Source organism: Castanea sativa, chromosome 11 (assembly GCF_040712315.1).
Source record: "Castanea sativa cultivar Marrone di Chiusa Pesio chromosome 11, ASM4071231v1".
Lineage (NCBI taxonomy): Eukaryota > Viridiplantae > Streptophyta > Magnoliopsida > Fagales > Fagaceae > Castanea > Castanea sativa.
In genome coordinates this window covers 37,850,100-37,916,058 of record NC_134023.1, presented here as the reverse complement: position 1 = coordinate 37,916,058, position 65,959 = coordinate 37,850,100, and the positions used below count along the sequence as shown (strand labels likewise).

The following is a 65,959-nucleotide window of genomic DNA, read 5'->3' as shown; positions in this document are numbered from 1 at the left end:
ACTGGGCCTTTTATAGGAACCTGTTCCGGCCCTTGTTGGGCCTTTTTACACATTTATAAAGCATAGCCTACTTTTGCTCAACAAAAAAAAAAAAAATCTCGTATAACCTGCTTCAGAGCTCTTATTATTCTCATTAAAATACTTACATAACCTGCTTTTGATCCCAAACCAAAAAAAAAAAGAAAAATCACAACCTATTTATTACAGATTCAGAAATCCAAAAATACACATCACCAATTCATAAACCACAACATGTCATAGATTCATATAACTTGCTGTAGAGCTTCTATTATTCTCATAAAAATACACATATCACATATTTATAAACCCAAAAATAACCTATCAATAACATATAACCTATAAACAAGGTGTGAGTTTTAACAGAAAAATCTTCTCAAAAAAAAAAAAACCCCAAAAGTCATTTCCAACGCTAGTACTACAACTTCAGGTATGGACTTTCAGGCCCATGATACACATTCCATAATGTTGGGGTTTACATAAATTTGAACTTTTTTTCGCTTTTGTTGGAATAGGAAGGGGGCCCAACTATGCACCCAGTAACTTGGAATCAGTGGGCCCAACTGTCAGCCCTTCTTCGAATGGTATAAGGCCCAAATGGCTTTCTAACTACCCGTTAACAAAATTGGAAAGCCCGTGAAGAGAAAGTAAAACACTAAAACTTATGCTCAGGTTTAGTCAAGCCCCCAACCCAAATGCAATCCAAACACTAAAACTTATGTATTATCATTATGCATATGTTTCTCAATTAAATTAAATTTAGTCATTTGATTCCATTCACCAATGAGATTTAATTTAAGTGAAACTGTATTATCAAATATTTTAAAAAATTAATTATATCCAATGATTCACTATAAAAATATATTAAATTATTAACATATTTTACTTTAAGTGAAAATGTATTATCAAATATTTAGAAAATTAAAATACTACTCCAACTAACTAAATTACCAAAAATTTTGAAAGTTTTAAAAAATAACTTTATTATTTATTTTAACTTATTGTATAATAAAATAATTTTTTTTTATTAATTTGGTTTATACTATATGCATTCATCATGAAAATTGAATAATTTGTTATTTTAAGTTTACTATATATTTTACCATTCAATTTTGATTATACTATTAAAATATTTTTTTAATTTCAATATAATTATTGAGTTGTTTATAATTATATTATTAAAATTTTTAATTTATATAAAGTTATTTATTCAATTTTGATTATATTTTTGAAATATATTTTTCAGTTTATATATAATTATTGATTAGTTATCTTTTCAAAAGTCATTTAAAAAAATCTAGTTAAAAATAACAAATTTATTATATATATAGACACACACATACGAGAGCCTTGTAGTGGGCTAGTGGCATTACTTTGTCTCATCTGAGAAGATCCTCTCGTGTTAGGATATTTAGTATTGGCTAATTCCATGTCAATTTTTCTTTAAAATTTGCAAAGTTTTCCTTATGTTCAATTTCATTTAAAATTTATTTGTAATGAAACAAGAGGATTAGGAACTAAAATTAGAATTAAGAAGGTTGGAATTTTGTTTTAGAGAAAACTCATGTCAGGCGAATTTCAAGCAAACGTGATAGATTCAAAAATCAGTTAAGTGTAGGTCTTTTGTAGTGGTACTTTGAGTTAATTAATGTGTGTATGTATGTGTGTTTACCAGTTAGTTTGTATTTAAAAAAAAAAAATCAATTAAGTCATAAAGTGTAACTTGTATCTCGCATAACACTAACTCAAGCAGAGTTGGTACTTCAGAGAAATTAGAGTCATTATCAATTAGATGTTATTATGCTGCAATAAATTAGCAATCACAAGAATTAAATCATTAGTATCATTATTGTTGAAAATAGAACAACACTTTGAATTGTTGAACTTCACTATTGTTGAATGGTTTTAGTTGTACTTCTATTGCAGTTTATATTACAACTTTGGACGAACATGTTCACCTATGGATGTTATTAAAATTAGGTACCGCAAGATTCACAACAAAATGGAAGATAATAATTTAATAGACTTTTTGATTTTTTTTATTAAAAGGAAATTGTTATGAAATTTAGTACAAAATTAATCGTTAAAATAACTTCACGTTCCATTTTGATATATAAGAAATTATTGAGTTTGAATTTATTAAGAACAGTTATTTATGACTTTTATTTTGTCTATATTTTTAAAAAACCAAATAAATGCTGGTTTTATTTCTCATTACTAGCTAGTATGCTTGTATAATGCACAAATTAATTAAAATTTTATACAAAAGTTTTTTTTTTTTTTTTACAAATATGGTATATGATGTTTGTACATGACATCCTTTTTTTCTTTTTCTTTTTAGAGAGTTTACACCTATGACGTCTACCTCTGACAATAGTTCTTTACATGACATTCTATGTTTATATTTATTTGGGGGAAAAATCGACTTAACAATATTTTAAGGAGGGTGTAATTAGAAGATTTTATTCAGACTCTTCATAGAAATTAATCTGAATAAGATATTTGCCAAAGGACACCTAGCTTAGTGGGTCTTTCTCCAATTGGGTCAAGTAGTACTAGTAGTTATATATTTTAGTTGTAATTAAAATTATTTTATTTTATTATTTCATTTTATTTAATTATTTCATTTTATTTGTTGATTGATTAATGAAATTGACAACCGCATGATCTCTAAGGAGAGAACATTATCCAATAAATGTTCACAAATAATATTTGATGGCCAGCCTTGAAATCTCTCTAAATTCGTTACTATTTCCAGTAGATGAGTCTATGTACATATATTACATTTTTTTTTCATGTAAAAAACAGAAATATATCTAGACTTCCAAAGATGATTGTTAAAAGGGAAAATGCTTAGGAATAAAGAATTTCTTAACTAATTTAACAATCTTCTTTTCCTTCGCTTATCCCAGAAAATGCCTTTACAAAAGGGATTAAGGATAAGGAGCCCTACAACTAATAGATCAAGAAAGAGTTACTCCAGGGAAAGCAAACTATGCAACTCTAAAAGAGAATAGCATTTGAAATGTATACATGGATTGCAAAAAGTTCTGAGCTGCAATATCTCATAAGAACATGTAAGGCTCTATAATGAATTTATTTCCATGGGAAACTTAGAGAGTAAAACGAAAAAATGCAAAGAGAAGAGCAAAACCGAGATAGAGAAAGACATAATACTTATCTTATATCACTGTCACAAAATATATAAAAAAAAAAACAAATTATATTATTGTTTTTAGCGGGGAAAGGAAAAATAGGATTGAAGAGACATCAAACACCACAAAGGATGTCATTATTATTGGATTACCGCTTGAATAACATGATCTAATATTTAAATAAACATGGACTTAACAGTCCATGATATACCAAGAACAACCTCCCATCTTCAGTTATTGATGCAGAAATCCTTATAGAAATACACCTTCCAGAATCGAGGACCACCCAACATTGCAATCACCAATTCCAAAAAAGTTTTGTTGTACACCATATTTTTTTCTATACTTTTCAGTATGCAAAAATTGATTTGCAATGGTTGGGTTTATATAGGCTTCAAAGAGAGAAAACCTATAAATCACCTTAATTTTATGATACAACAAACAATTTTTATCATTAAAACAAAGACATGCATGATTGGAATATTATGTAATTCTCATTCTATATAAAGCAAACGTAAGGAATACACAACAATACTTTCCATATGTTTTTTGTTTTGATATATTTCAAAGTGCAACATCATCATCCAGATTATTTCCTAAAAAGCAAGGAAATGCAAATATCATATTTTTTGTGAAATTAACAAGTTTTCCGTCGGAAGTACGTAATTTTAACAAACAATAAATTAACTTTAGTACCCCAATTAGTTTTCCTTTTTCCATATTTGAAATTATATTACCAAAGATGCTTTATAAGTTTTTCTTTGTACTCTTAGAGGGTGTTTGGATAGCCAAAACACGCATCCACGTCCAAATTTTTTTTTTTTTTTTTTAAGAGTGTTTGTTACTGTTCATTGGCCATGAACAGTGATTTTTGGCCAATGAACAGTAACTTTTGGCATGAACTGTGTTTTTTAACTATTTAAAAATTATTTTGCTACAGTATTTTTAGTTTTCAGTTTTCAACAATAAATTCTATCCAAACGGACCCTTAATGTTATTTAATTTTCTGTTTTAGATAAAAAAAAAATATATCATTATTGAATTTTCATGTGATAGATATTACGCTAGCTATGCAAAAGCCTGTAATCAAAACGTTGATGATTATCTGTTCCATTGTGGTCCTAGTCCTACCTAATTTCTTTATTTTTGTACGGATTCTTTGCATTTCCAATTCTTATCATAATTCTTATCCAAAAAAAAAAAACAAAAAAAATCTTACCATAATTCTTCTTAAGTTACTATATTTAGAGGGACATTCGTGGTACTCAAAATTCTTGGCTGTCCCAATGGGTTGGCACTTTCTGTAGACTGTAACACACAGGACCTTCCATTTAATGAATAATGCATGAGAAAGTTATCAAAAAGTAATTATAAGTAAAAGAATGTGTAATGTAATTAAATTAGAGTTTATTTAGAAAATACCAAAAGTAATTTAATTAAAACTTCATTAGTGCAGGATTGCTTTATTCTAAGTTTCTAACAAGTAAATAATGAGTTCTAACTGATCATTTTAATTAATATGTAATAAAAGTCAAATAATATATATTATTTTTAAAAAAATTATATATATTATTATTCAACTTTCATTAATTTTTTTTTAAAATTCTGGAAAATATTTTTTAATCATTGATTGGATTTTTTTTAATTTAAAAAATTTTAAGAAAAAAATATAAAAAAATTGAGAAATCAACCACAACATTTAATAGAAGTTAATGGAGAGGCCTTAATTTAATAAACTTTTTTTTTTTATACAAAATAGAATTCTACTCTAGCCTAATCTAAGTGTATATGTGTGTGAAACTCCCTCCTGGAGACTTGAACTCCGATCCTTGCCCCCACACCCCACAAGCACTTATACTTGTGGAGTGACCATCGCACCAAGGGTGTGCAGTGATAAACTTAGAAAACTAAAATAAACGATAGTAAAGTTAGAGAACTAAAATGAATTTTATGATTTTCATAGTAATCCCAATAAAATCTATTCATTTCATGGTTCAGATTATAAATTAAAAATTTAAAGGTATATTCAATATCATAAGTTGCAACATTTAAAATTTTAAATGAAAATTACTTTGCCATATGCTAAACATAAAATTTTAATTGTAATATGGATTCTCTCAATTTCAAGTGAAATAAAGAGGATCATGTTCCATAGTTTGATGCAGTGATCTCAAACCATAATTAATAACAATGAAAAGCTCATTAATACACGTTGTGAGCCATCTATAGGTAATTAAGCTTCATCTATGCTATCACAAGAGAAAAATGTTTTCTGTATAGCATTTTCTTGTTTCACATCTTACTTGACTAAGATGAAATAAATAAATAAATAGAGGGGAAAGTCGTAGGAAAGCTATGTTCTGTGGTGGGCTCCATCATAGCTAAAGGTGATAATAACCACAAGAGTTCTATTGCTCATTACCGTTTTATCCTCTATTTCCGGGCTACTTCATGAAAAACACATGCTTATTGCAATTTGCAATCTGTAATTAGCATATCACTGGGCTCAGTCCAAGTCCAAGAAGATATAAACAGAATGCGGACAATTGCTTTGAGCATATTCCACTTTTTAAGCCTAAAAAGAATGCGGCCCCATGTTTCTCGTCTCTTGTCTTGTGATTTTTAAGCCTAAGGTGGCTGGGCGTCTCAGAATTCCCAACCATCGTGTGGTGGCCATGTGGAAATTGGGACTACTGGCTTAAACCACTACAAATGATAGCTGTACTTCTTTGTAATTCATTCTCAGTACCAGTTCAGTGCAGCGTGTAGGAGTTAGCTCTAGGCATTGGTGCATAATCCATTTGCATGTGCTTGGAGCTGAACTCCATTAAGTCAATGAAAGTATCTGTGTTTGCTTTTGTTAATTGATTGGTATGTGGCTTTCTGTATTATAACTGTTTTTTAATGTGTTTCCCTTCCTATTTCACGTAGTAAATTTGTAACGTTTTCTTAATGCTCAAGTCCAATTGGCTACTAACAAAGCGTAGTCAAGAATAGATGACTTCAGCTTTTCAGCCCGTGAATTTGTTTTTAACAGCTTGTACATCACTTGCCATATATATATATAAGTCACTTACTCTTGCGGTTACTGTTTGTTACCCATATGGGACTTACCACACGACTCACGCATGAATACTCCAAACATCAATGGTTTATATCAAATTGCTGTAATTTTCTTGTTTCATTCTTTACCAGAACAAAATATCAGCAATGGCAACTGTGGCTGCTTCAAACTTTGTATCAACAAGTTCTCGTGTCAACTATGGATCAGTAACTTTTGGATCAGAGGCTAAAGCAGCACTGATGAAATTTGGATTAATGAATCACACCATGACTCACAATGGGTTAAGATCATTGAACAAAGTGGATGAACTAGTGCATGTCAGAACCATGGCAAAATTATCTGCCAGGCAAAGTAGGAGTAAAACGTTCAAAAGTGGGAATGCGAGGACTTCACGAACCATTGTTTGCAGAAGTGGGATGAATTTGAACTTTGTGGGGACAGAAGTAGCTCCCTGGAGCAAAACCGAAGGACTTGGAGATGTTCTTGGAGATTTTTTTTTTTATTATTATTTTAATTTTACAAACATTATCTAACAATTGGGGCTGTAAACTAAAATTTACAAATTTAGAGGAAAAATCAAAATTACCCTACACTTTAAGGATGCAATTTGCAATTTAGTCTACCATTATTTACCCATAGGGTTTCAGAAATAGTATTGCCTCAACTGTTTGAATATTGGTATATTCAATTGTTGGTCGAAGTATGTGTAAGTAATCTTACTTTGAAAAGTAAAAGGATGAAGAGAATTTTTAAATAAAAATTGAATTTCGTAGTGGCTCGCCTAAGCGAAGCTTGTGTATGTGCAATTCAATCAACAATCTTTAGTTGTTGTTTGGAGACAAAGTGTATTTTCGACACTATTTATTTAGCTCAAGCAAGGATTGAGCGGAGACAAGCCCACTCTAGCAAAGTTGAGTGGACCCTAATAGGCGTCCACTAGAAACAAGCATAATAAACACCCCATTTTGCAACCCTTCATTCCTTTTGTTTCATCATGTTTGAACCAATGGCAAAATAGTAACTTTACACGTGAAAAATTCCAAAAAATGACCTTAACCATAAATTCCTTACTTTAAATAGTCATAATGCAATTTTGAGAAAGTTTATTAGTTATAGTGTGATTATCAGTGTTCTGAAAGCACAATAAATGTGTGAACCTCTCTTTTACTTGAATAGTGGAATCCCCCATGAAAGTAGTGAGACCCACTATTTACTAAGAGGAGGGGAGTACAAATTTACGATGCTTCTGGAGTATTGAATAATGAGTCTTATTTATGTTATCAAAATAGCATTTGTAGGGACACGATTTTCAGACCAAGCCCAATATGTAAGGGATCTTGGCCCAGTGAACCTAGAATAATAAATTTGTAGAGAGTGGGTCAAAGAGCTAGACTTTAGTGCATGGATAACAGTTAATATGGTTGTGGATGATGAGCCAACAAGAATTGAATCCGGTTTTTGCGAGAAAGTTTGTCATCGGCACAGTCCGAGGAGCTCTGTTTTAGTATATATTGGATGATAATGGTTACAGAAGTTGTTGAGATTTCTATAGTGCTTTCTCTTCTCCTTTTTTCATCCCCCCGTTTCTCTGCAATCTCTACCCTTATTTATATTACATCTCTCCCTTCATCCTTGCCTTACACATGGACTACATGTGGACAGTTGATGATTTATGTTGATACTTGTCCCATCAGCCCCCTCTAAAAGTCTTCTGGGGTGGCTGTAAGGCTGCCATAATACTGTTCAGAGGTCACTTCCTCATTAATGCGGTAGTAGCAGCTTTCCCTTAGATATTTTTGAGTCCTTATCCCTCTTGTACGTTCATGATACTTGTTGCTATCATTAAAACTTCCTGAAAGGTCATCCTTGATCATTAGGATCTATACCAAATTTGCGTTTAGTTTATCCAAGGAGATAGTACTCCTCGGACTCGGACCACCTATGCTTCTCAGCCAAAACCACATGCTCTCAGACAAATCCCAAAATCCATGACCACACAATAGCCCCTCAAAACTCCGGTTTTCTCCTCGCATCCGAGGAGAAAAGTGGGGTTTTGAATTCTTAAGAGTTAATTTTGCTTTGATCCTTTAATTTACACCTGTGGGAGTGTCGTTTCACGCGCCCCATATTTATACTGTGAATTGCTCCTTTCAAAGCTACCAAATAAAGGATTTGGTTATAATCTTGGGCCTGTCTTGACACTTAGTAAGAAACAAATAGATGTTGTGGAATGCTAATTCCCCAAAGTATGTGGTCTGAGGACCGAGGCATGATCAAGTTTATAGTTTAAATACCTTGAAGAGAGATGTCATGAAGTGTTAATTTTCTCACATCATCTGGTCCGAGGACCGAGGCATGATTGAGTTATAGTTTAAACACTTTGAAGAGAGATGTCATTATGTGTTAATTTCCTCAAATCAGGAGGTCTGAGGACCCGGCATAGTTAAGGCTCTTTTTAACACTTAGCAGGAGGTTTGTGAGGCCTGGCGTAGCTAAGGCTCTTCTTAGCAAGAGGTCCGAGGACGCGGCATAGCTAAGACTCTTTTTAACACTTAGCAGGAGGTCTGTGAGACCCGACGTAGCTAAGGCTCTTCTTAGCAGGAGGTCCGAGGACTCAGCATAGCTAAGGTTCTGTTTAACACTTCAATAGATGTAAATGTGTGTTAATTTCCCCAAAGCAGGAGGACTGAGGACCCGGCATAGCTAAGGCTCTTTTTAACACTTCAATAGATGTCAGTGTGTGTTAATTTCCCCAAAGTAGGAGGTTTGAGGACCGGCATAGCTAAGGTTCTGTTTAACCACTTCAATAGATGTCAGTGTGTGTTAATTTCCCCAAAGCAGGAGGTCCGAGGACTCGACATAGCTAAGGTTCTATTTAACCACTTCAAAAGATGCTAGTGTGTGTTAATTTCCCCAAAGAAGGAGGTCCGAGGACCCAGCATAGCTAAGGTTCTGTTTAACCACTTCAATAGATGTCAATGTTTGTTAATTTCCCCAAAGCAGGAGGTCCGAGGACCCGGCCTAACTAAGGTTCTGTTTAACCACTTCAATAGATGTCAGTGTGTGTTAATTTCCCCAAAGCAGAAGGTCCGAGGACCCGGCATAGCTAAGGTTCTGTTTAACCACTTCAATAGATGTTAGTGTGTGTTAATTTCCCCAAAGCAGGAGTCCGAGGACCCGGCATAGTTAAGGTTCTGTTTAACCACTTCTAAAGATGCCAGTGTGTGTTAATTTTCCCAAAGCAGGAGGTCCAAGGACCCGGCATAGTTAAGGTTCTATTTAACCACTTCTAAAGATGCCAGTGTGTGTTAATTTCCCCAAAGTAGGAGATCCGAGGACCCGGCATAGCTAAGGTTCTGTTTAACCACTTCTAAAGATGCCAGCGTGCGTTAATTTCCCCAAAGCAAGAGGTCCGAGGACCCGGCATAGCTAAGGTTCTGTTTAACCACTTCAATAGATGTCAGTATGTGTTAATTTCCTCAAAGCAGGAGGTCCGAGGACCCGACATAGCTAAGGTTCTGTTTAATCACTTCAATAGATGTCAGTATGTGTTAATTTCCCCAAAGCAGGAGGTCCGAGGACCCGGCATAGCTAAGGTTTTGTTTAACCACTTCAATAGATGTCAGTGTGTATTAATTTTCCCAAAGTAGGAGCTCCGAGGACCCGGCATAGCTAAGGTTCTGTTTAACCACTTCAATAGATGTCAGTGTGTGTTAATTTTCCCAAAGCAAGAGGTCCGAGGACCCGGCATAGCTAAGGTTCTGTTTAACCACTTCAATAGATGTTAGTGTGTGTTAATTTCCCCAAAGCAGGAGGTCCGAGGACCCGACATAGCTAAGGTTTTGTTTAACCACTTCTAAAGATGCCAGTGTGTGTTAATTTCCCCAAAGCAGGAGGTCTGAGGACCCGGCATAGCTAAGGTTCTGTTTAACTACTTCTAAATATGATAGTGTGTGTTAATTTCCCCAAAGCAGGAGGTCCGAGGACCCGACATAGCTAAGGTTCTGTTTAACCACTTCAATAGATGTCAGTGTGTGTTAATTTCCCCAAAGCAGGAGGTCCGAGGACCCGGCATAGCTAAGGTTCTGTTTAACCACTTCAATAGATGTCAGTCTGTGTTAATTTTCCCAAAGCAGGAGGTTCGAGGACCTAGCATAGCTAAGGTTCTGTTCAACCACTTCTAAAGATGCCAGTGTGTGTTAATTTCCCCAAAGCAGGAGGTTCGAGGACCCGGCATAGCTAAGGTTCTGTTTAACCACTTCAATAGATGTCAGTGTGTGTTAATTTCCCCAAAGCAGGAGGTCCAAGGACCTGGCATAGCTAAGGTTCTGTTTAACCACTTCTAGAGATGCCAGTGTGTGTTAATTTTCCCAAAGCAAGAGGTCTGAGGACCCGGCATAGCTAAGGTTCTGTTTAACCACTTCAATAGATGTAAGTGTGTGTTAATTTCCCCAAAGCAGGAGGTCCGAGGACCCAGCATAGCTAAGGTTTTGTTTAACCACTTCAATAGATGTCAATGTGTGTTAATTTCTCCAAAGCAGGAGGTCCGAGGACCTGGCATAGCTAAGGTTCTGTTTAACCACTTCAATAGATGTAAGTGTGTGTTAATTTCCCCAAAGCAGGAGGTCCGAGGACCCGGCATAGCTAAGGTTCTGTTTAACCACTTCAATAGATGTCAATGTGTGTTAATTTCTCCAAAGCAGGAGGTCCGAGGACTCGGCATAGCTAAGGTTCTGTTTAACCACTTCAATAGATGTTAGTGTGTGTTAATTTCCCCAAAGCAGGAGGTCCGAGGACCCAGCATAGTTAATGTTCTGTTTAACCACTTCAATAGATTAGAAGATATCAATATATACCTTCAAGAACTAGCCCCGCCGCAAAGCCCCTTTGAATTGCTCATATGTTGTGCCACTTCCTCTAATGGAGGCTCAGCGAACTTAGGCACCAAATTCGCGAGGACTTGGCCCTTGACAGAGGTACGAGGCATGTACTTGATGTCAGAAGCCCCCAGAACTGTGCCCCATTCAGCAATCCTCCCCGTATAATTTGCACTTTGTAGTATAGACCTGAGTGGAAGCTAAGTTAGGACAACAACTGTGTGCCTCATGTAGTGACTTGCTCACATAGTAAACTGGCTACCATAATGGCTTTCCCTAGGGACTCTTACTAATGGGGGTCTAATCCTATTATATCTAACCGTTGCACTCACTATCCCACAAGCTCTTCCCACAGACGACGCCAATTGTAGAGACACGATTTTCAGACCAAGCCCAAAATGTAAGGGATCTTGGCCTAGTGAACCTAGAACAATAAATTTGTAGAGAGTGGGTCAAAGAGCTAGGCTTTAGTGCATGAATAACAGTTAATATGGTTGTGGATGATGAGCCAACAAGAATTGAACCCGATTTTTGCGAGAAAGTTTGTCCTTGGCACAGTCTGAGGAGCTCTGTTTTAGTATATATTGGATGACAATGGTTACAGGAGTTGTTGAGATTGCTATAGTGCTTTCTCTTCTCCTTTTTTCATCCCCCCTTTCTCTGGAATCTCTACCCTTATTTATATTACATCTCTCCCTTCATCCTTACCCTACACGTGGACTACATGTGGACAGTTGATGATTTATGTTGATACTTATCCCATCAGCCCCCTCTAAAAGTCTTCTGGGGTGGCTGTAAGGTTTCCATAATACTGTTCAGAGGTCACTTCCTCATTAATGCAGTGGTAGCAGCTTTGCCTTAGATATTTTTGAGTCTTTATCCCTCTTGTACGTTCATGATGCTCGTTGCTATCATTAGAACTTCCTGAAAGGTCATCCTTGATCATTAGGATCTATACCAAATTTGCGTTTAGTTTTATCCGAGGAGATAGTACTCCTCGGACTCGGACTACCTATGCTTCTTAGCCAAAACCACATGCTCTCGGCCAAATCCCAAAATCCATGACCCCACAAAAACCCTAACCGAGTATGGTCAAGAAGTTGACTTTTTATCCGACTGTTAGATCGTGTTGGATTTTGGACCGTCTCGTAGGGCATATTTTTCCTTGGAAACTATAGTTTACTGGCCAAAATCAGAGTTGAAACAGATGACATATCACAAAAATACCGAAACCCTAATAAAACCTTCACTGTATTTTTCAAGAAAAACTGACAGCTTTTTACCTGGCTTTGTGCACTAAACTATACCTACTGGGCAAGAACTGGAATGAATGGGCTATACCATCTTGAAGAACAAGGTTTTAGCCAATTTTCACCAAAAGGTCTCGACTACAACTGCTCCAGATTAAAAGATATGAATTTATCAAGGGAAGAAGTTCATAATTTTTTAGCTTTGCATCACCTCCCTTCCGAGCACAATATCTCAATGACCATAGCTCCAAATCAAACAAGGCCAAAACCATTGGAAACTAGACATTTAGAGCTTTTCGTGCATATAAAATTCAAAGAAAAAGGAGCTCGAAAAGGCCTCCAAACAGCCATGCAAAGATTGGGTAAAAAATCAAGAAAAAGACAAAAAATGTTAACGAAGTGATGACGTAGCAGATAAGGATGGAGCTAACATTGATTTACCAGGGTACACCAATGCTAGCCTCCTGTTTCCTCCATTTTTCCTATAAATAACCCCCTCCCATTTTGGGAAAAATCACGTAGAAATTGATATAGAAAATTTAGGTAGAAAATTTATGTAGAATTCATGCAAGAAATAGAGAAAAAGCGAGGAAAAAAATAGAGCAAAGTCAGAAAAAAAAATCTAAAAAATCCTAGAAATTCAAATAAAAATCTCTCTTTCTCTCTAGGAAACCCTACACAAAAAAAGCCCCATCCTTTTCTTTTTGTAATCTTTGTGGGTAAGCTTCTTTTTGGGATGGGTTAGTTCATCAATAACTAAACCCATCACATTCCTCTTGTATATTGTAATCATCTCTCCCTCAACACATGCATTGTCCATCCACATCAAGTTAGGTTGGGTGTCGGTTTGAATATCTTTTTCTTCTTCTTTTTTTTAAAAAAAAATTTTAATTTCAGTATATTGTGTGTATTTTTTTTTTCTAGAATAGTATGACTATTCACTTTGGACTTATTCTGAACAAGTGCTCGTATGTGTATAAATATGAGTTCACTCATTCAATCTAGTCAACTTTTCCTTTCTCATTTTCCTGTACAAGAGTCATCTAGAGAAAGGAAACACCTTCTTGTACATAGACCGCTATGATTCTTCCATATGTAGTAGATTATTTTATCTTAGAAGATAGATTTTCAGGAGTCTCAAAACGCCATTGTAAGAGACGAAATATGTCTTAAAGACATAGTATTAAACACTAGTCTTAATTAGATTTGAGTTTCTCATTATGTCTTCCTCTGGTCTACAAGTTTTATTTATCTGTATACTTATTCACATATAAACATATTTTATTGTTCTTGGAAAATAATAAATATTTCATGCATTATACCCAACATATTCAACCCTCTAGTTGATAACACAATAATCTAAACTAGTTGACTCTTAAGCACATCCCAAAAAAAAAACCTTTTTTTGTAAATGAATTTTTTATATTGACTCACCATATTTAGACTATGATCTATTGGACTGAATTCAAAATATTCTCTCTATATCTTTTTTTTTTTTCTTATGTGTGTGCTAGTTTAAAAATATTAGTTACAAAATATACTACACCCCTGGTAGCTTGAGGATGTGGGTTGTTTTTTATTTATTTATAATGATAATTCATTAATTATAATACAAAGGAAAGATTTAAACTCCAAGTATTATAGACACATTTGGAGGTGCTAATTGTTGAGTTACAAGGCTCTTGGGCAGTGGATTGGCTTCTTGATTGTTGTGATTGATGGTGTTAATGGTAGATCCAGTCATAACTTGTCACCCAAAAATATGGCAGAAAATTAGTGGAAAAAATTTATCCAACTTTTTTATTTTTTATTTTTAACTATAGCTTCTAGATATATACTTTTTTTAAGGATAAAATTTAACTACAAAATTAATTGTAGCTTAAAGTTACAATTTTATTCAATATCTTTTTATTGGAGGTGAATTTTGAAATCTACTATTGGATTACATTTTATTCTTATATCCTCTATACTTGCAAAATTTCTAAAAAATTAAAGATTAATAGTTATGTCATCAATATGCTGCTTAAATTGCAAATTTTTATAATTTAAAATTATACATAAAATATAATCTTATATATCATAGAGTAAATAATATTTGATTAACACAAAATTTGACGTGTGTATTAAGAGCATAAAGAACATACAATCTAAGGGTTAGATTTTTGAAATGTTGTGGACATATCATTTCTCTTTTGAAATATGTACCAATGTTAATAATATTGAGTAAAATTATAAACTTAAATCACAACTAATATTGTAACTAAACTTTATCATTTTTTTAATACCAAAAAAACCGACTAATATCATGTAAATATAAATATACTTGTATATAGTCGGAAAAAAAAATTATTTTTAGAATGTTAACGGGTGCCTTAGATGTATTTGTCAATAAACCACTTTAAGAAAATTATAATAATTCTTTCATAGGAAATATATAAAAAAAAACTATGGAAAAAATTATTACTTTTTTTTTTCAAATAATTTTTTTAAATGTTTCTATAATAAAAATTTCTTTTAAAGTTAACTTTTCCTCGTCTTTTTTTTGGGGGGGGGGGTAAAAAAAGGAACTGCACAGTGTTGGACAGGACAGCAATGGGATGAGTTAGAAAGCGAGGGGGCGCACGGCTCCTGAAATGAAATGGCATTTTTATTATGCTGCCGATTCTCTATCTGTACTTCCCCTAAATTAAAGTCCCTGCCACTGCCACTCTCCCTTCATAACCATTACCAAAACCCTTCAATAACTAAATCTAATACACTCTCCTATTCCTATTCCTCTTCCTATACATCATCATCATCATCATCATCCATGGATTCTCCTCCCCAAGGTTACAGGAGAAACGTTGGTATCTGTCTCATCAATCCTTCCAAAAAGGTTTACTATCTCTCTGTGTTCTGTACATGGGTTTTTATATGTATGTGTTGAATTGACTTGCAAGTTTTTCTTTTTCTTTGTTTTTTTTTGGGGTTGTGGCAGATTTTTTCAGCTTCAAGGTTGGATATACCCAGTGCTTGGCAAATGCCCCAGGTAAATTTTTTTTTTCCTTTTTTGGTTTTATATTGAGGTGTTGTAATTTGATTGTTTTTTAAACTAAATTACTTTGTTTGCTTGCTGTGATTATTTATGATAATAAAAATAAAATGAGAAATTGTAGACAGGTACCCACTTGTATTTCATGGACTTATGATCTTTCCAAGTTTTTTTTTTTCATAGATGAAATGGGTTTTCGGGAAAGAAAGTAATTTCGTAAGACTTTGTTGATGAATGACGTTTCTTCAATCAGCATGTTTTATTTTATTCTGATTGGAATTGTTTTTATTTCAAATCTTTCAAATCTTTTTGTGTGAGGAGTTGGTGATCTTGAGTTGAGTGATACAATGATAATGACGCACAACGAAGGAAGAAGGAATGCTAAATACGGTCGATATCATGTTAACAAAAAGGAATCCCAATTTTAGGTCCCAACCCCAATTTTTTGAACTTTGAAGTAAAATTTATGGTAGTCTATGTTTGAAGTGTAGACTATGATGGTTGTTGTATGTAGAAAGCTTCTTCTTTTTTTTTTTTTTTTAATCTCAGCATGTAACTTGTTAAGCAAAAAAAGTCTGATCTGGGCATGCAACTGTGGCATTTTTTAATTTGAATGCAAATGCTGCATATGGGGCTGGCATTTGGACTCCTATATTCTAATTTTTGGAGTGAATGTAAGGCTTGTGAATGATGATTGAGGGCAGTCATATGGCAGCTTTGTACGCGTGCTTAATAATTTCTTTGTCCTGCACCATGTGGGTACCTCCTTTCATATTATCTGAATTATTGAAATAGGAAATCTGGGAATTGAAATGAAGGGTGTTCTGATGATACAAGATTCAAAGTCATAAAAGGGGAATGCAGAAGTTAGAAAGAGTTTACCATATTCAATAGAAAATGTTGAGATTTGCTACTACTTTCAGATCCAGATGACCAATTTGTATTTTTTTTTTAAACAAGTGCCAAATATGAAGTATATTCCAGTACCAAAATGCAATTTAATAAGAGTATAAGACATCTTCATGTCAGGAGCAAGCTAGCATATAGTTATCACCATAGTCTTTCCAAAACGTTAATAGCATCCACATGGTCTTAACTGTATACCGATTGGGATCATAGAGAAAGTTGATGAGTTCATCATTTTTTAAGGTGTAATTACTGATTCGTTCAATTTTGTGGAATTGCATTTGTGTAAGGGCCATACCTGCTTTTGTAATTTTTTGATAAGTGTCAAAAGATTCAAAATTTCATCCACATGCATGGGCCTTCACCTCAGTGTTGCTTCTGCTCTGCTCTTAGGTCTCCATTCAGAACTGTTCAATCGATAAAAGTAATATATAATTTTATGCTTAAGAAAGAACTTTTAGACGTGATTATTAGGAGGATTTTTTTTTTTGCTTAAGATTATTAGGAGGATTTGTGTTACTATTTATCCGCCTAATTTCTACTTTTGAAGTTTCTAATGCTTTTTATATGCAATTTAGTTTGTTATTTTACATTTTGTAACTGCAAATTTCCAAAACTGTTTGTCATATTATGTTTTTTTTTAATCATTTTTCTTTCATAATCCATTATAAACTTGTTTAGTGATTTTTAAGTGTGAGATGTTCTTTTGGTTCTTGAACTCAGTGCTAGGTTGGTATTAAAATTTTAGAAATGCACAATTATTGGAAATTTGGGGCCATTACGTGTACTGTGATAATCTCTCAAGACTATTTCTCCAATATTCATTGCTTGATTTAAGCAACCACTTCAAGGCATTTGCCACTGGGTCTATTAACAACTGGCGATACATAAGTTTTTTCTGGATTGAAGTGCACCTGTCTGTAGTTATTTATAGTAATTTTGGATATATGAAACCAAAGCTAAAACTTCTCATTCCATCTTCCATTGAATATGTGATGGAAGAAAAGCATCATAGTTTTAACTATGAAGATTTTAATGATTTGTGATTGTGGTTGTTGAACTAGAACATATAGTAAATAAAATGTGTAGTAGTTTTTACTAAACTTGTATTTCCTTCTATTCATGATATAATTCTTTTATATGAGATTATTATTGGTATTTTGTACATTTTAATTTAATAGGGTGGTGTCGATGAGGGTGAAGATCCTAGAAATGCAGCCATCAGGGAATTAAGAGAAGAGACAGGAGTTAGTTCAGCAGAAGTTATTGCAGAGGTATGAAATTTGGACCTTTCTTCCTTAAATTACCATTTTTCGGGATGCATATAGACTTTGTTTGGGAAGGTGTCAGACTGCAGTAGAAATTGCTTAATAAAGCTGTTGATGCTTTCCTTTGGAGATCTGAATTGAATGTCTTTTATGCTTAGGTTTTAAGGAACTGATCACCTTTGATGGAGGATAATTAAAATAGGAAGACATAACTATTCCTGAACCAATCTTCATTGTCTGGCAAAGTATCTGATTTGTTAACCTCCTTTAATTTTTCTTTTTTTAAAACTCGTCTGTATGGTATTATGACTGCTTTGGCATGACTGATCTCCTTCAATTCAGAACCTTCAATACCTCGCACACTCCCCCCCCCCTGCAACACACATACACCACAAAAGGGAAAAACTGAAAAATCTTCTCCTCTTGTATACTCAGCCACGATGTGAAAGGACATGGTTGTCTTTGGCTGAAACACACAGAACTTAATTGCTTTTTTATTAAAACTTAAAAAGGAAAGTGAGATATATTTCTGTTTAGCATCTTTACTACTTGATACTATGAGTCTGTTTGGGATTCGCTTATTTTGCTAAAATTGAAAACTTTTTGCTGAAAACACTGTAGATAGAAATAAATGTTAGTTGAAATAGTACAGTGGAGCCCATGAATAGTACTAAAAAGTGTAATTAGACCCATGAATAGTAACAAAAATAAGCTGAATAGTAAAATAAGCTGGCAAAAAATAAGCTAGCCAAACAAACACTATATCTTGACAAGGTGTACTCAATTGTCTATCCTGTAGGTGTTTGTGCACCCTAGATAGAGTTGAATGGTGAATGAGAACTCATGTAGCCATTTCCAAGTAGTAGGGCTTAAGGATTAGTTGTGTATTTCGGCATCACCCATCATGTTACTCTGTAAGTAAACCTTAATCCAACCTTTGTTTCCAGCCTTTCCCGCTTCAAACCCTAGCCCTAGGTCTTCCTAAACTCTACAACAGATGGTGTCCAGAAACTCCTAAATCATATTTGGTATCACCACCTCTGTCCCACGTCAATCTACTAAGCCGCGTATAATAATGATTGGTTTGATGACTTAGGTCAAGAATTTTGAAAAATTACTAAAATGTCAAGTTTTTGTTTGTATTTGGAGCTGGAATACACCTAAAAGCACATAGAAAGAAAAAAGGAAAGTAATTATAAGACTATAGGAGAGACAAGTTGAACATCAACTAGGGTTCTTGGCCATCACACATCAATCAAGTAGCTGTTTTCCCATGTTCTTTTCATTCATTTCTTTAAGAGTATGTAAATCCACAACTAATAGAGATGATGGCCAACCAAACTTGGTGTCCATGTTTTGTCAAGGTCAACATACTTGCTGCTGAACTCAAAACTGATAAATCTGACCCTACCTTGACGCATAAGTTACACAAAACTAAAGTCAGAAGCTAAAAGATTGCAGATATATCCTTATGCTTAACTTCGTAGAACCAAGATTTATTACAATAGTTTGTATTTATCAGAGAAGTGCCAAGAGCTTCCAGACTTGAAATTGGAATTGATTTGATGATCTACCATTCTGCAATATCCACTCTGCTCTGTGTGTTTTTATGAGGTACAGAAGTGCCATGCATCTAGGATTATTGAGGTTCTTATTTTTGTGAGGTTTCCCTTTAAGTAAAAAACAAATCTGTCAGTATTTTTAATACTAATGCTATAACTGGCTAATTCCTTCCCATCTACAAGTCTGTCAGTATTTTTAATACTAATGCTCCATGGTTGTCTATCAACTCATGCATGATATTTTAATCTTACAATTCCATTGTTAGCAATAAGTTAAAGCTTGAGTTGGCTTTCACATGCAGGTACCTCATTGGTTGACATATGACTTCCCACCTGAAGTCAGGGAAAAGCTTAAACATCAGTGGGGATCAGACTGGAAGGGTCAAGCACAGAAGTGGTGAGCATATGATACAGCCATACATTGTTAGATGCGGTATATATGGTGAAGGGGCTGCAACTGAGTTTAGATTAGGTCAGATTCAGTTTAGATAATTAATCAAGCTGAGGATTAGTATATTAAACCTAGGAAAATTCAAATGTCAACTTGTAACCATAGGATACATTCAACCTAACAAAACCTAATTGAAGGTACAAAATTTCAGATTTTTTTGGTTGGGGGCGTTTAGAATATAGTAATTTGGATACGCAAGTAATCATAGAATTAAATTTATCTCCATAGATATACATGCCTGTGAGTGTAAATTTGTATTTAACTTCATCAAACTTGCAAACCCTTTCAGGTTTCTTCTTAAATTCACTGGGAAGGATGAAGAAATCAATCTGTTGGGTGATGGGACCGAGAAAGCTGAATTTGGCGAGTGGTCATGGATGTCTCCAGAACAAATAGTTGAGCTTGTGGGTACCTTATTACTTTTTTTTTTTTACTGGTTCAAAGACTGCTAGATTTGGTATTTTGGTCTTGTTGGTTTACTTACATGGTCTTTATTACATTCTATGCAGGCAGTGGATTTTAAGAAGCCTGTTTACAAGGAAGTTATGACAGCTTTTGCTCCACATCTTCAGTAAACTTAAGTTTTAGTATCCACTATTTGGTTGCTTCGAAATGGGCAGTCCTTCAATTAACCGAATGGGATGATTCAAAATTGGAAATTAATTCAATGAGCCATGGTTGACTGAGTTATACATACCGGATATCAGTTGCAGGTCCAAGTCTTTGTAATGACAACATGTTGCTATATCAATTAAAAAATTCAACTTGATAAATTCACTAGGCCTGTTTGTGGCAATATCATCCTGTTTGTGGAGATATCTCTTCATTCTTGACAGAGTTGATTGTTTATTTAATTATTTTACCCCAAGCCAATAAATGCTCAAGAACCTGCCAAATCACTGGCCAATACTTGGGCAAATCAACCTTCCGTCTTTCCTCAATTGATGCATTTTGTTATGTCTTTGGCTCAGTGGTTTCTCTTTAACAAACTCATGCTAAATTTGCAGGAGGATGTGATTATTTGGTATGGAATCTGGATTCGATTGTTATAAGAGGAGTGGCAGTGCTGTCACTAGAACCCTGACACTATAAGCCTTTAAAGAAGTTGAGAGCTGACAGCCCACGCCAACACCTTCACTTTTAAAGGTTTCTTTGGTTGGTGATATAAGGTTGGTTTTAATACCATTTATCACAATCCATAACGAGTTGGCCATACTTAGACGAGGGTAGTGTTTGTTACATACAACTTTGTGTATAGGGTACGTGTAAGAGTATTTTATCTTTTAGACAATACCTTCATAGCTATCCGAACAATACCTTAATAATTATCCAAAATTGCTTATATAATTCAGATCGACTCATTACAACAAACGTGGGTCTTAGTACACGCAATGTCTTTAATCTAAATCCACACAATCCTTGTCCTCCTTCTGGCGTGCAGAGAATCAGACATGGAGAAGACAATAAATATGTGCCCACGATGGGCTTATATTTTGGCACATGGATTTGAAGCACCAAGAATCAAAATATGTTCCATGAGAAAATTCCTAATACGGAAACTTCATTCAATGACGAAACGGCTTAGAAAATCAGTAAGTATGTATAAATAAGTAAATAATTAAACTTGGATGTATATTACCAAATTGAAACAAAGTACCAACAACAGGACATATAAAATTAAACACAAATATTACATTATTTTTCTGACTATGAATTAGTTTATATGATTGTACATTTCTTATATGTTTTTATTATTTGTCAATTAGTTAGCTAATAGGGCATTTGTATTTTGTTTTCTGTTTTGAGATGTTGATATTGTGTAGAAGTGAAACTTTTGTGTTTATTTTTAATAATACGTAAGAATGATGAATTGCAATGGCGCTATTGATGTTAGCTTGAGTTATTAAACATATAGGACATTAGCTCGACCAAGACATTTGGAGGTAATAAAATGGTTTTTCCTTGTAATTTTCATGATATTGGATATGCCAAGTTTCTTATTATACTGCTTATCAGTTTACAATCACGGTCCACAAAATTCTACTAAATACAAAATGAAAGAAGAAATTGGTCTAATAGTCTCCTAAATTGAATGAGAATAGGTGCATAAAATTGTCCAGCTCAATTACAATTTGTTACGTTCGAGATCTTCGCATATAAATTATCTGAATAGAAAGTGTATAAAAAATATGTTCATTAGTTTAGAGAAAAAATAACAGCAAAAATCTAAACTATTTAGTTTGTATAGAAAGCTAATAAAGGAAAAATCCAATTTTGATTCTAACTGAATTTTCTTTGAACTTTAGTGTGATATATATATATATATATATATTTATAATTATTGAACAAATACAATTAAACTCTTTAGTATCAGTGGTAAATTCAAGTAATGTATTAAAAAAAGTAATGCATTATAAAATATATGAAAAAATTGGAGTAGACCCGCCCTGAGCCAATTCTAGCCAGCTTAAAATTACTCTTTGTTTTGATCCGATTGACTCGACCTGACCGTTTTGGCATGTCAATGGTCAAAGGACAGCACTGGGATGAGTGATGGAGAGTTTATTATGGGACCAACTCTCCTCTTTATTAGTTCTCCTAAATTGAAGTCCCTGTCACTGCCACTCTCGCTTCATCACCAAAACGCTTTCAACAACTAAAAAAATCTAATACACTCTCCTATTCCTATACATCATCTTCCATGGATTATACTCCCCAAGGTTACAGGAGAAACGTTGGTGTTTGTCTCATCAATCCTTACAAAAAGGTATGTTATCTCTCTCTCTTTCTTCTGTACATGGATTTTTATATGTGTATGTGTTGAATTGACTTGCATGTTTTTCTTTTTTCTTTTCTTGGTTGTGGCAGATTTTTGCAGCTTCAAGGTTTGATATAAACAGTGCTTGGCAAATGCCGCAGGTAGTTTTTTTTTTTGGTTTTACATTGAGGTGTTGTTCTGTGTTTGCTTGCTGCGAAAATATACGATATTTTATAAATAAAATGAGAAATAGACAGACCCCATTTGTATTTGATGGACCTATGTTCTTTCCAAAAATGTTTTATGTTTTTTCATCGATGAAATGGGTTTCTGGGAAAGAAAGTGACTTCGTAAGACTTTGTTGATGAATTGTGTTTCATCAATTAGCATGTTTTATTTTTTTCTTATTGGAATTGTTTTAGTTTGATTTGTTTTTTGATTGAAACAGATGGAAACACTGTTTCAAATCTTTCTTGTGTGAGGAGTTGGTGACTTTAGTTGAGTGATACAATAATGACCCACAACAAAACAAAAAAGGGATGCTAAATACAATGTGTGTGTCGATTTGGAACTAAAATGCAAACTTTATTGTAGTATGTGCTTGAAGCGGAGGCTATGATGGCTGTTGTATGTAGAAATTTAATGTTTAATCTCAGCATGTAACTTGTTAAGGAAAAGTCTGATCTGTGCATGTAACTGCAGCATTTTGAATTTGAATGCAAATACTGCATATGGGGCCAGCATCTGGTTTTTTATATGCCAATATATGGAGAAAATGTAGAACTTGTGAATGACATTGAGGGTTATTTGCAGCTTTGTAAACATGCTTAATTGTTTCTTTGTCCTGCTCTTTGCGGGTGCCTCCTATCCTAGAAAGCATAGACACTTCATTTGGGGTGCGGTACCCGTATCGGACACGAGACATGTTGGGACACTTTTCTAACCGTGTTCCTTTTTTGAAAAATTGTAGGACACAACTAGGACACTTATCTTTTATTTCTTTTTAGTTTTAATCTTGAACACTTATCTAGTTATCTTTTATATACTCTTTTAGATTTGGTTTGTATCCTAATTTCTAATCATCATACATTAATCATGAATTTCCTTTATTATCCTTTATTGCGCTTAAATTAATATATGTTTAACATTATATGAAAAAATAAATGCTTAACAATATTTAAAAAAAAAAATTTAATAATTAATTAATATACGTATCCTCCATCCCAATTTTTCAAAAATTGCCATGACACCATGTCGTACCCGCATCCGTATCCATGTCTATGCTTCATAGCTCCTATTATATTATCTAAATTAATAAAATAGGCAATCTGGGAAGTTACCTATCAAAAAAAAAAAAACTAGGAAGTTGAAATGAAGGGTGTTTTGATGATTGCAGATCAGTCATAAAGGGGAACAAAGAAGTTAGAAAGAATTTACCATATTTAGGAATGTACAGGAATCTTGTGTCTTACATAAAGGGATATGTAAGGGCTGCTGTATTTTATAGAAAATGTTGAGATTTGCTACTAAGTTCAGATCCAAAAAACCACTGTGTATGTTTTATAAAGTATTGCCAAACTTGATGTACTTTTTAGTACCAAAAGGCAATTTAATAAGACATCAACTTGTCATCAGTAAGTCCAGTATATAGTAATTATTAATGTAGTCTGTCCAAAAAGTTAATGGCATCCACAATGTTTCATCCCTATAGTGATTGGTATCATAGAATAGGTTGAGTTCATCTTTTTTCTCAAGGTATAATTACTGGTTCATTCAATTTTGTGGATTTACGTTTATGTGAGGACCATGCCTGCTTTTGTAGTTTCTTGATAAGTGACAAAAAAGTCTGAATTTCATCCACATGCATGGGTCCTCACCTCAGTGTTGCTTCTGCCATGCTCTTAGGCTCCATTCAAAACTGTTCAAAGGATAAAAATAATATAGAATTTTATGTGTGAGAAAGAAATTTTAGAGGTGATTTAGTGATTATTAGGATTCTACTCTTGTTGTTTCTAATGCATTTCATGTGCAATTTAGTTTGTATTTTACATTTTGTTACTGTAAATTTCCAAAACCTTTTATGCAGTATTATGCATTTGTTCAATCATTTTGTTTTCAGAATTCATTATATAAACTTGTTTAGTGATTTTGCAGTGGTAGCTATTCTTTTAGAACTGCACAACTGTTGAAATTTTGGGCTGTTACATATAGTTTGATAATCTCTTGAGACTATAGCTCCAATTATCATTGCATGATGAAAGCAATCACTTCAAGGCATCAGCCACTGGGTCCATTAACAATTGGGGATATATATGAGTTTTTTGAATCAAATTGAGCCTGTCTGCAGTTATTTATGGTTAAATTTTGGAGACTTGAAACCAAAACTAAGACTTCTGTTTCTGTCTTCCATAGAATATGTGATGGGAGAAAAAGCATCCTAGTTTTTACTATGAAGATGTCAATGTTTTGTGGTTTTAATTCTTGAACAAAAACTTCTACTAATTAAAGTTGAGGTAGTCTTTACTAAACTTGTGTTTCCTTTTTGCACAATATGATTCTTTTATGTGAGATTATAATTGGTGTTTTGTAATATTTAATTTAATAGGGTGGTGTCGATGAGGGTGAAGATCCTAGAAGTGCAGCCATCAGGGAATTAAGAGAAGATACAGGGGTTAGTTCAGTGGAAATTGTTGCAGAGGTATGAATTTTGGACTTTCTTAAATTAAAAAATTTTGGGATGCTTGTATAACTCTCTCTCTCTCTCTCTCTCTCTCTCTCTCTCTCTCTCTCTATATATATATATATATATATATATAACTGCATTTTGCTTGAGGAAAGTGTGAGATTGCAGCAGAAATTGCATAATAAAGTTGTTGATACTTTGCTTTGGAGATCTGAATTGATTCTCTTATGCCTAGGTTTGGAAAAGCTGACCAGCTTTGATGGTAGAGAAGTTAATAGAAAGGCATAACAGTTCATTAACCAATATTAATTGAGTGCTTTTCCTATTGAGGCACGTTAGCCTTATTGTTCTTTATATCACTTTCTCTTTTTTTCTTCTCTTTATCGTGGTACTATTCACAGGTACTATTTATACAGCCCTGAACACTATAAGCTTCTCTCTTGTCCTTCCTTCTCACCCCAAGTCAAGCCCTTACTCTTGACTATCAAAACCATAAAGCCCCACGTATGTTCTCTATCATTCTTATATTTAATTTTTGCCCCCACCCAGGGTGCCTCAGCAGTAAGGGAGAATGCCTAGACTAACTGTAAACCCAAAAGTCTCTAGTTTGATTCCTAGCTGAGGCATTTAATGATTTACCCGATGCTTGCTCAATGGGGGTGTGTAGGCATCGGGAGTTTTATCCCTCAAGGGTGGTCCCTCTAGCCCCATACCGGGTTCCTTTTCATAAAAATAAAATAAAAATCTTCTTTAATACTCGTTCTGTAATCACCTTGCATCATTGCATATTACTTTTGGACTTAATCAACCACCCTACTCGACTGGTTGACCTCTCTTAGTTCTACATCTATGTATGTATTCAATTTTCCCTTGGCTACCCAGCCTTCAATTTTCCCAGATATGATTACGTTTTTTTCTGAGACAAGCATAGTGAACTTCTATGCCAAAGTTTAATGCATGGTTTTCTAGTGTGTCAATGTCTAATATCCAATCTGCTGTGTGTGTGTGAGAGGAGCAGAAATGCTGTGGCATCTAGTTTTATTGGGGTTCTAATTTTTGTTTTGTGCCCTTTAATTCTAACATTCTTTTGAAAAAAATAGAAAATAAAACCTCGACTACATTATAACTGGCTAATTTCTTCCTGTCTACAAGTCTGTAAGTATTTTTAATACTAATGCCCCGCAGCTGTCTATCAACTCACACATGATATTTTAATCTTACAATAGATCTGGAGTTCTGCCCTATAGCCAATTTTGCTACATTTTGTTGTTAGCAATAAGTTAAAGCCTGAGTTGGGTTTCACATGCAGGTACCTTATTGGTTGACATTTGACTTCCCACCTGAAGTCAGGGAAAAGCTTAAACATCTGTGGGAATCAGACTGGAAGGGTCAAGTACAGAAGTGGTGAGCATATGCATGGAGCCATGAATTGTTAGATGCAGTAGATACAGTGAAGAGATGCAACTGAGTCTAGATTAGGTCAGATACAGTGAGTTAAGGGAATTAACCAAACTGAGGATTAGTTTATCAAACCCAGGACACGTCAAACGCCAACTTAAACCTTGGATGCATCCATTGTAATTTAGGGCACAAATTTGCAGGTTTTTTTTTTTTTTTTGGATCGTGAGCATGTAGAACATAATTTAGATACATAAGTAATTTCAGAATTAAATTTATCTCCATAGATGTACATCCCTGCGTGTAAATTCAGTTAACTTTATCAAGCTTGCAAAATTTTCAGGTTTCTTGTTAAATTCACTGGGACAGATGAAGAAATCAATCTGTGGGGTGATGGGACAGAGAAAGCTGAATTTGGAAAGTGGTCATGGATGTCTCCAGAACAAATAGTTGAGCTTGTGGGTAGACCTTATAATCTTAATAGTATTTTTACTGGTTCAGAAACAGCTGGAATTGGTATTTTGGTCTTGTTGGTTTACTTACATGGTCTTTTTCCATTCTGTGCAGGCAGTGGATTTTAAGAAGCCTATTTACAAGGAAGTTATGACAGCTTTTTCTCCATATCTTCAGTAAACTTAAGTTATAGTATTCACTGTTTGGTTTCTTCCAAATGAGCAGTCCTACAATTAACCGAATACGATAATTTAAAACAGGAAAATAATTCAATGAGCCATGGTTGACTGAGTTATATATACGCCAGATATCGGCTTGCAGGTCCAACTCCTTGTAATGACATCATTTTGCTATGTCAATTGAATATATTCTAATAAATTCACTGGGCCTGTTTGTGGCTTCATCATCTTGTTTGTGGGAATGTCTCTTCATTCTTGAAAGGTTATTACATAGTTTTTCTTAGGGCAAGACTTACGTACAATAACTTAGTTGTTGTTCCTTAAGTTCCCAAATTATATTTCTACACGTAGATAGTTTACACAGATAAATGAAGCAACTACTTTCAAGACCTAAAATACAATAAATCCATATTTTTGGAGAAATAAAAAAAGGTTACCGTTAATACCTATGATATAGAAAATGTATCTCAAAATTTATAATTAAAAAAAAACACAAAAATGTGAAATATTTTCCCAAACCAATTCTCTGCAAAACTATGATTTAAAACCTATATATATATCCAAAATTTTCACCCTTATATCAGATAGAAAAAAATGTATACAACGCTTTTAGGACCCAATCCCAAAGCCCAACAAAACCATGATTCAAAAGTTTAATAATAAATAAAATCTCATAAAAATCCAAATGTTCTCTCCCTAATATCCAAAACACAAAAATCACATCACAAAATTTTATAATCAAAGAGAAAAGAAAAGAAAATGAAAGAAATAAATTATCTACAAATTTGGTGAACTTCAGCTTGTCAATCACTTGCTACCTCATATAGGACATAGCTAACTAGAAGAAAAAAAAAGGAATAGGTTAGGTACCAAATAAACTAAAATACACAAATCCGAAAATGCAAGGTGATTCCTTACTTCTATTCCCTAAGAAACCTTTTTTTTTGCAATTCCTATAGTGCAACAATTCCTGAAGTGTCAATGCTCATCATGTTTGTCATAAAATGAATTCAAATTGATCAATAGTGATAAAATTAAAGAGAAATCAACATTGGTATTGGATATCCAAGTGTATAAAACCTATTAGACATGTCATGGATTACTGATTGAACCTTTTTGCCTTCTCTTAAATTTATTTTCTTCTTCTATCACCCACCTTATTATCCTGTGATAAGTAGCATACATAGATTCAATGTAAAATGCACCACTTCTTGTTGGAGTTTTACTGGTCATTGGATATTGGAATATGCCAAAACCTTTAAATTTCTTAGTGATAATGATTTAGGAAAAATTATCACCTTCATGAAAATTCTAGCAAGAAGATTCTTAAAAAATTACTGAGAATGAGATTTCAATATAATACTTAAAGACGCATACATTTCTTTGGTGGACTTAAAGTAGCATTGTATGAAAAAATTGTAGCAGTGGAAAAAACAGCTCCAATGAAGCCTACTCAGACGCAACTCAAAAGTATCAATGTCAACTCCGTTATTGCTTATGCAACTACATTTTGTTTTCAATCATGAGCTCCAAAAGAGTGAGACTTGAATAAACTATAGTAGCTAGATCTCACTACAATTCTTTTACTGTATTCTTCAACATGGCTTTGAGAGTATTTTTGTTGGTTCATGTTGGCACATCACCAACAAAATTAACTGGAAAAACCTAAAAGAATATGGGGGACCAAAAAAAAAAAAAACTAACTTGAGAGGGACTTTCCAAATTTGCAAAGATGGGGGTAGAACAATCGCCAATATATATAGGCAACAAATGAGTAGTTAAAAAATAATTATAATAGCAATTGAACAGTTTTTATAACTGCTTGATTAGGGAGGGAGAGAGAGAGTCAGAGTTGAAGGAAGTTTGAATTAAAGGTCAATTGAATTTATGGGAAAGAAAAAAAAAGGGGAAATATTGAGAGAGAGAGAGAGAGAGTACTATATATATATATATATATATATATATTATGTGATGTAGTAATGAATGTGAAAATGTTAATTGCAAAAGGAATAATAAATCTACGTTTTAGCTTTTAGATATGTCTAAATTATAGATAGATTGAGAATTTTGTGTCTATCAATACATCAAATTAATTGCTCAAAAATGCAATTAAGGGTCCCAATTAAAGATTTAAACTTCTAATTTTGTCACAGTTTTACAGCAGGATTTAACAAAAGATATAGTAAGGTATTAGGTTTAGTATTAAAATTATGGTTTTTCAATCCGGTAAGGATGTAAGCAAATTGGATGAAATAATAAGTAATTGGGAAATTCAATTAGGGTTTTTCAACACCAATTGGGAGAAAACATCACAGATTTGGGATAACTCAAATAATTAAAATTGTTAAGATTAGGTTTTTTGGCCAAATTTTGTGCTATTGATGTTCTTGATGATTTTTTTCAAATTGAAGGTCCACTTATCAAATTAAGAAACCTAATTACAATTTTGAACATCTAATTGGATGAGGTGACCAATTGACTTCAGAATTTGAAATGAAGAACCTTGGAAAGGCGACGAAGATACTTGCAATGGAAATTGCACAAGATGGAGTGAATAGTAATGTTCTTTTGACACACACAAAAAATGGGGTTTATTGGGGATTTGATTAGTTCATGTTTATTATGAGTTTGGCGGTAAAAGAAACTCTGATTTGAAAAGGAAGGCTTCAATTGAGGCATAGAGCCATAAATGGTCCACCATGGACTGATAGGCTCTTATACTATTTGGAAAAAATGAAGATAAAAACAAATAGGATTAAAAAAAAAAAATTAACACGATCTATGCTATTTGCTACACTGTATTGATTTGATATATTACACAGAGCTGTTTATATACACAATATTGAGTACTGCATCAATGGCTTGGGCATTGGAGCTAGAATTGGACCAGATGCCAATGAAATTATTGCCAGAGACGATTCAATCATTGACAACAATGCATTAGGAAGATCATACTGCAATTAATTACAATGTGCCAAGAAAATTGTCCTCAAGTATCATATTATGTTGCTTCTATCCCAATGAAACCAACTCCTACCCAAATATATAATAATATGATAAAGTTTATTTTACAAGCTTAGTAGACAGTAAAATGGGCTTCTAATGCCAATAATGACAATTCAGTTACATGACAGTGTTTGAGCTGAACCAGTTTCATTATTTTGTTTTGACCATATGAGATATTGTATCCGCCTAAGCTCTAGCATTACTTCTCTCATGGCTGGCCTCTCATCTCCCTTCTTCTTGATGCATCTCAATGCAAGATCAGTGAATGCTTGAATATCTTCATTGCTTCCTTGACTTAGCACCACATAATCAACAATTTGCAATACGCAATATGCAATTCTCTTCCATTGATAAAACAAAGCAATCTACCAAATTCTCTTCCACACCTATATATGTACAAAAAGTATAGTTATAGTTTTGGTCATATTTTGAATATAAGTTGGTATTTGATATTTCATGACAAACCCCAATTATATTAAAGCAGAGATGCAAGAAAATAAAAAATTAACTAAAAAATTAAGAGAGAAAGAACTTCTTTTTTTTTTTTTTTGCGAAAGAAAACTATGCAAAGAATAGAAGAGAGAATGGTAAATTTATAGTAAAAATATGTGAATAAGAAGAGACAAAATAAAGGAAGATGAAGAGTGATATTAAAGTAAAAGGTAGTGGGGAGATGAAAATGTAAGGGATGGAAAAAAATTGGAGAAATAGAATAATAATGTGAATGTTGATGTGGCTCAATTCTAGCATAGCAACAATAAATACTACATTTCAGCTTTTATATATATACACACACTATAATCTCTCTATTTTTAATAATTTGTTTCTCAAATTTTTAAGGAAAAAAAAAAAACCCATGGCCTCTCTTTTTTCATAATTTAATAATTACAATAAAAAAGTGAGGACTAAACTTTGAAATTTGAATGTTATGGACACATGAAGAAGTGCAAACCAATTGAATTCCAATAATTTTTTTTTTATAGGTAAAAACAAAAAATTGTATTTAGAGAAGACTACTTCATTAGAAAATAGAAAAATGAAGTAGCCACAAAAATATGTACAACCAAAAAAGAAACCAAAAACAAATATGTACAGGAAGTTCCAAGACTCTATTTTTCATACACTGATACAAGAAAAGAAATGAGGCAATGACCAATAATTAAGTCAATGCTAGTATTAATTGACTTGATTAATACTAGTAGATGCTCAAAAACAAAAGTCAATACTAGTATCTCGCAGGAAAAGGACTTTTTTTTTTCTTCATAATCATCATCCATGGATTCCCCTGCCCAAGGTTATAGGAAAAACGCTGGTATTTGTCTCATCAATTCTTCTAAAAAGGTACACTATATCCTATCTCTCTATCTCTGTGTTCTCTATATGTGTATTTATATGTATCTGTGGTGTGGGATATACATATAAGGGTGTTTTTATTTATTTATTTTTTTTTTGAGCTGCAGATTTTTGCAGCTTCAAGGCTAAATAGACCCAATGTTTGGCAAATGCCTCAGGTGAATTCTTTTTTTTTTTTTTTGGGTTTTATATTGGGGTATTTAGTTTGATTGCTTATGAAACTAAATAGCTTTGTTTTTGCTTGCTGCGTTAATTTAAGATATAAAAATAACATGAGAAATAGACAAGTCCCCACTTGTATTTGATGGACCTGAGTTCTTTCCAAATTATGTTTTGTGTGTGGAGTTGGTGATTTGAGTTGAGAATTGTTTTAGATTGAAACAAATGGAGCTGATATCTAAAATTTTTCTTGTGTTTGGAGTTGGTGACTTGAGGGTTGAGTGAGAAAATAATAATGACCCACAACAAAGGAGGGATGATAAAGACAATGCGTGTGTTGACATCGCGTTAACGAATGGAATCCCAAGTTTAGGTTCCAACCATAATTTTTGGAACTCAATACAAAATTTATTTTAGTATGTGCATGAAGTAGAGACTGTGATGGTTGTTGCATGTAGAAAATTAATGTTTAATCTCAGCATGTAACTTGTTGATGAAAAGAAAAGTGTGATCTGAGCATGTAAATCCAGCATTTTCAATTTGAATGCTAATACAGCATATGGGGCCTACATCTGGATTCATATACACTAATATTTATAGAGTTAATGTAGAGCTTGTGAATGACAATTGAGGGAAGTCATAGGACAGCTTTGTACACATGCTTAGTGATTTCTTTGTCCGGTACTATTACTACTATGTGGGTGCCTCCTGTCATATTATCTGACATTAAAATAGGAAATTTGGGAAATTGAAATGAAGGGTGTTCGGATGACAGAAGCTTCGAAGTCATAAAAGGGGAATGTAAAACTTAGCAAAAGTTTACCATATCCAAAAATGTTTATGAATTCCCTGTCTTACATTAACTTATATATAAGGGCTGAGATATTTAATAGAAAATGTTAAGATTTGCTACTATCAGATCCAGAACACCATTTTGCATGCTTTATATAATATTGCCAAACTTGATGTATATTCTTTACCAAATTGCAATTTAATAAGACATCATCATCATGTCACAGACAAGTCTAGCATATAATTATTACCGCAGTCTTTCCAAAGGGTTAATGGAATTTACAATGTTTTATCTGTATACTGATTGAGATAATAGAGAAAATGGATGAGTTCATCTGTTTTTAAAGGTACAATTACTGGTTTATTCAATTTTGTGGAGCTGCATTTATGTCAAGGCCATACCTGCTTTTACAATGTATTTTCTCTGTGACAAAAAAGTCTGAACATCATCCACATGCATGAGCCCTCACCTCTATGTTGCTTATTCAGAACTGTTCAAATGACAACAATAATATACAACTTTATGCATGAGAAAGAAATTTTAGACACGATTCTTAGGATTCTACTTTCCAAGTTTCTAATGCTTTCATATGCTTTTTAGATTGATATTTTACATTCTCTAACTGCAATTTTATAAAACCATTTTATGTCTTATTATGTATTTGTTTATCTTTTTCTTTTCAGAATTCATTATGAACTTTTTTAGTGATTGTGTTGGTGGTAGCTGTTCTTTTGGTTTCATGAAATTTTAGTGCTAGGTTGGTATTAGAATTTTAGATCTGTACAACTATTGGAAATTTGGGGCCATACGATTTACAAGTACTGTGATAATCTCGAGTCTATCTCCAATTCTTGTTTCTTGATGTAAGCAACCATTTTATGGCATCAGCCACTGGGTCTATTTACAATCTGGGTATATATTAAGTGTTTTCTGGATTGGTGTGAGCCTGTCTTCAATTCATAGCTAAAATTTGGAGAATTGAAACCAAAATTAAGACTTCTTTTCTATTCTTTAATTTTTTTTCTGCTTCTCTTTGCGTCTTCTGTTAAATATGTGATGTTAAAAAAACATCATAGTTTTTAAATGAATGTGTCAATGTTCTGTGGCTGTGGTTAATGAACTAGAACTTATAGTAATTAAAAGTTGAAGTTGAAGTTGAAGTAGTCTTTACTAAACTTGGTTTTCCTCTTTTCACAATTTGGTTCTTTTAAATGAGATTGTAATTGGTATTTGGTACATTTTATTTTAATAGGGCGGTATTGATGAGGGTGAAGATCCTAGAAGTGCGGCCATCAGGGAATTAAAAGAAGAGACAGGAATCAGTTCAGCTGAAGTTATTGCAGAGGTAAGAATTTTGGACTTCTCTTCCTTAATTACAAATTTGTGGTATGCTTGTGTAATTCTTTCAGATATTTAATATGCATCTCGCTTGAGGAATGTGTGAGATTGCAATAGAAATTGCTTTATAAACCTGTTTATACTTTTCTTTGGATATCTGAATTGATGGTCCCTCTTTTTTCTTTTTCTTTTTTGATAGGTAATAAGACTAATATTAATCATGATGAAAAAAAAACAAAGAAAAAAAATACATGATGTTCATGATAGTGAACACAAGCAAAAACAACAAACAACATCGAAGAAAAATAACTCAAGGGAAAATTCTAAGAGAAGAAAGAAACTTTATGATAGAAGACCAATTCGAAGAACCCTAGCACCTAAACCAATCAAAAAGAGTTCTCTGGCAGATAGCTTGTAACTGAACCGGCGATTTCTCAGTAGGCTCAGTAGTTCTCTGGCATAAAGCTTGTAATTTACGGTCTCTTATACATAGGTTTTAAGAAATTGATCAGCTTTGATGGAGAAATTAAAATAGGAAGACTTTACAAATCCTGAACCAATCTTCATTGTCTGGCAAGGAATCCGATTTGTCAACCTCCTTTTTTTTTTAACACACCTCCATCTGGTACTATGATAGCTTTGGCATGACTGTTCCTTCAATTTAGAACCTTCAATATTTTAGTCACCTGTCTTCCAAACCCCACAGAAAGAGAGGGCGTATGAAATCCTCTCCTCTTTTCCACAATTCCACTCAACCAAGCATGTGAAAGGAAATAGTTGTTGGAAACACATTGAACTTGATTTCTTTTTATTAAAAAGGAAAGTAAATAGTTCTGTTTAGCATCCCTACTACTTGGCACTATGGTGTTTGTGCACCTAGATAGAGTTGAATGGCAAAGAGGACTCATGTAGCCATCTCCAATTAGAAGGGCTTAAGGCTTAGTTAGTTAAGCATGTGATGTTTGAGATTAAGAGAGAGTGATCCAGGATCTATGATGCAGACAGCAAGAAGCTCATGAAAGAGCAATTTAAAAGTATGAACCAAGGGGGCACACTCCTCTAGGCTGCCTTACATTAGAAAGTTGCTGGTTTAGTATAATTTAGTTTTATTTAATTTTAAAAGTCTAGAGTATTTTTGTAATTATCAGGTTTTGGGGTGTGGGCTGAAGTTTTTGTCCCTTGCATATTTTTATGGGTTTTCATATGTTATTAGGTTTTATTTTTGGGTTTTAATTACCTAGAATTAGTAGTCAATGCCAATGGAGCTGGATAGGGTTAGGTTTAGTTGGCTGCATATATTGACATAAACAATATTTTATTCATTGGAGAGAACTAGTTTTATGAGAATATTGCAGCAATTATGCTATGAAGGTTGTGTGATGCAATCCTTCTCCAAGGCATGATGCCAGGGAAACTTAAGTGTGATGCTTAGGAGAACTAGTTTTGATGCCTAGAAGCTTTTCTCTTTAATTTCTAGAAACTTGAAAGTTGAAACCTCGCAACTAGACGTTGATTCCTCACTCATAGAACCCAAAACTATCTAGGGTAAAAACCTAGTACAACCCACCTTTTATTAGCCTCGAAGTTGGGATTGATTTTATGGTCTACCATTTGTAGTTTACACTATTCTTATCGGCTGATTTTCTTAATTCTAAGAGAGAGAGAGAGAGAGAGAGAGAGAGAGAGAGAGAGAGAGAGAGAGAGAGAGAGAGAGAGAGAGAGAGAGAGAGAGAGAGCTTAGCTCTTGTATAAAGTATTTTAACTCTTCGGCATGTGAGCCCTTGTACTCCTTTTAGAACAGTTAGAATTATAGTTAAGTGATTAAATTTATCATTTCTTAATAGCTTAAACTTTTAAAACGAACGGTAATTTAATATGGTATCAGAGCAGGAGATCTTGAGTTTGATCTCTGTCTTCACTCTACCTCACATTTAAAATGTTAAATTCTTACTTGTTGGGCCCCCACTTATTAAGGCGAAGTTCAGGCCCACAAGTGAGGGGGAGTGTTAAAATTATGGTCAAGTGATTAAATTCATCATTTTTTAATAACTTAAGTTTTTAGGACAATCGATAATTTAACAAGAACAATAAGTAGCCATCAGATAATTAAAACTTAATATCCCCTTGGTTCAGGTAGAAATTACCAAGCAAGTTTTAGCTTCTAGCACTTGTGGAGTTCAATGGGAGTAGATTTTGTTCCTGCCTTGCTGATGCCACTTATAATTAGCATTGATCACTTCTCTATATTTGCTTGCTTTAACAAATTTTATCATTCAGAAATGGCAATGCCTTGAAGAGCTGATACTTTCTAGGTATAATGTCTGAGAGCAGGCATGATTCCAAATTCAAGTTATCTTTTTCTTGCATTTTATCTCTTTGTTGGTAATTGTCTTTCTATACATCCATAGCCACACGCAAACTTTGCAAACTTGCATGCACAAGCACCCATCCAGAGAACAAACCCCCCCACCCCACAAGAAAAAAAAAAAAAAAAACCCAAACAAACACACACTGCCTGAGTAGAATGACTTTTATGTGGGGATTCTAGGATCAAATCCTAGGTCATATTATTTGGCCCTTTTTCTTTTACTTATTTTCATTTGTCAGGAATGTAACTTAATATACACACACACACATATACATGTATATATATATATATATATATATGTGTGTGTGTGTGTGTGTGTGTGTGTGTATATTCTTCTTTTTCTTTTTGATAAGCTTAAAATATCTCTATCATTCCTATATCCTAGTTTAATAATGCTCTCTCTAATGAGCTTGCATCATGGTCCATATTACTTTGGACTTAATAAACCACCCTACTCAACTGGTTGTAGGACTAAATCTATGTTCTAAGGCCTCTCTAAATTCAATTTTTCTTGGCTTTGCAGACTTCAAAATTTCCCAAATATGAAACAAAAATAGTGGGTTTCTATGCTAAATTTTAGTGTTGTAGTTTTGAATGAATGCCAATGTCTAATATCCAATCTTCTGTGTGTATGTGAGCAGACATGCCATAGCCTCTAGGTTTATTGGGGATTCTGACTTTTTTTCTTTACCTGGGCTACATTTTAACTGGCTAATTCTTCCTGTATGTCTAATATCCAATCTTCTGTGTGTATGTGAGCAGACATGCCATAGCCTCTAGGTTTATTGGGGATTCTGACTTTTTTTCTTTACCTGGGCTACATTTTAACTGGCTAATTCTTCCTGTACGTCTATCAGAATTTTTAATACTAATACTCTGCTGCTGTCCAACTCATGCATGATATTTTAATCTTACAGTTTCTTTGTTAGCAATAAGTTCAGGCCTGAGTTGGGTTTTAAATGCAGGTACCTTATTGGTTGACATATGACTGGCCTAAAGTCAAGGAAAATCTTAAGGGTCAAACACAGAAGTGGTGAGCATATGAATACGGCAATACATTGTTAGATGCAGTATCTATAGTGAAGGGCTGCAACTGAGTCCAGATTAGGTCAGAGTCAGTTAAGGCCATTGGATGCATTCAACCTAACATATTCTTTTCTAGGGAAAAAAGTTCAGTATTTTTTTTTGGCTGGGAGCATGTAGAATATAATTTAGATACACAAGTAATCTATATATATATAATAGCCAAAGCGTAGTATATATAGTTACTATGCTCATGTTCAGCCACATCAGCGGCAAGATAGACACATCCTTTTCTCTTTCTTATATTTTAACTCTTCTTCTCCCCATTTTCTTTTGTATAAAATTGATATCATTTCTTCCATTCAATCCATTTTATTTTTCCTAAGAAAAACTGTGAGGACTCTCTCTCTCTACTTTCTTTTGGTGGATTTTTGTTCTTTTTTATAACTTTCATTAAGGTTGATGGTTTTTTTTTAATATGTGTTTTGGTATTGTGTTTTTTAAATTTCCCACCACAAAGTGTTTTCTCTTCTTTCTATTGCTTTGGTTGAAATTTTGGTAATACCTAGTTTTTTTGGAATTAGGAATTTAAGTTTATATCAAAACACAATCTACATAACTATGAATTTGAATATGCCTACTAATTGTTTGAGTAATAAATTATTATAAAGTCTATCTTTTATCCATTTGATTTCATTTTAATTTTAGTTAAGATAACATTGTAATTTTGTGATGAGTTTCTATTATTATGATAATCTCCTTATTCTTGAAAATTTTGAATAATAAATTTGAAACTTATAAAGTTTAGTAGTGTGTTAGGCAAATATAACACACTACAATAGAAGTTAGAAGAATATGGTTCACCTTAAAAAAATATTAATCAAACATACAAAAAATAATAATATGATATATTTGTAGAAATTAAAAAAATAAAAAATACTTATAAAAATCTTTTTTTAGAAAAAAGATAATACTTGAAGTAATTGTTACTTTTTATATACTACACCTCATTACGTAATATTTATATATTCCCATGTATTGTGGGGTATGCAGTTAGTTTTAGATTTAAATTTATCTCCATAGATGTACATGCCTGCGTGTGTAAATTTCTGTTTAACTTCATCAAACTTGAAAACCCTCTCAGGTTTCTTCTTAAATTTACTGGGAAGGAGGAAGAAATCAATCTTTTGGGTGATGGGACTGTGAAAGCTGAATTTGGTGAATGGTCATGGATGTCTCCAGAACAAGTAGTTGAGCTTGTGGGTAGACCTTACAATCTTAGTGGTGTTCTTTACTGATTCAGAAACGGTTGGAATTGGTATTTTGGCCTTGCTGGTTTACTTAAATGGTCTTTTTTTCCATTCTGTGCAGGTAGTGGATTCTAAGAAGCCTGTTTACAAAGAAGTTATGACAGTTTTTGCTCCATATTTTCAATAAACTTAGGTTGATGATTGATGTATTGACTATTTGGTTGCTTCCCGATAGGCAGTCCAATAATTAACGGAATGAGCTACTTCAAAACAGGAAAGTCATTGAATGAGCCATGGTTGAACGAGATATATACTGTATATCAGCTTGCAGGTCCAAGTCGTTGTAAATGAATAATGTTTTACTGGTTTCAAATACTGTTTTTCAACAGCTTAGGCTATTCTGATGAGTGTTTTTTTTTTAATTTCAACTTTCAATGCGAATACTGGCAAAGCTCGTAAGCTCATTGAGATTATTCTATCTTTGGGTTTTATCTATGTTTTTATGGTCAGATTGAATCAAAGGTAATAAGAGAAACAGTACTGTCACTAGAACCTGCCTAGGTCAAATCAACATTCCGTTTTTACTCAATTGATACATTTTGTTATGTCTTAGGTTAAATGAGTTCTCTTCAATAGACTCATAATAAAGATGAAGGAGAATGTGATAACCTGCTGTGGAATTTAGATTTCGATGCATCTCACAAACAATTGTTATAAGAGCAACACTACTGCATTAGAATCCTGAGCCTCCAAAGAAGTAGAGATGGCAAAAATTATCCATCCCTCTCAACCTGCCTATCCCGTTCCTTCCCGCATGGGATTTTCCCGCCTCAAAGAAGGAACGAGATGGAGATGGGTTTTGTTTGCTTTGCCCTAGCTCACCTTATCCTGCTTTGAGTATATAAATGTATTTTTATATTTTATATAATATCTATTTATATTATTTGTATATATAATTTAATGTGTTTTTATACATATCTTATTTATAATTTAATTTTCTATAAATATTCTAGTACCATCACTATCAAATACAAACTCCATTCACCTATTTATCACCCAAATAATTCACAAAATACCTTGTACAAAGTTATATCAGAATTCAGAAGTGTCACACTCACTGAAAAAACAATGGACTTGAAATTGTTTCGTATAAATTATACACACACATACACATACTTATCAGACACAAACATAGCAGTGGTAACGGAAAATTACCTTCATCTAAAAGCCAAATGAATTCAACAGAGAACGTTAACAGTACACACACGAGACAAAGACAGAGGGAGTGGTTCTTGAGCTAAGGATAATTTTATGGGATTTGGGTATCAAAATATGTCCCATGAGAAACTTCCATGTATGGCTTGGTATCTGCCTCAACTTTAATGGGTCCAAGTGAGCATTGCAAGTATAACTCTAAGTGAACAAGATTGGAGAAGTTCACAAGGTTAGTTGCAAAATTGCAAGAAGTGGAGCTAAGTTAATTGGGCAAAGCTTGGGTCCATTGCTCAAGCAAGTACAAGTTAATTACAATAGAAAGAAGTGTTTAAGAAATTGAGCCAAATGGCTTGCAAGTTGTTCGTTGCTTATTTTAGCCAATAAGACTTGCAAGTATCTGTTGTATAAATACTTGTAATCCATAGCATTTCATCATTAAAGGAATAAGTCATAACATTTCTCACTTTTCTCTCCCAAATCCTCTCTTTCTCAAGTCTCCATATCTTCTTTTTCTTCTTCTTCTTCTTCTTGGAAGGGTGACTACCTCCAAGTCAAATTCCATCCAGTCAGTTTTATTTCTCCGAGAAACCAGACTAAATCATTACATTAACCAACTCCTTCAACAGTCCAAACAAGCCATCTTGATTACAGGATCAGTTGCTAGACAGGTCAAGTTCAAGAAAGCAATTATAAAGAGCATACAACCTCCAACATAAAGAGACAAAACTATTTTCAAGTCACCTTCTGAAGTATGTCTTGTATATGATTAGTAACAATTTCCGCAACAATCTCGGGAGAGAACCTTCTTATCATGTCCTCCCTTGCTTGCTTACCTTTGGCCTTAGCTTCCTCGACATTACTCATCACATGCCTCATTAGAACTTGAAGCTTATCAACTGAAGGTTCTGCCCAAAGATGCCCTATGAATGGCCCTTCCACAACCTCACTCATTCTATCCACAGGCAATGGATAGCTGTTCTCCTCTGTCAAATACTCTGTTGGCCCGGACCAATTCGTGGCAATCACTGGCAAGGACATTGCCATGGCTTCCACAAGAGGCCTCCCCCACCCTTCCCCTCTTGATGGAAGAACAAATGCATTAACTGCCCTGTATAGTCGCGGTAAATCAGTTTGAGCAATGTGAGTATCAATCACATAAACTGGAGCCCAACCAGCTACTGGTTTTTCCATACCAGACTCCTCCACAAACTCCACTATCTTGTTCCCAAAATCCCCTTCAGAATGGTATGGATTTGTTAGTAAATACAAAGCAATCCCATCAACACTAGAGAATTCCTTCAAGTATGATCTTAACAATACATCCCAACCCTTCCTATACTCCCACTTGAAGATACTCAAAAACATAAACTCCTTTTTCAAATTCAAGTTCCGGGTTGTTGAACCTAACACCAATTTCCCTATAGTAGAAAGGTCTAATGGCTTATACTTGAGGGGATCAAAGAACTTCACATCAATAGGCTGAATGATTTTGACCACCTTAGAAGGATCAACCCCACTTTGAATAAATGTAGATACATGAAAATCAGTAGGAACCCAAACATAATCCATTTGATTACATCGCTTAACGTGCTCCGAATTCACCCTATCGCTCTCAAACATGGTCCTGCCAATCACGGACTTGAAATTTTGGTAAGCACCTGGTGGGCATGGTAAGGTTTCAAACAAAGGAGGGTACCAAGCACCAGGCTCACTGTGACAAACCACAATGGTCTCATTCATTCTACATTCTGTTTGGTGAAGCTCAAATGCCAACTTCTGGATATATTTTGGCAAGCCTTCCCAGAATTCAAGTGATTCAAGATCACCATGTTGCTCAATGGCCAATTTGAAAATTGGGTTTTTCATGTGTTCATGGAGGGCTAAGATATATGACCAACTTTCTGAGCTGTACCCACCACCTGAAAGAAAAGGAGCCATCCATAGCACACAAAAGGGTGAAATGGAAATGGGTTTTGGTGCTGGGGCTTGTTTGGGTTTTGGGGTTGGGTTAAGAAAGCCTAAAAGGGTTTGAAGAAAAGTGGGGTGTGCGTGTGAATGTGATGAGAGAGTGTATCTTAGGGGTTGGGTTTTGTAATAGTTTGTATTGGTGAAAGTGAATGAGATTGCTAGAAAGAGAACAAGAATGGATGATAAATATAGCAGAATTGGTTTCCGTTTGAATGTTTGGGGGAGAGTTTGATTTGGTTGTGGTTGATTAGTGGAACGGGTTTCATTGGATTCCATGGCAATGTATTGAAAGAAATGACACTTCAAAATGAGAGCCAAAAATAGAGTCAATGAAAGTTTGGAATGACTGAGAATTTGAGAGAGAGAGAGAGAGAGAGAGAGATTAACTTTTGGCCGGAGGAAAGGGAAAACGATGAGAAACAGAGAAAGACCATAGTATTTTATTTTACTCTACTCCATGTTGACTACTTGTTAGTTGTATGGGATATTATTATTTATCAACTCAGTTTTGAAGTATTTCTCATGTTCAATTCCCTCTTTTTCTGGGCTTTGGGCCAATGTCCTCTTTGCAGGCTTGGGACTCATCTGCACTGGTGTTCGTGGACCATTCTTTCGGGCTGGTGTTAAGTTTCAGGTTAAAAACTGAAAAACAGACATATGCTTGTTCAAGAAACTACCCTCAACTAACCCACAATCTTCCACCGACAAAGGACATCGAAGTATTATGTGAAATTGATGAAAGCCCAAGTCCTATTTCTTCGCTATTACTGTAGCAAGAAGAATAACATAATGTCATAAGACAGGCATGCGTGAAGCATCGTGAACCCTTTGTTAACAGCAATAGGACAACTATACACCAATGTACATCATTGTTGCATGTATCCAGGAGAAAATTTAGGACCACAATCTTTTGTGTCATAACTTTGCCACACTATAATGTGACAAACTGTGAGTGGTAGATTTATGTGAAAGTGATAGCACTGATAAGTAGTCAGTCTCAATCTGCCACATAAGATAATTATGAGAAAGAGTGTGATAAAGATTGTAGTCCTAGAATAATTCTATATCCAAAACATTTAGTTAGAAAGTTGTATTTGCAATGGAGGGAGGAAAAGATGAAACCATCCAAATTTGCTGTGGAAGAAAATTAATAAATGACAATAATAATTTTAAAAAATTAAAAAAGAAAATCCAAGATCTTGGAAGTGCTGAATTTCATGCAATTTGAGTCTCAACATTGGATTGGCCAATATTTTACAAAGAGACAGAATATTTTACAGTGAAGAAATGTGAATGCCAACTTTCTTCTTTACAGTTGTTGAAAATTTGTGATGGTTCAGTGCCAGCTGTCTTCTAAATGTGCAGAAAATATTCTCTTCAGGATTCATTACTGACAATGGGCATAATGGAACTGAGGAAAAGGACGAAACTATCATGTAATGCATAGTTGGAAGCTTGAAGAAAGTGTGACGGCAATGAAGAAAGGAAAACCAAGACAAAAGTGGGTCCCGCAACTCTTTTTTTTTTTTTGCATATTTTTTTTATACATATCTATCTTTAATCATCTCTTCCTTGAAACCATTCTTAATCAATATCTGCATCTGCATCAATATCTTCTTCACTTTCTCTTAGTTCTTCGTCACTTTCTCCCATAATCCTCACATTTATAATTTGTCCCCTTTAAACCCATGACCAATTTGGATGAAGGGGAAGGGAGGGGTTGTAAATAAGTTAATTTCGGGTCAATTTTACTTTACTCTCCCTTCATGCAAACTAGCCACAAAAGTTTAATTTATTTTGCTATCACCAATTATTTGCCGGTTGCCTCTAAAATCATTTTCCACCGGTTGTAATTTGAAGTATATAAAGCTGGAACTGTAGATAGGAAAAAATAATATCAGAAAATCCCCCCATACTACTTTCCTTTTTTTTTTAAAAAAAACTGATTTTTCTTGTTTTGTACACTTTAAGCTGACTTAAGTGAGTTTTCTCACTAGGCAAAAGACTGAAATAACAGTCGAACAGATATGTTTTCAGAATCACGTCCAGAGAAACAAGTGTTAAAAGGCAGAAAGCTAAAGAAAAGGATTTAAGGGAGGAACTCCATGTCTACCATAAGCAACTCGAACATTGGTGTCCAACAAGTCTATGTTATAGTAAACACTCCATGGTTGCTGCAGCCACTAATGTAACTTTCTCATTGGATATTTCCCCATGAATAACATCTTGGGACTGAGAGGATCTGTAAAAAATCTGATGAGTTCTAGAGAAGAAAGATCAGTGATAGCATCCACGTGGAAACCAATGCCAAAACCATGCCATTTATTTTCAATAGAAGACATCTTTTGGAATTCTTCCTCTTGATCACAAAAGGATGCATTCAGAATATTGGGCCTCTTGGACATGACCTTGCAAATCTGTCTTTGACAAGCAAGGTCTCCGACAGCTATTTCCCAAATGAACACTTTAAGGCTTCTGTGCAGTTCAGACTTCCACAACTTTCTCCAAGAATCTACCACATTAGCAATAAACCTTTGTCCTTGATAATCCAAAGTGGTGATTGAAAAAAAAAAGAGAAAGAAAAAAAACCTTATCCTTAACCCAAACCAATCCATCAGCCCTTGACAGCAGAGGTATCGGGATTTTCACTATAGATTCCAGCCACAGTGTAACTGTCAAATTACAGGATACGCTATAGTACATGCCAAACCTCTACATGCAATAATTATCTTCATACATCATATGTATGCTTCATTCCTCTCACAGTGTGTAGATCCCATAGCATGCACTAATTATCTTATGTATGGGATTTAATCAAGCTCCGCACTACTAGAGGTCAAGAGGGGGATAAGTCCTATAGGATCCATTGGTGCTCCAATAAGTCTATATTTATGCCATCTCCTACAAACTTCCCTTCCTGATGACCTCTAGGACTCTCAACACTTACTCCATTACCCAAGAAGCAGCCCCATTCTTCTTCCCCCTAGGCTGATGGCTGTTCATTGCATAGTTGCCTCTTGAGTATGTGAACCCACAACTTTTCTTGATTGAACTTACTATATTGTACATTCGGAAAATTTATCCTACAATGATTTTTTTTTTTTTTGGTTAAAATCCTACAATGAAATTGCACAACTGGAAGTACACCAAACCAAACTGTAGAGCATCACGTACATCTACAAATTTGTTATGATTAACAATGAAAACTTCAAACCAAAAAGGAGAGATATAATCTAGCATTAGCTGAATCATGCATGACTGAAAGTACGACTGTTTATTTATCAAACAAAAGTCAAGAACTGAATAATGTACACCTTTGTTATTTGTGTAAGCATGGAAGATTTGATACAAGCAAAGATAATATGCAACACTGGAAGTTCACTGATTGTTTGACTCAAAACATCTGAGCCTGAATTTATGTATCTAGTAGTTCAAAGAGGCATAACTTTTTATTTATCAAACAAACATCTCATGTCTCCAATGTTAGGAAAGAGAATTCCATTCATTCATTTGAAAATGAAAAGCTGGAAGGACCAGCAACTTCTACATCTTTGACCAGAAGCGACTCAAGCTAGCTTGAATTGATCCATGTGGTTCGTCAGTTGGTAAATATACATCATCAGCAAACTGTTTAAAATCATAAGTCAGTTTCATTTTACAGCTAATACATTAACCTCAGCAGAAAAATCAACTTTGGAAGATGCTGAAAGGAGATTACTCTATTTTAAGGCTTTGAGGGCAGTGGCTCTGAATATACTAAGAAGGTTCAACAAAGGCATGCAAACATGTATGTTATAATGCCACTAAAATTTTGAATACTCACCCATGAGTGTCTCAATTGTTCATTCTCTAATTACTAAATGCCTCCACCCCTCCCTCTTATCAAGGAATTTGGAATTATTGATTGAATTGTTGTTACGGTTATCTTCCCTTCTTGCCAATGAGCTTTGACTCAAATGGCACTTCTTTTTCTCACATATGTGGGCATAGGAAAAAATAGTGCGTGTGTAGCTTCCCATACAAAAAAGGGGGCTAGTTCCATTCCTTTATTTGTGTGATTACAACAAGAACTAAATAGAAAGAAAAACACATAATTTAACTATCATATCCGTCCTTGATTATTTACCTTCATTAGTTGAAGGGTAAAAAAAAAAACATTATACTTGTCTAATGAGCTTGATTCCATCCAATTTGGATGCAATGCATATAAGGGAATTCCACCCCCCCTTTTTTCTTTTTCTTTTTTTAAAACATCATTCCCATCCTTCACATTTCTCCCAAAATCATGCCACCGACCCAGACAAGCTGATATACACATACTTCCAAATATGTTATTTGTGATGTGCTACATCAATGCTTATATATACTTCAAAAATTTGCCACAACTTCTGCCAGGCGTCACTTGTAAAGAAAGGTCTTACCTTCACAATAGTTTGATTATCTTTATTTTTTAGATTAACAGGAAGGAAATGGATATTTGGCATCTTTAATTTGATGGATGATATGTCAGGAAACCTGGAAGCATGGAAAAATCAAGAATCAATCTCAAAACATTGCTCCATACAAAAATCAACATGTGGGTGAGTGAAAGTATCTTGATAATGCATGCTCATGCGTGTGTTTCTGCAAGTGAGTTCATGTGTGTATGTGTTTGAGCGTATCATACAAAAACCAACATGCGAGTGAGTGGAAGTATCTTGATAATGCATGCTCATGCATGTGTATCTGCGTGTGAGTGCATGTGCGTATGTGTTTGGACCTGTGAATCTATGTGGGAGTGGGGATAGATGTTTGTGTTGGTGGATATGTGTGTGTGTGTGTGTGCATGTGTGTGTGAAGGAGAGAGAGAGAGAGAGAGAGAGAGAGAGAGAGCGACCTGTTGAGTACACTTTTTGCCATTAGATAAAGAGTATTCTGAACAGATGGGCTATACACTCCCTCTTTTGGAGGACCATAGAAAGTGTCCACCAGATCCTTTTTCACATCGAGGTATCTGTCTGTAAAGAATTGTGGCTTCTGAGGGACGCTAGATAGAGATTCATATGCATACCTGCATCCATGTTTATCACAGAAACATTACATTTTGTAAACTCCAATTAAAAACTCAATATAGGAGTAGAAAGCCATTAAATATATATTTGTTTTTACTTGATAACTTGCATCAAATTTGCTTAAGTTGAAGAATATCATACCTCCATGATGCTGTGACCTCTGTTGCCAGCATCCTCTCCCGTGTTTCAGGAAGAGCTGTGTATTGGTCCCTAATGTACCCCTCAAAACCTGACTGCTCATGACATAAGATACAAAGTAAGCAGTCCTCAAAGAAACCAAATAATGGAACAGCCATTGCACGGATGAAGAAGAAACATCTTCTTCAAAAGCCTAAGAATGAGGCAAATCAAAATCAAGAAAAACGCATTTTTTGTGCAAGAACAAGTGTCCATAGTAGTTAAATAGGTCAAAAACATTTTTTTTAATAGTTAATGCTTCTAGAGTCACTAGTACTTTCATAATTATGTAATTACTAGTTGTAGGCCGTAGGATTTGGATTTTATATAATTAATATATATATATATACACACACACACATATGAGCCTTATATATGGTTCATGAATTTTACTGTGGGCTTTGGTCAACTCCAATTAGAAGTTTGTATACCTATCAAAATAAGAGTCCTAGTTACAATAGATTAAGGAAGAGGTGGAATAGTGCAATAAATATGCTCAATGTACTTTAAAGACTTCAAAGTTGAGTAGTGGAATAGTTCTTTGGCTGCTAGAACTGAACACCCAAATCAGATCTCTTATTGTATACCCTTTACCTTCGCTTTTAAAGGGCACTTCTAATGGTTCGAAATCTCTACTTCCCCCCTCCCTTTGAGGTCAAGACTTACCAAAAAAAAAGGTGACTTCAATGGAAGCAAATTTGTAACAGTTGTTCACCATACAAGAAACTTTGGATAGACTGTCAGCCACTGGTCTTGACAAAAATTCTGCTGAAACAGCCACTGATAAAGATCCATGGTCCTCTAAATCAAGTCTGGATTCAACACCAATGTTTCGCTCACACCCAACACTTCTTCCTTCCTTAAGGTCCCATGGAACCAGTACAAATAAGGTGCTTCCACGGCAAATACAATCCAACACAGGGTTAATGAGTCAAGGAGTTGCCTTTATGTTCCGCCACAAGTCCGCTTATAAGGAGAGCTTAGATGGGTTGATGTGGATAAAGGCATTGAAAGTAATTACATCAAGTGCAATACCATGTGAGAGTGAAATTCGAAATCTCTACTTCCCCCCTCCCTTTGAGGTCAAGACTTACCAAAAAAAAAGGTGACTTCAATGGATGCAAATTTTAACAGTTGTTCACCATACAAGAAACTTTGGATAGACTGTCAGCCACTGGTCTTGACAAAAATTCTGCTGAAACAGCCACTGATAAAGATCCATGGTCCTCTAAATCAAGTCTGGATTCAACACCAATGTTTCGCTCACACCCAACACTTCTTCCTTCCTTAAGGTCCCATGGAACCAGTACAAATAAGGTGCTTCCACGGCAAATACAATCCAACACAGGGTTAATGAGTCAAGGAGTTGCCTTTATGTTCCGCCACAAGTCCGCTTATAAGGAGAGCTTAGATGGGTTGATGTGGATAAAGGCATTGAAAGTAATTACATCAAGTGCAATACCATGTGAGAGTGAAATTGGAATAATACTTCACATGCATAAATAATTCTTTTTTTCACACTAGTTGAATTGGCAAATTTTCACTAGTTTACACGGTGATGTACCAATAAAATCACTTTTTATCTCTAAAACATGTCATATCAGTAGTTCACCCAAGTGGATAGTGCTGAATTGTGAATACTAAGCAAATCTGGATATGCTTGTTGAGAAAGTTTCAGATTAGTCAATTCTCGTTTTATAAATTTCCTTTATTTTCCCCTCTTCACTACCATTAACTCTTTTTTAGTTTTTTTTTTTTTTTTGGGTGGGGGGGGGGTGGGGGTGGGGGTGGGTTAGGATAAATTCACATTTAAATTTTACCATTCGATATTAGCAGTTAATATTATATTTTTGCAAATCTGAAACTAAGATAATTTACATTAAAATATAAAATACATATAACACAGGCAATAAATAGATCTATAGATTAGATTTGTTTTAGTATACTTGATGGATAAAAGCATAAATTTCAGGAAGGAGGCTGGCTTTCTTGCCTTATCAAGCAAGAGAAGAATGTGAAGTACATCTGGGAGCTGATTCTGCTTATCTGAATTGTGAAAGAGAAATAAGCTTACCTTAGTTGTTTTTAGCAAAGCCAACCCTTCAACACCAGAAGTCAGCTGTATCACACCGGACTTCTTTAGTATTACTTCCGTTGTATGCTTCTCAGAGCCAAGTTTAAAACCTTCAATAGTTAAGATGGTGGAAAAATTAAAACAATAATATATAAAACAAGAACCACAGGCCATTTCTTAGCCTTCAAAACCAATGTAACTACGGTAAATGAACAGAACACAACCAAATGAAAAAAAAAAAAAAAAGAAGCTCTAGTCGATTTAGCCAATGAGTTTTAACTGAAATGACACATCTCTTCTTGTAAGAGCAAGATGAAGGGTGATGTCATGGGTTCAAGACCCACCATGTGTGTGTGAAACTTACCAATCAAAAAAAATCTAGTCAGTTTAGTTGAGCAGCAGATGCAAATCCTAAATTAAGGTTGTGGGATGGAAACATATGGACCAATTATACATCTCTTGCTCCTTTCTTCCAAAAGTTTTCCACAACAAAATATTTCATTATAAATTTGATTTAAAATCTAGTAGAGAATAGGTAAAAATGACTTTCAGAAAAATGATTAAGAGATTGCCTTCATTTACAGTATTTGGCTACCTATAATATATAGGGCTAAACATTACTAGAATTTATAAGAAAATTTAAAATTGAACACCTTTTTGAGCATTGCTACAGATACAAAAGTTTTCACAATTACATAATCAGCAGCTTGTTATTGACTCTCACATGGGCCCACCACTAATGCTACTTTTTTGTCCACCATTAACAACTTGCCACCTCACATAGTTGTGAAATTTATTGTGCCTCTAGACTTATTAAATTTTGTTTGGGGGGGAGGGAAGGGAGACTGCTGGGGCAGGGGGTGGGGGTGTTTGAATAAATGAAGTGGAGAGAGAATCATAGGGCAGGCACCAGATCTCTGCTCCAAGGAGGTAAGGGGAGTCTGTATTAATGAAACTTCACAAGTAAAAGGTTGCACATTAGCACACTTCTATTTCCTTTGCTTTGTGCAAGTGCAAGCATAAGCACAAAGCGAAAAACAGAAAATTTTACACAATTTTTTTGTATTTCCAATTTTAACTAAAAATTTAGGCTCACCTACTATGATTCTTCTGACCAACACTGCAACAATAATAACAGGTTGGTGGGTACTACCAGCAACTGGGAATGGGGGTAGACAGAGGCATATAGCATCAGAATGGTTAAAGTGGTAGAGTGCAGACACTGCTTGTTGTGCACACAGAGAATAAAACAAGATTCATGAATGTTGAGTGGAATGTGCACAGGGTAGCAAAGGCCCATGGATTGTTACTACACATATGTTGAGTGGTTTTGCTAGTGAAAATATCAATGAAGTAAAATATTAACACTAATTTGTGCGAACCTATTTGCATTTCTTGATAAAGATTTCTTATATGAACTGTTTGCTCTTTTCAAATGTTCCCATATAAGTTTTAGCAACAGTGCCAGTTGCACCTCAAAATATTACCTGAACATATTTTAGAAATTAAACTATAAGATGACAAAATGAGCATAATTCATGCCATTAAAGATTTACAGGTATCCATCATCATAACAAATTCATCTTTTCTTTGATCACAGAATTCAGTAGATATCAAATATAAGATTGAAAAAGCTAACCATGTTCATGTGGTTGACCATCTATATATACACGCTCCCATGGCTTTTCCACTATATTTATTATGGCATGAGTAACCTACACAAATGAAGAACAAGGATTGAATTTTCCCCAACAAATGGAAGATGTAATAATATCATATACAAAACTAAAAATGCCATGCAAAGTGTAAAACACATTCTTTATTAGAATTTTTTATAAATACATTCTTTATTAGAATTAAATTAGACAATGGCAAACTAAAATAAGGGTACTACTAATAGATGAATGATGGACTCTATTGACTTTGATACAAAAAAATATTCCCTTTTTACTAAAAACTAATATATAAATGAACATCAGAATGTCGAATTGAGCTAAAAGAAATTAACAAAACTATATGCAGGTAGATGTTTGATACGTTTAACTTCTTTTTTTTTTTGTTAGGTGGGAGGAGGTGAGTAAATTCAACTGCTAAGCATCTTATTCACAGAAGCATATGCAATTTTTTTTTCCACATCATTTGAGAACCTACTCAAAAATCTTTGATGATTAGAACACAACAGCCTCCTAGTGCATTGATATCTCCAAGCCTTGCTTTTGAAGCCCAATGGAGTTTCAAATTTTATATATTGATGGATAAATATATAAACCTAATAGTTCTCTCTCACCCAGTCACCCTTAATTTTGCCATGTAATCCTAAGGAAATCTTAGAGTTTATAAAATGTCAGTGTAAAATGCAGTTAAATATATATTACTTCCCCCACCAATACCTTTTAGCATTCAAGCCCTAAACCTCCAATCCACCTAAAGCATCAATAACGAAGACGTACCACTGCATCTATTAAGAAAGACTAAACTTGCTTACGAACTATGTGCAAAACATGCTGTCTATATGCCAAAATCCAGCTGCCTCTACCAATCTACTTTATGATTCATAAAAAGCTAAAGAAACCAAAGATAAAAATACACTCCAATCTCAATGTTGAAAAACTAATATAGTATTTACCTGGTGGTAAAATGAAGTGAAGTGCTTAGCAAGTAGAATTGCAAATTCCTCCACTGAAACTTGCTCTGAGCATTCCTTTGCTTTCACATATACCTGTGTATTGCAACTCAATTAGAATCTATGAAGCACTGACACTGACAAGACACAGCGACACGGGCCACACGGCATTTCTTGAAAAATTAGGACACGAAATGCGCGGTATACAGCAATTAATTGTGAAAAGGTCAAACCACAAGGGTGTAAATCCTAATTTACCCAAAAATAAATTCATGCTTGTATATATATCTCCTAAAACGATCCATACAACATAACAGTCCTCAAGTTGTTGATGTTTTACACTGATCTAATCAGGATAAACTAATCCCAGCCTCCTAACTAGTCAATCAATTCAAGTGTAGATCTCATATCTCACAAGAAAATAAGGCCCCATCAAGATATGATATTCTACCTGATCAGTTGCTAAAAGCAGAGAAAACAAATCTAACATTGACAACCAATCGGATCCTATCCATTTAGTAACTAGAAAATTGATAAAAACAAATATATTAAGCAATAGAGCCTAACAAAACTATTTCACCCACTTCAAAAGTGACCAAACAGAGAGCTATAACATCAGTCAACGATTTCACTATTCTTTGCCCCCAATAATGTTTTTTTCTTTTCTTTTATTACAACAACAAAAACAAGTTTTTTTTAAAAAAAAATAGCCAAATGGGTACTATAAAAAGTGTAACAGAGAAGAGAAGTGTACAGTGTTTTTCATGGTATCAGTGGCAACGATGTCTGAATTGTCATCATGGACATAGGCATTGACACAATCTGAGAGAAGGCTGATGTTAACGTTCCACTCCACAAAGAAATGGCGACCCTCTTTGTTCTTCCAAACCCTGGCCACTCTCACCCTCTGTTTACCGTGCATCTGCTCGAAGTTGAAACCTTCTGGTTGGCTCGCCATGGTGTTTGTTTTGTTTTGGTTGATCTCTCTTTGGTTTAGTTCAGAGTCCTAGGAGAAGTGTTTGGACTTTTATAAGGAACAAAAGAAATTGTGGTTGTGCTGACGAGTGTCCGCGTGGAATATTATTTAGTTGCGTCTAACAAGGAAAATCTCTTTCGAGAATGAGCTGTGTACTCTAGAGACCCACCAAGTCTTACATGGACTGATAATGATATATTTTTAGAGATACATTTTGTTAAAATTTAAAATTTTTGTTAAAAGTATTATAGATAAAGATAAAAGTTAGTTGAAATAGTATAGTGAAACTCATAAATAGTACTAAATAAATATTGTGTAATTTATAAATAGTACTAAAAATAAACTAAATAGTAAAATAAGTTAGTAAAATTAATCATGCCAAACAGACACAAAAAGTGATTTTATTGGTACATCACTCACCAATTCAACTAATGTGAAAAAATGAATTATTTTTGTATGTGTGGTATTACTCCAATTTCACTCTTACATGGTATTGCATTTTATGCAATTACTTTCGATGATTGAAATTAAGAATTGAAAAAACAACTTTCAATCTTTTCAATTTAATAAAAAAAGTTAGAGTTAAAAAGTAAAATTGGTAAAGATATTTTGTGAGTACGGAAGGTGATCCAAATCCTTTATTATTTAATATTTTTAGAATTAATTAAACAAAAAAAAGGATGATAGAGCTAGTCAATTTAAAATTTTAACACAAAATTAAATGTAATTTTTAAATTTATTGATTTATATATTTATTAGTGATGTTGCATAAAAAATTAGTGAGCAAATTGTCCAAATAGTAGTGTTGGAAGACCTACAAGAATGAAACAAACCATTAGAGGCCACTAGTGTAGTGTCTGTTTAAGTTTCTCCTATGCTTAATTTGTTGAGTTCCTGAAAATCCAATAACGCTCAAAATGTTGTTGTATTATAGCTATTTAGCTCCACTGCTGCAATTGCTCTTAGAGCGTTTGTTTCCTATCTCGAAACGGGAATGTCTAAGAGTTTATATATAGGAGCCTCAAGCTTATTACCTTCCAAGATTTTTATCATTTTTTAGTGGGGGTGTGGTGGAAGATGTGGAGTTAATGACCACAAGATTCTTGGAGTTTGTGCCCATGAAATGTGGGTGGGAGGCCAATATCGCTTGGAGTTCAGAGTTCCAATATCCGGTCGATGATGGGATTGGATGCCTTGGTTTGGATGATGATGATGGAAGGTTGAGTGTGTTGTGGGGTGTTGAACAATTGGATAAAGGGAGAGAATATGATATCCATAAATTAGTATTAGTATTTTTTTAATATGGAAAATTATGCAATAATCTTCATCTAATTTACCCATGTGTCCATATTTAGAGTTGCATTTTTACATCAAATAATACCACACTAGTCATTTTGTATTATAAAAAACAAAAAAAAACAAAACAAAACAAAAAACAAAACAAAACCCAAGGGCTTTAAGTTTTACAAAATTAGTGATTTACATATAAAATATTTTATACCTTGGTGTATACAGTTTCTACCTCCCATACGCACCAAGCATTCTAAGAAGAGATCCTTTACGCTGGCCCAAATTAATAGATAAAGGTTTGAGAATGCATATGATTGCAATTTTCTTGATTGCAATTTTCCAACTGTAGTTACTCAGGCTTGGAAACAGAGCTCAGGTCTAGGGCAGGCTATTGAGATTTTTACTAGAGAGGCTACCATGTGGAATAAGGAGCAGTTTGGCAACATTTTTTGTTGGAGCATTTTAATATTAAATAATTAAAATGAATAAATTTAATAACATAAATGTAAAGATGTGGGAGTGAAAGTGGAAGATGAGGAGTTAGTGAAAATGTTTAATCCCACATTGAAAAGGAGAGAGACTATTTTGTTCTTTTTAATTGTGGTGATTAATGGGCTAACATGAATTGTCTCAAATATTGGGCCAGATACGTGCGCAAGGGGGAGGTGAAGGGTGGAGGTGTCACCATTAATTGTGTAACTCTAGCCCATCAGAATAATATCCCACAATTAATCTTGTAACACCTACTATATCAGAATAATGGACCTAATTAATCAGATTAATTTGGGTAATAATTTTGTGAGGCCCATTGAGCCTATAAATAGACCCATTCAGTCACAATCCAAGTAACTGCAATATACACTAAAAAAAAATAGAGAGATCCTTGGCAAGGAAGGGTGTTCTTTCTAGTGGAGTTTTGGGCTTGAATACTTTGTGCAGAGGTTGTTCTAATCATACGACACTTGTTGGGCTGTTGTATTCTGGGGGAGACAAGTCAGAGACGGTCTGCACCGGTTGCAAAGTTTAGCCAACCAATGGCTTGAATCTCCTTAAAGAGAGCGAGTGTCGTGCCTCAGTCCAAATAGTGTTGTGTAATTTCTTTCTTTAAACTAATAAAAATTCAGAAGTATTATTTAGTTTCTCTTCGTATTATTTCCATTATCATTGCGCTTGCACCAACATTTTTGTTAGGAAAAGGACCATTATGGCAAGATTAAATGGCATCTAGAGAGCTTTGTTGGTGAAACCTTCGGTTTTCCTCCTTAACCTTGAAAACGACCTCCTTAGGGACCTTGATACTGTGCTGAATCAGGAAGAGGAGCTATGGGCATTAATATCTAGAGTTAATTGGATGATTTAGGGGGATAGGAATATGGTGTTCTACCATGTCTCTACCTTGGTGAGGAGAAAAAGGAACAAGATTTTGGAGATTAAAGATTCAATGGGTGAGTGGATTAATTAGGAAGAGGATGTCAAAGATTATGTGAAGAATGGGTATAGTGATATTTATACTACTTCCTTCTCTAGTGTTTCTCTCCTCCCTCCTAGGATTTCTCCTTGGCAAGCTAGGCTATCGGAGGAGGAACAATGTAGTATTAGTGGTGATGTGTCAGATGAGGAAATAAAGGTAGCATTATGGTCTCTGAAAGCGTTTAAGGCTCTTGGGTTGATGGTTTGCATGCTGGGTTTTTTCAAAGATTCTGGCCTACTGTGGGTAACTCAGTTATTAATGAAGTTAAAAAAGTATTTGCTGATAGGAGAGTTCCGGATTACCTTAATACTACTCATATTGCTCTTATTCCGAAGATTCAAGGTTCGGAAATGCTCAGCAATTATAGACCCATCAGCCTGTGTAACACGGTGTATAAAATTGTGTCGAATAACACGGTGTATAAAATTGTGTCGAAAATTATTGTTGCCAGGTTGAGACCGTATCTGGATAAGCTCATTTCCCCTTACCAATCGGCTTTTGTCCCGGGTAGAAAGGGCATTGATAATGCCATAATAGCGCAGGAGGTCATCCATTCCCTCAGCAAAAAGAAGGGGAAAGTTGGTTATATGGCTTTGGAGATTGATCTTGAGAAGGCCTATGATAAACGGGAGTGGAGTTTCATTCGTGATATGCTTATAAGAGTGAATATGCATTCTGATCTGATTGATATTATTATGAGTTGTGTGACGACGGTCTCCACTTCGATTGTTTTTAATGGGGAAGTGTTGGATCCGATTTACCCATTAAGAGGGTTAAGGCAAGGGGATCCTCTTTCTCCTTATCTCTTCATTTTATGCATGGAATTTCTTGGGCAGCTCATTGAGGAGAAATGTAATGCTAACCTTTGGAGACTGGTTAAAGTCTCACAAAGAGGCCCCTCAGTCTCCCACTTGATGTTTGCGGATGATTTGGTTTTTTTGCCAAAGCAGACAGTGTCAATTGCTGTGCCATCAGAGATGTGCTGGATGAGTTTTGCAAGATGTCAGGGCAAATAGTCAGTGAAGCTAAGTCAATGGTGTTTTTTTCTCCCAATGTTGATATGGATGATAGGGAAGCGTTTTGTGATATCCTTGGTTTTGCTTCCACTCCCTACCTTGGAAAGTACTTGGGCATTCCCATTAGACATCCGGGCATGTCTTCCCAAGAGTATAATTTTATTCTAGATAGAGTGAAATAGAAATTAGCAGGTTGGAAAGCTAATTTGCTCTCCTTGGCGGGTCGTGTAGTCCTAATTCAAGCTTCCTCAGCGGCGATCCCTTCCTATGTAATGTAGTGTGCTTCTCTTCCGGGTAGAGTGTTGGAGGGTATAGATCAAGTGAACCGCAATTTTCTATGGGGTACTATGGAGAATCAAAGAAGAATGCACTGGGTTGGGTGGCAAAAAGTTACTAAATCGAAGGAGGAAGGAGGCCTTGGCCTTCAAACGGCAAGAGGAAGAAATACTGCTCTCCTTGCAAAGCTGAACTGGAGGTTGCACACAGAGCAGGATTCTTTGTGGGCTAAGGTCTTAAAGCAGAAATATTGTTCTAGAAGGAGAGCAAATGCTATAAATGCTGACCGCCTCCCTTGTTCACAGGTCTGGACTGCTATAAAAAAAGGTAGGGAGGTATTCAACAAAGGTAGTATGTGGCTGGTTGGCAGGGACAGTGATCAGAGTTTTTGGTATGGGAATTGGATCAAAGGGGGCCCCATGCGTTAAAGGATTCAAGGTCCTTTGACTCGTGAGGATGATCAACTTGAGGTGAAGGATGTGTTGCTCGATCAGGGTTGGGATTGGGGTCGTATCCCTTTTGTGATGCCTACGGACATTAAGAATTTGATTCTAGCTACTCCAGTGTCAATCACCAGCAGAGGGTTTGACAGGTTAGTTTGGGCAGGGAGTGCCAAAGGTGGGTTTGATGTTAAAAGTGCTTACAAATTGGTTGTAGATTCTAATTATATGCCTTCTTTGTCTGTGGGGTGGATCTGGAATATCAATACGTTACCTATAATAAAAACTTTTATTTGGAGATGTGTACATGATAGTATTGGGGTGAAGGGCTGCCTGACTAGGAGGGGTGTTAGGACTGATGATTTATACCCCATTTGTCATGTAGAAAAGGAATCGGTCTTGCATGCTCTTCGAGATTGTTCATGGGTTAGGACTGTATGGTTGAACCTGGGAGTGAGACATATGAACCAAGCATTTTGGAGGTGCGATATTCAAGAGTGGCTTAAAATGAATGGGAGTATTGGCAGTAGGACCATGTACAGGAAAAGTCATTGGAGCATGCTCTTTTCCTTTGCAATTTGGATGATATGGAAAAGCAGGAATCAGGCGGTGTTTTCTGGTAAGGCTCTGAATCTGAATCTATCGTTTGAGATTGAGAACCATTCCATTGAGTTCATGTATTGTGCTAGCTCTCTAAGGTGCCCCGCCCCAAGGGTGGTAGTTGCGTGTAGATGGGAGAAACCACCAGAAGGGGTGGTTAAAGCTAAATTCTGATGGGTGTGCTGTAGGTAGTTCGGGCTTAGCTGAATGTGGAGGTGTTGTGTGAGACAGCCATGGGGAGTGGGTTTCTAGGTTCTCAAGGCATATAGGGATCACAAATAGTTTTGTGGCTGAATTCTGGGGATTAAGGGATGGCTTAGTGTTGTGCAGCAACTTGAATATTCCCCCTCCTATTGTTGAATTGGACACTAAATCCATAGTGGATATTTTTTGTAGGGATGGTTATGTCAATGATGTGATTTCTCCCATCTTAGATGATTGCAGGATGCTCATCACCGAGTTTCATCAGGTGCAGTTTAAGCACTGTTTTCGGCAGGCGAACCGTTGTGTAGATGCTCTTGCTAGGATAGGTGCTGATCAAGATTTAGAGTTTAGAACTTTTGAAAGTCCACTTGTGGACGTTTTTGATATTTTTGTACAACACTTTGATGGTCTGTTCTTTAACAGGCTGTGTCCTGGTCCTGTTTTGGTTTCTTAGTTTTAATGAATTCATCTCATTTACAAAAAAGAAGAAGAAAGAATTAAGGACCATATCTCAAAAAAGAAAAAGAAAAAGAAGAGGACTATATCTAATATTATTATAGTTTTGAAGAGGCAGTGGAGGAAGCAGCTTCTCTCCGTATATATTTGACCTTATTTTGAAAAGCCAAAAAAGGAAAATAACCTTAATAATGTTTTTTTTTTGAGGGAGAAATAACCTTAATAATGTTGATATACAATTTTTTTTTTGAGAAATTAATATACAATTTTTTATTGTGAAGATAGACTATTCTATGTGTGTTTTTTTTTAAGACTATTATAAGTTTTTAATGTCTGATTCCTGAAAATAACCTTATAAACATGCATAATTAAATTTTTGAGAGTTGTGGGTTTTGATTATCAGAAGCGGATGTTATATAGAAAATATCATAGATACAAATTTTTTTGCAAAAGTTTTTATAAACTGCTAATGTGGTAGGTGATTATTAGCAAATAAAAAAGTGATGTTATTAATGTATCCAAATGAGAATTAGTAAGAAGTTAGCAAAAACAATAGTTTGTAAAAATATTGTAAAATAGTTTGTGACTATAACATTCCTCATATTATATGTCACATTTTTTTTATTGTACCCATAAAAAAAAAAATTTTAAATAATTGAGATTAAGTACCAAAAAATGGGACACGTGATTCTTTTCTTTCTATATATTTTTTTAAAAATTTCATGGCAATAAACAAACCAAAAGATCTAGGGTTCAATTCTAGCATACACCAAAAACTGATTAGTGTCTTAGTCTAATGATAAAGAGCTATTATTAAGAGCGGACGTCATATGTTGAAACCCTCTCTAAAAAATAATAAATAATTGAAGGGTGACGTTAACAGGCACCTTTAAAATAATTGTTAATAAATCATATTAAGAAAATTTTAACATCACTTTTATTGAAAATATTAAAAGCTGTCAAAAAGCTACATTATGAGTTTTGAAGAAAATATCATTTTATTTGAATTCAATGCGTAAAAAGCTTTTAAATAAGAGATTATATGAACAATATACCATATATTGCATGTCAATTTCAGAATCTCCTGTGACAAAACTAAAATTAAAATGAAATAAAATCTTAAACAACATAGAACAAAGCGAATGAAACATATAAGAGACGCTAACCTTTATTTTTGAGTGATTTTGAATAAGGTCAATATGTGAAGTACGTAAAATGATGAGTAGATTTTTTATTTTATTATTATTATTTTTTGTATAACTGAAGGGTCAATAGAAGGGTCTCTATTTTTTTTTTTCAATTGTAGGACTGCATTATTTTTTAAGCTTTAAAATTTGTTAAGTGGCTTACTTGTGAATTGACAAAAGATTGTACCATTTCATCTTAATATCACAAATTGCACTTCAAAAACCCGTGAGATGCTTTTTTTGCATACGACACATACCCACATGGCCACATCTACTTCAGGTTAAACTCAAGATGTAATTGATGAAACCTATCACCTAACAATTATTGATTTTTGCCAATACGATACAATCAGTATGATATATGAAACATAACCACATGGTGATATGTGCCAAAGCAGTTCCCCATCATGTCCATATGCTTTCTCAACTAATGTATATTCATAATTGAAAATATGAGATAAATTTTAGAGGTGTTTGGTACGTGTTTTCAAACAACTATTTTCAGTTTTTAAACAATATTATATATATTTTTACATATTTTTTTACTTATATGTATTTTCACAATCGTTTTGAAACAACAATTTTCAGTTTTTAAATACATATACCAAACGGATCCTTAACATCAGAATAAATACAGAGCAATTGTAATCATCCTTAACAATCAAACTCTTTAATGTGGACCCATATCCAAACTATTGAAAATGTTTTATATAAATCTTTAAATTATTGAAAATGTTTTATTTATATCTTTAAACTTTACTAGAAGTTTGTTTTTCATCACTAAACTATTAAAGTGTTATTTTTTCATCCTTATTTTTGTCTATATACTACTCAAAAAACTTTTTACAAAATTTAGAGACAAAAAACAAATTTTTAATAAAGTTTAAGGATCAAAATAATATTTTACTCAATTTAATTTAATTTAATTTATTTTTAGAAATAAGAAAAAAAATATGAGCCAAATATTATTTTTAGGGAGAGGTAAACTTGGGGAGCAAGGCTATTTTTACTCAGTGGCAGAGTATGGTAAATAACACAAATTTTAGGTCTAAAATTAACGTAAAGAATCGCAATTAACGTCAGAAAGAGCTGCTGAATCGTGCGTTGCCGAGCCGCGGCGCTGTGTTTCCCAAAAAAACTCACCACGCTCCTTCAAAAGCGCGTGTCCAACCAACGAATGAGTCTACCATACAAATAGTATTATAGAATCCACCGTTGGATCCGGAAAGGAGGAAAGTATGGATGCTTGGTGCATGGAATTATAACAACTAATCTATCAAATTTGATAGATTAACAAATTTGACAATTAACGTAAAGAACCGCAACTAATTTAGGCTATAAAGTAATTTTATTGTAAGGTTTAAATTTAAATTAATTATAACTAATTATTTATAATTTGTTATAAAAACGTCGTGAATGTAGAATCTAAAAAAAAAAAAAAAAACCTCATTGCATGTGCGAAACACATATAATGAGGCTAATTTTATTATAAAATATTTTTAAAAATAGTTTACAAATCAATGCTTTTAAGATTTTTTTTAACATTTCCCATAATTAAAATAAGCCTCATACTAGTGTGCTGGCTTTTTCATTGGCCATTGATATTTGATATACAGAAACGAGCCAGAGCGTGAGATCAATAGCTGTAACCTGTAACTGAGCTAGGGCAGACTGGCTTCCTCAACTAATTTACAATTAAATTTCATTGTACCACTAATAATGATTAATAATTAATCAAGGAATAAAGCAGCAGGCACTGGGTGGCCACTTTGTAACTGAGATAGGGCAGACTGGCTTCTTCGACTAATTTACAATTAAATTTCATTGTACCACTAATAATAATTAATAATTAATCAAGGAATAAAGCAGCAGGCACTGGGTGGCCACTCTGTTAAAGGTAAGGTCCATATTCGGGCTCAATCATTTTAAAAGGTTGGGTTTTACAGCTGGATATCAGATTTAATAAAAACAAATCTTTATATGAGGTTTGGAATCATTTTAAATTTGAAGGAAAAAAAAAAAAAAAAAACTCTTCTCCTTTGAGGTTCTTGTTATTTATATTAGTATTGACATATTTTAAATTATTCTAAGAATTTCTTTACAAAAGTTTAAGCACGGTTAGTAAAAAAATAGTAAATTATATATTTGGTCTCTATCCTTTGAACCATATTTTAATTTAGTTTCTAACTTTTCAATTTTGTCAATTTGGTCTTTAACCTTTTGAGAGGTGTTACGTTCATAATATTTTCACAACAAGTCATAAGTGGTTAATTGTTATTAGTTCAAATTTGAACCTAACACTAAGATTATTTTTTTGTCCCAACAATAACAACTAGTAATAACTTGCCACTTAGGATTTGTTGTAAAAAAGTTGTGAAACTGTTGTGGATATATCATTTCTCTAACCTTTTAGGATCCATTTGAGAATCGTTTATTTAATTGAAACTGAAAACTTTTTTTGTTGAAAGTGTGCTAAAGTATACTTGTACTTTGAAAAAAAATTTAAAATGTGAGAAAATACAGGAAAAAGTATGATTTTAAAAAAACTGTACTTAAAAGATAAAAGAAGCTAAAAGCTAAAAGTTAAAAGCTGAGCTTATAAGTTCATGCCAAACTCACTTTTAAGATATGTTTGGTTGTGATGAAAACAGGGAGGATAAAAAATAGGGAGAGGAAAATAGGTAGAAAATGACATTTTCTACCGTTTGATTCAGGAGAGAAAACAAGAGAGACTGAAAATGGGGAGGAAAATAATCCCTCCTGACCCACATTTTTTTTATCTTCCTAATTTGGAGGAAAATTGGGAGGAAAAGATGCTGAATAATGTAATTTACATAAATACTCTCACTTTATTGCACTCACCTACCCCTTTCACTTTCCCACTATTTCTTATATATTATATTACAAAGACATAATAGTCAATTGATATAAACTACATTTTCCATCCTCCCATTTTTCTCTCCAACTAAATAAAAAAGTTTTCTACCCTCCCACTTTTTCATCCCTCCAACCAAATACATAGGAGAAAACCAAATTTTTTCTATCCTCCCACTTTTTCATTTTCCAACCTCCCACTTTTTCATTCCTCTAACCAAAGAGACCCTTAGTGTCGTGTCAATTTAGTCCATGTCATTATATCTTTAGATGAAAATTGTTGACATGACAAACGATCAAAATAAAATTTTAGTTTATTCTTACATCAAGGGAAGCTAATTTTTTATTTTGACCATTAGACACATAATCAATTTTCATCCAAAAGATAACCGTAAGGACTAAATTGACATAATACTAAAAGGTTGAGGACCAAATTGATACAATTGAAAGGTTAGGGATTAAATTGAAATATGATGTATAGGATAGAGACTAAAAATGTAATTTACCCATAAAAAAAATAATTGATAAATCTATAATATATATTATAAAAGTTTATTTATTTATTTAGAGTTTCACAACCTATGACGTTCGCTTTTAATGATAGTTCTTTATTATTAGATCAAGACACCAATCGGTTTTTGGTGTAGGCGGAGATTAATACAAAATTTCTTATTCAATTATCAGATACTTTATCAGTTGAGTTAACTGAAACTCACATATATTATAAAAGTTATGGGGTCATTTGGTATGGCATTTTAAGCAACAATTTTCAGTTTTTAAACAACATTACACGTATTTTCACCCATACATATTTTAAAAAAATACAAATAATGTTACTAGAACAACATTACCAAATAGACTCTAGATCTTTAAAACTAGTAAATACACAAAATAATAACAGGTGTCACTTTGCCAATTCATAAAACAATAATACATCATCTTTTTAATTGTTTGATGTCCATCGGCACTAATTGCTTTTTAATATATATATATTTTTCATCGCAACCGTAACTTCCCCACAATCTGCAGTTTCTTTCTTTTATCTTCTTCAATTAATAACCCACAATTTGGCTTGCGTTTTCTGCAATCTTCTTCTTCTTCTTTTTTTTTTTTTTTTCATTGTAACACTCAAGTCAAACATCCTTTAGTCTTACACACTTAATACACTACACGCTCTGTGATCCATGTCTCTTCATTTTCTTAACAAAAACAACTAATTAATTACTAATAATAAATAACAACTTTCTTTGATTAGCAAATAATACTTGCACATATATTTACCAATTACATGTTGGATTCCATTTTGCAGCAGAAAATGATCTGAGAAAGTGTTGATAGAGTTCTGTGTAGCTTTTTCACAAGTAACATCTCCTGAAGAGCTGAAAGTGTTGATGAAGCATAAAGATGGAGAACCACAGGAGTACACTTTATAGCATTCTTCCTAAGGTAAATTTATTTCAATTTTAATATTTTTTATTCATTCTTAACTAAATTGCATTTGCTATTAACAAAAAATTTGTATTAAGCTTCCTACGAATCATCAATTATATTAGTTTTGAATTATTCTTAACTAAACTCAATTACCTATTAACGTATCTTCATATTTTTACAGATCCAAAATGGGTAGGGCATCTCCATCATCTCAAAATAAGTTCAAAAAACTATGGTAAGGGTACACATAAAGCATTTTTTACAAAGAAGTTTATAACAATCTTCCTAAAGTAAATTTCTTTCAGTTATACTATTTTTTATTCATTATTAACTAAATTACATTTGTTATTAACAAAAACGTTTTAACGATCTTCCTAAGGTAATGTATTATATTAGTTTTTAATTGATTAGCATTTATCTCTTCAATTTTTTAGTAATTCTTTTCCTTTCGATTTCACATTTGATTTGCATGTTATTCTTTTAGGTTTGAAATCATCATCACTTTGAGAATGAGGGACCACAAATTTCTCTCTCTCTCTCTCTCTCTCTCTCTCTCTCTCTCTCTCTTTTTTTTGATTCTCAAAAATAAAAAAAGGTAGAATCTTTTTAGCATTCTCTCTTCAATTTCAAATTTAATTGTGATTAGTTAAGGCTTTGTATCTTTTTGGGTGAAGATACAAGGCTGAAACACCATTTCAGTATTTCAGTCATTACATTTTGGTGTCACAGTCAATTAGTCCTTACATTTTGGGAGTGATCAATTTGGTCTTTGTTATTTTCAAGTTACAGTCAATTTAGTCCTAACTATTAGATAACTAACGGAATTTGCGCGCTGAGGTGATAGACGAAATGCACACATGGCATAAATTAAATTAAAATATAAATAGTCCTTTCACGTTAGCACTTCCACATCAGCTCCTATGTGACTCTCACATGACTCACTTATTATCAACACTCTCGCTTACTTTCATTACATTTTGGTGTCACAGTCAATTTAGTCCTTACATTTTGGGAGTGATCAATTTGGTTCTTGTTATTTTCAAGTTATAGTCAATTTAGTTCTAACTATTAGATAACTAACGGAATTTGTGCGCTGAGGTGATAGACGGAATGCACACGTGGCATAAATTAAATTAAAATATAAATAGTCCTTTCACGTTAGCATTTCCACATCAGCTCCTATGTGACTCTCATATGACTCACTTATTATCAACACTCTCGCTTACTGTCATTACATTTTGGTGTCACAGTCAATTTAATCTTTACATTTTTGGAGTGATCAATTTGGTCCTTGTTATTTTCAAGTTATAATCAATTTAGTCCTAACTATTAGATAACTAACGGAATTTGCGCGCTGAGGTGATAGACGGAATGCACACGTGGCATAAATTAAATTAAAATATAATTAGTCCTTTCACGTTAGCACTTCCACATCAGCTTCCATGTGACTCTCACATGACTCACTTATTATCAACACTCCCACTCACTGTCAAACACTATTGAATTCAAAATAATCAAATTAAAATTCCAAATCCCTAACCCACGATGAACATGAACTCCTTCTTCTTCACAGCCAAATCTATTCTGAATTTTAATTTGGGTATTTTCAAAGTGTGTCTGGGATTACTCCTGGTCCCTTTGGTTTCATAGAGGACACATATTGCCGACCAACCTCATCTATGTCATCCCACGTCTTGTTTAGTTAGACTGTCGAAGTTGCTTGCCAGTGTTAAACTCTGACCATGTTAGCAAAATTGTCAAGTTGCTTACATCAAGATATTTTTATATGAAGGTGCTATGATTTTTGTTGTTTAGATGTACTAGACTTTTTCATATGACGGTGCAAAGAAGCCTCTTTCATTATTGGAAGGGGCAGGCACGTTGGAAGAACCATTTGTTATTAAACTTTGCTCTTCGCCCTCTTATTTTGTGAAGTGGGGAAACAAGATAGGGAAGCCATAATTGAACGCGGTTTGAGCTAAAGTGGAACACAGACATTTTTATTGGTCTTTTTGTTCCGTATGTGCAAAAGGAATATATAGGTCAACAAAGTATTTGGTCACGGTAATCAGTTAACTTCAGCGAGAAGAGATTTGGCTGTGAAGAAAAAGGAGTTCATGTTCATCATGGGTTAGATTTTTGGAAATTTAATTTGGGTATTTTGAATTCAATTGTGTTTCACACAGCCCGGCTCAATGAATTGTGGGACCTAAAGCGAAAATTTTAAATAGGCATTTTTATTAATTAAATATTAATTAATTAATTTTTATTTAAATGTTAATATCAT

At 34.0% G+C, this 65,959-nt stretch overlaps 5 protein-coding genes across 6 annotated transcripts; 3 read left to right on the top strand and 2 right to left on the bottom strand.

Annotated features, from left to right (window-relative positions):
- Positions 1–14,941: 14,941 nt before the first annotated feature.
- Positions 14,942–20,417, top strand: LOC142615048 (nudix hydrolase 26, chloroplastic-like). The gene is made up of 6 exons (XM_075787731.1): positions 14,942–15,239; positions 15,342–15,392; positions 17,483–17,575; positions 19,434–19,528; positions 19,872–19,986; positions 20,092–20,417. Exons 1-6 carry the CDS (start codon positions 15,003–15,005, stop codon positions 20,155–20,157), a joined length of 657 nt encoding a protein of 218 aa, XP_075643846.1. The 5' UTR covers positions 14,942–15,002; the 3' UTR covers positions 20,158–20,417.
- A 1,609-nt stretch (positions 20,418–22,026) lies between these two features.
- On the top strand, positions 22,027–27,280 carry LOC142615049 (nudix hydrolase 26, chloroplastic-like). Its single transcript, XM_075787732.1, has 6 exons — positions 22,027–22,349; positions 22,451–22,501; positions 24,946–25,038; positions 26,333–26,427; positions 26,765–26,879; positions 26,989–27,280. Exons 1-6 carry the CDS (start codon positions 22,284–22,286, stop codon positions 27,052–27,054), a joined length of 486 nt encoding a protein of 161 aa, XP_075643847.1. The 5' UTR covers positions 22,027–22,283; the 3' UTR covers positions 27,055–27,280.
- Positions 27,281–31,177: 3,897 nt separating this feature from the next.
- Positions 31,178–38,729, top strand: LOC142617527 (nudix hydrolase 26, chloroplastic-like). Its single transcript, XM_075790420.1, has 6 exons — positions 31,178–31,400; positions 31,520–31,570; positions 33,617–33,709; positions 37,036–37,103; positions 38,238–38,352; positions 38,465–38,729. The coding sequence occupies exons 1-6, from the start codon at positions 31,335–31,337 to the stop codon at positions 38,528–38,530; spliced, it is 459 nt and encodes a 152-aa protein (XP_075646535.1). The 5' UTR covers positions 31,178–31,334; the 3' UTR covers positions 38,531–38,729.
- Positions 38,730–39,803: 1,074 nt separating this feature from the next.
- Positions 39,804–41,985, bottom strand: LOC142615125 (uncharacterized). Its single transcript, XM_075787822.1, has one exon. The coding sequence runs from the start codon at positions 41,800–41,802 to the stop codon at positions 40,291–40,293; it is 1,512 nt and encodes a 503-aa protein (XP_075643937.1). The 5' UTR covers positions 41,803–41,985; the 3' UTR covers positions 39,804–40,290.
- A 2,796-nt stretch (positions 41,986–44,781) lies between these two features.
- Positions 44,782–52,494, bottom strand: LOC142615046 (uricase-2 isozyme 1). Of its 2 annotated transcripts, none has more exons than XM_075787729.1 (8): positions 52,206–52,494; positions 51,455–51,547; positions 50,468–50,543; positions 48,829–48,938; positions 46,719–46,810; positions 46,403–46,576; positions 45,948–46,041; positions 44,782–45,153 (listed from the first exon to the last, which is right to left on the bottom strand). In XM_075787729.1, the coding sequence occupies exons 1-8, from the start codon at positions 52,407–52,409 to the stop codon at positions 45,070–45,072; spliced, it is 927 nt and encodes a 308-aa protein (XP_075643844.1). In that variant the 5' UTR covers positions 52,410–52,494; the 3' UTR covers positions 44,782–45,069. The 2 variants fall into 2 exon arrangements, with proteins under 2 accessions (XP_075643844.1, XP_075643845.1); XM_075787730.1 differs by lacking the exon at positions 52,206–52,494 and adding an exon at positions 51,903–51,966.
- Positions 52,495–65,959: the final 13,465 nt, after the last annotated feature.

Excerpts from the sequence above, each read along its gene's own strand:
- LOC142615048 (XM_075787731.1), top strand. The coding sequence starts at position 15,003 with ATGGCATTTTTATTATGCTGCCGATTCTCTATCTGTACTTCCCCTAAA. Across the intron at positions 17,576-19,433 it reads CAGCAGAAGTTATTGCAGAG|GTACCTCATTGGTTGACATA; the intron begins GTATGAAATTTG and ends TTTCACATGCAG. Across the intron at positions 19,529-19,871 it reads AAGGGTCAAGCACAGAAGTG|GTTTCTTCTTAAATTCACTG; the intron begins GTGAGCATATGA and ends AAACCCTTTCAG.
- LOC142615049 (XM_075787732.1), top strand. The coding sequence starts at position 22,284 with ATGGATTATACTCCCCAAGGTTACAGGAGAAACGTTGGTGTTTGTCTC. Across the intron at positions 22,350-22,450 it reads TCATCAATCCTTACAAAAAG|ATTTTTGCAGCTTCAAGGTT; the intron begins GTATGTTATCTC and ends TGGTTGTGGCAG. Across the intron at positions 26,428-26,764 it reads AAGGGTCAAGTACAGAAGTG|GTTTCTTGTTAAATTCACTG; the intron begins GTGAGCATATGC and ends CAAAATTTTCAG.
- LOC142617527 (XM_075790420.1), top strand. The coding sequence starts at position 31,335 with ATGGATTCCCCTGCCCAAGGTTATAGGAAAAACGCTGGTATTTGTCTC. Across the intron at positions 31,401-31,519 it reads TCATCAATTCTTCTAAAAAG|ATTTTTGCAGCTTCAAGGCT; the intron begins GTACACTATATC and ends TTTGAGCTGCAG. Across the intron at positions 38,353-38,464 it reads CAGAACAAGTAGTTGAGCTT|GTAGTGGATTCTAAGAAGCC; the intron begins GTGGGTAGACCT and ends CATTCTGTGCAG.
- LOC142615125 (XM_075787822.1), bottom strand. The coding sequence starts at position 41,802 with ATGGAATCCAATGAAACCCGTTCCACTAATCAACCACAACCAAATCAA.
- LOC142615046 (XM_075787729.1), bottom strand. The coding sequence starts at position 52,409 with ATGGCGAGCCAACCAGAAGGTTTCAACTTCGAGCAGATGCACGGTAAA. Across the intron at positions 51,548-52,205 it reads CTGATACCATGAAAAACACT|GTATATGTGAAAGCAAAGGA; the intron begins GTACACTTCTCT and ends TGCAATACACAG. Across the intron at positions 50,544-51,454 it reads TCACTTCATTTTACCACCAG|GTTACTCATGCCATAATAAA; the intron begins GTAAATACTATA and ends TCATTTGTGTAG.